The sequence below is a fragment of the Podarcis tiliguerta genome, assembly GCF_965153285.1.
Source record: "Podarcis tiliguerta genome assembly, chromosome: 2".
In the NCBI taxonomy this organism is placed as follows: Eukaryota; Metazoa; Chordata; class Lepidosauria; order Squamata; family Lacertidae; genus Podarcis; species Podarcis tiliguerta.
In genome coordinates, this window is record NC_139535.1 from 56,749,373 (window position 1) to 56,810,320 (window position 60,948).

Below are 60,948 nucleotides of genomic sequence, written 5' to 3' on the forward strand. Positions count from 1 at the left end.
GAAACCTGGTGGAGTGGAGAGAACACATGGGGCAACCTTTTCTCAGGATATAAACTCTATAGGAAGGACAGGGAAGGTTGCACTGGAGATGGTGTTACTCTATATTAAAGAAGGCATCGAGTCCAGCAAGCTAGAGATGCCCAAAGTGGCATACTCCTCCACAAAACCATTGCAGGTGGTGTTTCCAGCCCCCATTAGTAATATAGTACCGGGATTGTGCTACCGTTCCCCTAATCAAAACACTCAGGGAAATATTGAGATCAAGAAAGCATCGAAAAGATTAGATATTGTAGCAATGGGTGACTTCAACCACTCTCACATAGATAATAATAATAATAATAATAATTTATTATTTATACCCCGCCCATCTGGCTGGGTTTCCCCAGCCACTCTGGGCGGCTTCCAAAAGAATATTAAAATACTGTGATACATCAAACATTAAAAGCTTCCCTAAACAGGGCTGCCTTCAGATGTCTTCTATAAGTCTGGTAGTTGTTGTTCTCTTTGACATCTGGTGGGAGGGCTTTCCACAGGGAGGGCGCCACTACCGAGAAGGCCCTCTGCCTGGTTCCCTGTAACTTGGCTTCTCGCAGTGAGGGAACCGCCAGAAGGCCCTCGGTGCTGGACCTCAGTGTCCGGGTAGAGCGATGGGGGTGGAGACGCTCCTTCAGGTATACTGGACCGAGGCCGTTTAGGGCTTTAAAGGTCAGCACCAACACTTTGAATTGTGTGGAACATATGTGTTCCAGTCATGACAAAGAGGTGAAATTTATAATGACCATAACCAAAGTTGCTGCTGGAATCGACCAGAGTGGTGGCAACCATAAGCCTAATCTTGAGTGGTTCCCAGGACGTGGTGCAAGATGTTAGTGTCGTTGAAGCAACTGGAAGCAGTGGCTATGGTGCTAATAAATTAAATAGCCAAGTAATTGGCCAATTGCCATGACAACACAACATGCTTCCACTGGATTTCAAAAGAGGAAACTTTCTCTCTTTTCCATCTCACAGGTCTCTCTGAATCCCACATTGCCCCCCCTTTCCCTCTCTGTAACTGGTAGTGGTATCTCTCCTGTCTCTACACCATCACATAATGCCTGGTTCCAATTCCCCCACATACTTCTGAGTTCAGAGGAGTGATACAGAGATTGTTCCATCCCCACCCCAATGCTTGATGGGCTTAGCTGTTCCAACAACAGTGAGAAAGGACCACACCCAATTGCTATTTGGAATTTCCCCAGATAAGTGACATGTGGTCAACCTGCAGGTCTTAAGTTGTGCAGGTTGTTCCCAAACACTTAGCATCCAAGAAACAGAAAGCTTTCCTTTCATACGTCTGACCCCTTGTGGATCTGTGAGTACACTACTTCATACCATCATTTTCTGTGGGTTGATACTCCTGTTTATTGTTGATTTTTAATGCAGCCTTACAGCAGTGAAGGGAAACAGGGCATTAACTCAAATTTACAGATTATTCTAGTGAATGCCTTATTACAGGATGTTCCAGCCCATTTATAGTTCAGCTGCTATGATTTGTTATTATTTATTTAAAGTATTCATGAATCGTCGTTCTGCCCACAAGGGGTCAGGCATATGAAAGGAAAGCTGAACTTTCTGTTAGATCATGATCATTTCTTTCTCCCACACTGATAACAAATAGTTCTGTAGCACTTTAAAGATATTTATTATGGCACAAACATTTTGTGGGTTGGAGTCCACTTCATCAGATCTTTTGTGTAAGTCAAGTACTCTACGAACTGACTAAATGTCCTCATTTCAATTTTCTCTCACTTTCTTTTCATCATTACCGTAGTGAATAATGCTTTATATATCCCAGATCACTCGTATACAACAAAGAATGGCTGTTTATAATGGATACATGATTTAGCATGCAATTCTGTACTTGAGTGCTGGCTAAAGGGCTATGGGATTTGGTGGAAGCCCCTTATCATCAGTGGAACTATCCAGACATGCCAGGGGAACACTTTGCAGGCAGAACAGCTCTAGCAGTGAAAATACACTGGCAGTGAAATGACTGGAATGGAGTGGAGTTGTGGGCAGTAAGGAGTAAGAGTCACTTGCTGCAGAGAAGTCAGCATGCCTTTCACATAGGTGAGAGGTTTGCTTGGGCCAGTAGAAGTACAAACAGTTGTTGGCACAGATGTTGCAGATTTCTCCCAGCTTCCCCCTTTGCAAGCGCATTAGTATGAAAATTAAAAGTTAACATTTCAGAATTGGGAGCTCTTTTCCAAGACCCCAATTAGCAAATCTTTTCATCCCCCAGGGTTACAATCTAATAATCAAAAAGCAAAACCAAGCCCCCCAACCTGATTTGATGAATCAGGAGAACTGCTGTAATCATTTTTTTTTTTTTTTGCTTTGCACGGTAATTAAACACTTCAATTGCAATTATTTTTGCAATTAGATTAGTCTGTAATTGTTATCTTAGGTAGCAGGCCTTTTCATTTTCTTTTTTTATTTGGGGGGTCAGAATGATTTCCCATGGGCTAGAATGGGAAGAAACTCACAGATATTTTGAAATCCTGCCCTTCCTAATTGCTAAGGGACTGGTGGGATCCATTATATCATACAGATGTTTCCAATAAGCTTCTTGCACCAGTGCATTACCATTTCCTTGTAGTAGTAGGCATGAGATGCAGTCCCTTTTCTTCTGGGCTAAGCTGCATGCCCCATTATCTAAGCAACTTGTCTCACTGAGTAACAACAGTGCCTTGCCTTTATCTTGCATCCAGTCATCTATCCTACCCAGCATTTGACATCCAGCCTGTCTGTGACTATGTCTCTTCCTTCTTGCCCTCCATACCTGTTTGCTTGATCTGGTACCTGATACACACATCAGATTTGTGAACATCATTCAGCTCCTCCATGATAATATGAGAGCAACAATCACAGATAACCATGGCTCTCTAAGTGAACCATTCAAAGTGGGATCAGGTGTTAAACAGGGTTCTGTTATATCCCCAACTCTATTTATTATTTTCATTGCCATGATCCTACACTTTGTCGAAGGGAAACTCCCCACCAGAGTAGAAATCATATATTGAACATTGATGCCGAAATCCAGCATCACCTGAGCTCTGCGAGTGCAGCTTTCTCCCGATTGAAGTGCAGAGTGTTTCAGGACTGGGACATTCACAGGGAAACCAATATGTTTGTTTACAAAGCTATTCTACTACCAACTTACTGTATGCTTGTGAAACGTGGGCCACTTATAAATGCCATCTCCAACTCCTTGAAAGATTCCATCATTGGTGTCTCTGAAAATTTTTACATATCACTTAGGAAGACAGACGAACCAATGCCAGTGTACTGGAAGAAGCAAAGATCACCAGTGTCAAAGCAATGATTCTTCAACATCAACATCAACTTTGTTGGACAGGTCATGTTGTGCAGATGCCTGATTATCGTCTTCCAAAGCAACTACTCTATTCTGAACTTTTAAATGGTGTAATGCTGTGTAATGCTGGTGGTCAACAAAAGAGGTTTAAAGACTCTCTCAAGGCAAATCTAAAAAAATGTAGTATAAACACTGACAACTGGGAAACACTGGCCTGCAAGCGCTCCAATTGGAGAACAGCCTTTACCAAAGGTGTTGTGGACTTTGAAGATGCTCAAAAACAGGACAATAGGGAGAAACATGCTAAGAGGAAGGTACGTTTGGCAAACCCTCACCATGATCAACTCCTGGCCAGAAACCTATGTTCCCACTGTGGAAGGATGTGTGGATCCAGAATTGGCCTCCACAGTCACTTACAGACTCACTGTTAAGACCCTGTTCATGGAAGACAATCTTACTTGGCTACGAGTGATTGCCAAAGAAGAAGAAGACACACACCAGCCTGTTCATGGCAATGTTTCTGGCTGATGTCCCCATCACCTTGTGCCAGATGCAAACTCAATCACAGTCTGTTGCAAACTAGGCCCTAAGCCTGACAACGTGTGAGTTATTTTTCTGCACCTTCATCCAATGGCTGCTGTAATATTTGAAAATATGGCACCACATGGACAGAGTCAACTGCACAGATTTTCCCACACACTCATTACCTGATCAGGATTTGCAGGTGAGGTTTTGGTGGGAAGTACCCATGTGATTAAACCCTGCTAAATCACATGGCCAGCACTATAAGGTGAAGCCAGGGGAAAGAAGCTAAAGGGACCTTATGGATGAAAAGTCATATACACACACCACAATAGGATCTATATTAAATTAGGCCTATTGAATCATAGAACCACAGAATTGTAGAGTCATCTAGTCCATCCTCCTTGCAATGCATGAATTGCAACTAAAGATAGAATAATAGTAAGTGATCAGATTCCATGTATACTTGACCACAGAAGTTTAGAGGATGCTAACCAATGAGTCCTTCCCAAGGGCCATAACTCAGTGGGAGAGCATCTGCTTTGTATGTCAAAGGTCCCAGGTTTATTCCCCGGCATCTCCAGGTAGAGCTGGGAATGTCCACAGCCCGAAACCATGGAGAACTGTTGCCAGTCAGTAGTGACAATACTGATCTAGATAGACAAGTGATCTGACTTGATTTAAGGCAGCTGCTCATGTTCCTATGCTCTGCTAAGGCCTGCCAGTCTAAAAGAAACATGTGGGTAGGGTAAAGATGAGACAAAGGCATGAGGAAATGTCTCGTTTTCCTTTGTGGTTACAAGAGTGTAGGAGCTGAATCTTTACTTTTGAACTTTGGGCACAGAACATGCCACGTGACATAAAAATAGCAGAATTAGCAGAGGAAGAGAAAGTGGGAAAATAGGATTCTCTTCATTGTGTTGCTACTCCCCATTCTAAAACAGCTCTATGAATTTTGACATTTCAACACTTCAATACTGCAGAAGGATGTTGAAAAGGAGATACTCCTGGTTCCAAAACTTGTACGCACAAGTGTTGCAGCTACTTTGATCAAGACAGTTCACTCAAATAAGATAGCTGATGATTCTGAGTTTAGACTACTTGCTTCGCTCACATCCATTCATTATGAAGTCAGTGAGCTGGTCTATTTCAATGCAGCCTCAGGCTCAGAGGACTGCTTCATGCATTGTGCTTTCCCTTTGAGAAAAGATCCTCTACATAAAAAAATGCATTAACACTCTGTGCAATTGTTAAGTATGTATTATATGAACTTGTGTGTATTTTGCAGTATGTCAGCAGTTGTCAAGAGAGTGTGGTCACATACTGCTAAAAGGAATTTGGAGAGATCCAAGAAGAACATTGAATTCCTATAAATCTCCTGGCAAAGAAAAATAGATAAAAGTTACAATAGTTATATGAGAGATCCTTGCAGTGTTCCCTCACATATTAAAAATTCCACCAGGTTAAATAAAATCTGAGCTCTCATGCCTCGCTGTAGCAATGAGCTTCGAGGTTTGTTCGATGGCAAAATTTACAACACATTCCCAAGAACTGACAAAACAAAATCCTCTCTCTTTCTCTTCCTGATTCATCAGAATTATTTTTGTTCCATTGACAGTAAATTTTACAGTTTCTGGGAGACATGAGGAAACAAGTCTCACATATTGAGCGAGCAATGCCAGATTTGCGGGGAGTAAAAAATATGTATCTGGCAGGTAGGTGGCACTGCTAAGCCTTTCATTGCAAGTTTTTGCTCATGATTTCCAAACCTGAAATCTGTCCATTACTGTAATTTTCCCTCTTTAAAGCAGGACGGGGAACCTTTTTCACTCCAGGGGTCACTTTCCCTCTGGACAACCTTCTGGGGACCCTATGCCAGCAGTAGGCAAAGCCAGAGGCAAAAGTGGGCATAACAGCGAGTGCAAATCTTACCTATGTAATCTTACCCCCCTGCACTCATACATTCTTCCCCAGCCAGGCAAGCAAGAAGCATTATCAAAGTTCAAGGACTCATTCTGCTCAGAAAACAAGCAAACACTCAAGGGTGGTGCAAAAGAGGGCAGGTGAGTTGTGTGGCAGGAGAGGGGGGGTGTGGCCTGGGAAAAAGCTCCAAGGGCCAGGTTGTGAGAGCTGAAGTGCTCCATTGGCCCTCCTGGCCTGAGTTTCCCCATCTCTGCTTTACAGCCACAAACATAATTCTGAACATGGTGGAAAGGCTCCCCACCACCCGTCCCAATCCCAGTTTCAAGGAGATTTGGAGCAGAGGCCACAGGCGGGGAAGAGGTACCAGTAAGCATCCCTCTCTGCTTCTGTTTCTCTGCTCCAAATCCCCAACCTCACCTCCCTCCTCAGCTACTTTTCTTTTTAAAAGACAATTTGTCTATGAAATGTGTTGTTCATCCCTTGGGCTCTTATTTTAAATCAACTACTTTGTCAAAAGCCAGGTATAGCAGGTTTGCTAGATGCTCCCTGTCAATGTGTTGTTTATCACAATTCTGACATGCAGAGGGACCCTCCTGTAAAACATGTCGTTGACCTGTGTTAACAACCTGAGGTATAAAAGCATGCCCAGTTCTTTTTTGTGCTCTTGCCAGAAAAGCCAGGCACATTGCTGCAGCCACTATCACATTTTTAGGTTGGTGGGCAGACCTTGCATATTATGCAAATGGACAGCTTTTACATCAGAGTCCACCCCCAGGTCCACCAAAATTTCTGGGCTCCATCTTTTGAATTAAACAGCTACCTTTGAAGGTGACTCGTAAACCACAACTAATCCAGAATGCAGCTGGGTGGCTGGGAGTGGCTGCTGGGACCATATACCACCGGTCCTAAAGGATCTTCATTGGCTCCCAGTATATTTCTGAGCACAATTCAAAGTTTTAGTGCTGACCTTTAAAGCTCCAAATGACCTTGGCCCTATATACCTGAAGGAGCGTCTCCACCCCCATCGTTCTGCCAGGACACTGAGGTCCAGCACTGAGAGCCTTCTGGCGATTCCCTCACTGTGAGAGGTAATATTACAGGGAACCAGGCAGAGGGCCTTCTCAGTAGTGGCGCCCACCCTGTGGAATGCCCTCCTATCAGATGTCAAGGAGATAAAGAATTACACAACTTTTAGAAGACATCTGAAAGCCCCGTATTGGGAGATTTTTAATCTTTATATTTTTATTATGTTTTTAGATATGCTGCAAGCCGCCCAGCCAGATGGGCGGGCTATAAATAAAATAAAATAAAGTAAAATAAAATAAAATAAAATAAAATAAAATAAAATAAAATAAAATCTATTATTGTTGTTATTATTGTTGTTGTTATTACCAGCCTTTAAAAAAATTTCAGATTAGTCATTATGGTTCATTATTATCATTATGCAGAGACCCTTTGTTTCTGTATGACAATTTACCCAACCACCACAACACATAGCACCCTTCTCCATTTTCTAGTTCCTCCTCAGACTATCACAATGTCAACGCTTATCTATAGAATGAGATTACATTCTCACTACAGCCAACCAAAGAAAACTAATAAATCTTTAATAAAAATATATTATTATTATTTTTAAAAAGAATGAGATTACATGGTAGGAGTGGTCCATGAACGCCATCTCTTCTGTTCTATTGCTTCAATAGCGGCTCAGTTTCTAATATTGTTTATCTAATGCAAAATTGGCAGGGTCATGGGTATCTGGTTGTCGGGTTGCAGAAGCAGAAAGGAACAAACCAGGCTACAAGCGGTATCTGCCCTCAAACCGCATACTGAACAAACGGCCTCTGGGGTGAAAACCTTGTGGCCATTCAGCAGGGTAAGAGTTCCAGTCTTCACATCTTCAGAAGTTTTTTATTGATCATATTTGAAATTTAAACACATCTCACACATTCCAAAGTGTATGGGATACTTTGTTCACATACCTTGTGTGCTCTTCAAATAGTGCTTGTTACATAGCTGTTTGGATAGTTTAGTAGAATTTTTTTATCTTTGAAAATAGCATCCCATTGACACCAGCATCCCCATTCCACCCCCAAAAGGCCTTCACACTCCACCATCCAAAAGTATCTGGGTGCAAAGTGTATGCCATCCTATCATGAAACATTAAAAGGTAAAATGCCACTTAACATTTAAGCAAAATACCTTCTCTGTTGTTTCTTTCTTTCTTTTCCCCTACTGATTTTGAATAGAAATACATTGAAGACCAATGTGAAGACTTGATAAATAGAAGCCAAACACTGTTGAATCCTGAAAGCTAACATTTATTAAATATTCAAAACGTTTGTCAAATGCACTTTATCAGATGTTTTGGAAACCACAAACTATGTTGAAAATGCAAGATGACTCCATATTGAATACTGTCAATGCAAGAAATATCCCCAGGGCATAAATATGACATTTATAGGCTAACAGGGCAATAAATGCCTTGGAGTGTAATGACCATACCAAAAAGAACGAAGTCCTTCCTTTTTGTCACTTCCTCCCAAGCCACAGTTGTTTCCTGTCCTAGATGTGGACAGATAATCCTATGGGTATGTACAGTCACGCATCTCCAAGTACTTCTGGATTCGAAGTCCCTGCATAGTAAGCCCCCTATCGAACCATCTTGAGAAGACTGAGATGGTGCACCTGATGCAACAACCTTCAAGCAATCTTTGAGCTACCTTGAGTCATAATTCTCTACATCCAACTTCATAAGAAAGCAGGTCCTAGCTCAGGTGAAGACACAATAGATAACTGTATGGGGTGCAGAAGGTTGCCTTGTCTTCCTTGCATTTGCCACTGGCTGATCAAACATTGGGCTCCACACATCTCTCTTGGGAAGAACCTTGGCCAAACAGAGACTTTGACAGCAGGGCAGCATAGGACAGGGTGATTTATCACATGGTGGGTTCAGATTCCTACAAGGGGAACAGCAATGAAAATAGTTCAGACTGACAATTAGAAGATACTTTTAAATATTTCCCCAATGATTCCCCAATGTTCCCATTTTCAGAATCTGCTTCCTTGTTCCAAGTACACAGCAGGCTATGTGATGGTGCTAGACATGTTGAGGGCTACAAAAAAACAACAAAGCAGAACAGATCAAAAGAATGTACATTCTGCGAGGAAATACAGGGTCCATTTCTCCAATTACTCAGTTACGTTCTTCTATGATAAACAATTTAGTGCTGGAAAATGAGTAACTACTAGTGTAGCTTACAAATGGAGAGATGTCAGAGATCAGTTTCGATTTACTATCTGGAAGTGACCTATGAAGAATGTGCATAAGCCATAGATTATAGTGCTGTTTGAGACAGAATAGCGTGCAGTAAATCTAAGCCATGTATTATAAGGATAAAAGCATTTAACTACCTATTCATCTACTGTACAGCTGTGGAAGTGAGACGAAGTGAATGCTGCCGTCGGGGATGATGATCCAAAGGCACATTTACAGTGCATTCCTACACAGCTCTAATCAGAGGTCCCCCTGAGTTCAATGGGACTTACTATTAGGTCTGTGTGAATAGGACGGTGGCTTTAAATGGTCAAATCCCAGAATTATCAGAGCTGCTCTAGAACCTGAGATCTGCCCATTAAACCAAATATAATGCATAAAATGGAGATGGGCAAGGGGAACAAGTTCCAGTGTGAGGCTGTACCAGAAAGAAGACCATGGCAATGGGAAGACCAGACTGGCCACAGACATAGGCCAGGGAACAAGCAGCTGTAGGAAGCTTGCTTCCCTCTTCCTGGCTGAAGAACTCTGCTCCAACTGCCAGTTGTCTTGCAACAGATATGTGGAGAAGAACAATTGTCTTGGAGACCACTTGATCAAAAGGCAAATGTGCCTTTAAGAGTAGCAGCTGGATGTATTTTGAAACCACAGGAGAAAACGGCAAAAGGGAAATGATACTGTATATGATGAAGAAGAAAGCCTCACAGATCCAATGAGCTGTATGTGGTCTGCAGCAAATATTTCAGTAGAGGAAATGAAACATTAAGAAAAAGGAAACCAAGAAGAAGAGGCAGATGCCTGAAAAGCCCCACCCCACCCCAACTTTCATTGCTACATGTGGGGAGGGGACAACTAGAAGCAAAAATATTCATTTCAATGGCTCAGTATGTCTTGTCTGTTAATTGGAAGGTTGGTGGTTCAGTCCCACCCAGGGACAGTTGTGGGCAGGATTCCTGAATTGCAGGGGGCTGGACTAGATGGTCCTCAGGGTCCCTTCCAACTCTACAGTTTTTATGATTCTATGAACAATATGCAAGTCCCTTTAAAAGAGCCAAATTGCAGTGTGACACAGTGGCGTAGCGTGGGGGGTGCAGGGAGCCGGCCGCACCGGGCGCAACATCTGGGGGTTAGGGTTAGGGGGCGCAAATTACTTGCCTTGCCCCGGGTGCTGACAACCCATGCTACGCCACTGGTGTGACATGTAGCATGATCCTTCCCATTCCGTCCCTAACATATTCATTTTAAACACCCACCCCCCAATTGGATTGACCTCTGTTTCTGTGGGAATGACTTGGTTTATTTCCAGTTCAGGCCAAATTTGTCCAGGGATGCATACTTTTAAAGTCCCCAACCCCTGCCCTTTCCCTTTTAAACCACATTTAAAAGGGCCCAACCTCCCTCCTTCTCACCATGTCTGGAATCCATAAATGCCAGTTAAAGGGAACTGGGGATGGGGGGGGGGGCAGTTGAGAAGTGAGTTGTTGCTTGGGCAGGAGAGAGTATGTAAGCAAATAATTCTTTTCTGCCTCATATTTTAAACCGAGCCAGGAAGAATTCAGGGATGTGATGTCTGCCTCTTCTCAGAGGTGAGCATTATGAGCCTCCAAAGTTCACTTACAGGGGAGTTTTGCTGGCATCCCTACAGGCCTGGTGCCTGCCATCCTTGCTAGCACAAGGGAAATGTCATGCATACACCACTATAGCTTGAATTTTAGCTGAAGTTCTCTGGCTGATGGGTTTGTAACAGACAGAGACATATTTGCAGGGCAAGTTCAAACTAGTCTGCAGCCCCTCTCTGAGAGTGATTTACCACAAAGCTTCTGACTCAAAGACGCTCACGTGGAGTTGTCATCTGGATAAAGCAGCACATTCACATGGAAGCTGTGCATATATCTGCCAGGATTCCCACAAAGTATGGTATCCCTTGCTCAGCCACCACAGTTACCACAATGGCAGCAGGGTGAGCACAGCTCTGGAGCATCTTGATCAGTCCCTTTGCATGAGTTGTCCCACAGAGGAATCAAACATTCTTGTGGCACTGGGTAATCAAAGTGCTCTTATGGAGGCCACCGGCTCATATGAATTTTCTGTAGGCCAAAATGCAACAGTGGCCTGCTCAAAAAGTTTGAAGGGTTTACTTTCAATTTTCAACTCCATTTGCCTGCTTTTCTATAAAGTGTTTAGGCTGCATAGTAACATGAACATATGTGTTAGACAGATGTTGTACTATTAAGCTATCTTCTTCCGTATCCCTGTCAATGGGGTAGATCCACTGATGCGAAGCAAAATGTATCTGTAATCTTTCTTCCCTGGGTCAACAACCTGGAAAGACCTTGAGAGCAATCTAGAGTTAGATGTCAGCCGAACTACCTGAGAAGATCTCATCTGGCCATTTTGCCAACATGAAAGGTTTTAATAAGAAAAGAAGGTTAATGCTCCGAGTGAGAGATCTGAGCAGGCCTCAGGGATGAGGTTTGTCAGGGACATGCTCATTTACATGCCTATCAGTCAGCTTGGTCAAGCACAAAAGCTCTTCCCTTTCCTCTTTCAGCCAGACCTGGCCCTCATCTTTATTCAAAAGGCACCACACAAGTGCCCCTGCCATCCTGCTGCTTTTAGGCTTCTGTGATGGATGCACTCAAGGGTCACTTACTGTCACATCACTACCACAGGGCCAAGAGACACTTGCAGCAAAATCTCATTTCAAACCTGAAGAGGTGAGTTGATTGCACTTCCTAGCTTGTAAATCCGCCAGGAGCAGCTGCTTGTGGGCAGTGCTACTTCAAGTCTCCATCCGGCTGTTTGCCTGTGATCTTGGGCAAGGTTATAAGTGCGCTGTGTGGAGCCAGCACAACAATTGTATCTGCCTTTTGGCAGTCAGGTGACCTCTAGGTTTTTTCCCCTTCTTGTGACACAGTCAATAAAGCTGAGACATGTTATCAGCAAGAGAGGGTCGTGGGACGGTATGCAGAGGTGATTCTGTCCTTACTTTGCTAAGCCCTGCCCAGGTTTTCCAGACTCATGGCAAATAATCTCAAAGTCTGACTTTCCATGTATGACTCAGGGCTTATCCATGCTTACCCTTCCACCTCTGCACTTTCCAGCCACTTTAAAGCTCTGGGACCAAGCTCCCTGCCTTTTTCATTCAAGAGCTCTCCCTGTGAAAACCCGCTCTTTAAAGCTGGATCAGAGCAAGCAGCAATCAATGAAAAACCCAAATTACTGTTTGTTGCCCTTCAGCTTGAAAGAGTGGGCTTTCATGGGGAAAACTCTGGGGCAAAGGGAAAAAAAAAGAGTGTTCCAACGTGGAGCTTTAAAGTGAGGACCTGTATCTGGAAAATGTGGGGCAAAAGGGACATGTGGATTAAGTTCTTAGACTCACTTTACATCATCACTGTGAATCAAAAACATGTAAGGGGGGTTAAATAACAATGCAATGCCTGCCCCACTAGGAATGCTTGCTGGAAATGGAAGTCATTTGCATTCTTGGATAGCTGAGATGGCTTTGTGGAAAAAGTATGTAAATGATGGAATCTTCAAAAAGGCAGCTACTGACATGCAGCCACCTCTGGGACACCCATAAGAACTGGCAGAAATAATAATAAAAAAGAACAGCAGCACTTGGAAAGGCAACTGTGAAGTCAACAAAAGGCAGCTGCTAAGGTGGAAATTTCACTCTATGGTTTCTTCCTTGCTAACAGTAGGCATAGAAGGCATTAGAGCAGGCATAGGCAAACTCCAGCCCTCTAGATGTTTGGGACTACAATTCCCATAATCCCTGAGCACTGGTCCTGTTAGCTAGGGATGATGGGAACTGTAGTCCCAAACATCTGGAGGGTCAGAGTTTGGCTGTGCCTGCATTAGAGCTTGCTCCTGCCCCTCTCCCCCCAGGGTCATCTACTGTTAGCTGCCCTGTGTGGGGTGGAATCCCCTGGTGACTTTTGACATTTGGATATGGTTTGTTTATTTATTTTAAATTGGACTTGCAAACTACCTTGAAATGATTTCAAAGGCAAGACAAAAGCATATGTGTGACTGTTTCAGTGTATTTATACATGTGTTTACATATACCTGCCTTGCAATGAGCAGAATATCTTGCAAACTAAAAGCCCCACAAGGACTATCACATTAGGGGAAGCACATCGAAATGAGAGAGCGGGTCTTTCTCACTAAGTTACATGCTGTGCTGTTCTATCACATCCTGTACATGCTGAAGCAGAGTGATAAAATTTCTCCTTGGCAATGTGACCTGTGATAGGCTTTCTATTATCTCACTCTTTGCTTTGCAGAGAAAGTACAGGGAATGTGACGACAGCGGTGACACTTCCTGTTCAAGCATCTTAACAATTTTGTGTCAGTTCTGCCCTTGCTCTCAAATCCTTACATGATTTAGCCTGCATCTTAGGGGTGCTTCCTTATGATGTACTGTAATATGTGACAGGAAAATATACATTTTTTAAAAAGTAACTTGTTTCAAAATCCGTTAGTGGGTGAGACTTGCCAGTCAATGGGCTTATCCACACTTCTGCTTGCCCTGTGCTAAGAAATCCCAGGATAAGCGGTTTCCCCATCACCCTGCTTCTTTCCCAAGGAATACCTCTTTAGCTCTAAATCGGAACAAACGGCAACCTGCAGAAAACCTGAATTTCCCTTTGCTCTGGTTGAGTGCAAAAGAGCAGTTCCCCCTGGGGAAGCAGCAGGAGAAGAGGAACTGTAGGTAAGCCCAACGAAAGCAGATTCCTCATTTTGTTTAGTCAGTACTACAGGGCAGAACTATGTGTTATTTATTTCTGCAATTGTTTGTTACGATGACAATACATTATGAACACAACAGCAAGGGGTGCTTGCATGGGCAGGCTGCTCTCTCCATCTGCTGCTCAAGATGTGTTTGTTTCTGGTTGGGAAAAACTCATTTTACAATGTTGGAAAGAACTGGGGACTGATGCAGAAAGGGTTAAGCACTCACGACCATCCAGCCTTTCAAATTCCTTCTGCACCCCTCATTCTCCCACCATTATGATGGAAACATGGGCCTAGTGCTCCCCTTAGGGCAGTGGTTCTCAACCTGTGGGTCCCCAGATGTTGTTGGACTACAACTCCCATCATCCTCTGGCCTTGCTAGCTAGGGGTAATGGGAGTTGTAGTCCAACAACATCTGGGGACCCACAGGTTGAGAACCGGTGCCTTAGGGGCATAGCAACATTCTTTCTCCTCATGAAAATATGTGATGCTATTTTCATTTTATTAGTATCAGAAACTTGGAGAAAATGGTCATATCTCCCTTGTCCTGTGAGAAATGAGTAAGCAGCTGACTGAATGTTACTGGAACCTAGGGGAAGTTCCGGGGGAAAATCCAAAGGGAGACCAGAATGTGAAGCAAGAGAAATACTGGGATGTCATTTTGGGGGCCTATTCCAGTAACTCAGCCAGACAGTTCTTTGTAGAGATGGACAGTGGGTCATTCTTAAGAAATCAACATTAGTCATTCCTACTCAAGCACTAATGACAATACTAGGCCTGTCTGCCTTTAACTCTTCTCTCAGGCCTCGTCCCAAGATCCCTCCTCCTACCCACAGACCCTTCCACAATTCAGCTCTGCAACCATGTTGATTTATTTCTATCTTTGTAAACTACTTTGAGATTTAGCTATCATGATAATTGGTAGAAGGCATATACTTTAATGCCAACTATGTTGTGGGGATGCTGCAGAAAGCCTGCACCGATCTCATGACAAACACTCACTGGAAGCAGCTACAGGGACAGGAAAAGTGGGACGGTATTGTATCTGCCTGAACTGGAAAGAAATGGGGTGGCTCCATTCCTGCCTGCGAGCCAATCTGGGGTATTTTCTCAACAGAGGTTCTGCACCTTTTAGCAGCTGTGCAACGGACAGAGATCGCATAAGCTGTGCTGCTTTTCCCTAGCATGGAGATGCCTGGCAGCTGTTTATAAACGGAAGGAATGTCTCTCTGGGGAAAAGACGCAACACTACCTAATCCAGGGATTCCTGTTGAAGGAAATTCAATTGGGCTATGCAGAACAGCTTTATCCCTTTCTAGATGCGACACCCCTTGTACTCACCCAAGTGCCCCCGATTTTAAGCTTCCCCCAGCGGAAAATCTAACTTTGTCCTTCTGTCCTCAATGGTTTTTTTGGAAGAGGACAGTGAGAGCTATGTCACAGTGACCACTGTTAACGGCCTGGCCTGGCCTGTGTGCACTTTAGGGAAAAGGCCCAGAGCTGAAAAGGTTAAAGAGAGAGAGAGAGAAAGAGAAATAAAGATTTGTCAGTGACACAAGACAACAATATGCTGAGAATTATATATATATATATGCGCGATTCAGACTATTATTATCCTGTTACTTGGCTGCACGATAACACATTGTGTTCCATGTGCTCTGGTTTATGTTATGCTCCAGTTCCGAGTTGAACAGGCAAGGAAAACCAGAATTACAATTCAAAGCAGTCTCATTTGCGACCGGTAATGCAGTTACTTCTGCAGGGAAAATGAGCATATTTCTCCTCATATTTGACAGGTCCAAGCAGCAACCTGCAGATCTCCTCCAGGATCAATGTAAACATGAAAGGGACAAGACCCAGCTGAGGTCTTGCCAAATTATAGAAACGGGTTGGTTCTTGGGATCGAAAGCACAGCTTGGTTGGATGTGGCTGGTAGGACTTAACCCCCACACCCCCACTCCCCCCCCCTCAAGCCGCTATGCTCCAACCACTTTTTCTCCCACCAGTTGCCATGTCTGGTTTTGGAGCTTGGTTGGGAGTGGGAGGAAACAACTGTGCTGCAGTTGTTATTGGGGAACATGTATAACCAGAGGGATGGTTCAGCTCCCTACCACCTCCCCCCACACACTGATGCTAGCTTGTTGTTTTAAATTTAGATTCCCATCAGTCTGCTTCTGTCACATGTAGTTCCTTGTCAATTGGTAAGGGAATGTGCAGTTGGTCTGTCTAAAGCAGTAGGACTCAAACTTTCCCACCCAGTGTCCACTTGAAAACTACTGAAGGTTGGTGGACAACTTAATGATTTTTCTGTCTGATGCAGCAATCATAATGTGCTGTGTTGGGTGCTGTATTATTTTTAGTTGTGATCTTACAGGCTTGCCATGGAACACCTGGATGCAACTTGTCAACAGACCACAGTTTGAAACCTCTGGTCTAAAGTAAAAACAATACTGGAAAAGGGTGTGGAACTTTCTGGTGGAAAAAAGGTTCAAAATCTGATCTGAAATTCACCTCAGACAGGAGTCTAGTTTTGCTTCTTCATATAATACAGATTAGTATATTTGACTTCAAAATATACCATCTCAAGAAGAATAAACATAAGCACAGATCAGAATGCCTTTGGGAACAAAGCAAGAATGTGCATTTCTTGTTTTACTCTAGGATCTCAGTGTTTATAGTCTCAAGATTACTCACCCTATAACTTTAATCATTAGGGTGGTCATATGTTGTATATTACAGAGGACAGTCCTCTGCTTGAATGCATCCTCTATCTGAAAGGCTGGGCCGTCGAAGAACCCTAAGAAGGAAGAGCAGGAGGGGCCTTGAAGTTGCCCCTCATCAGTTAGTCAGTTGGTCACAATCTTCCCTACCATTGTATTTCTATTTAAATTATAATACTCATTCTTCAATTCATAGCTATACATATAAATTAGCATATGCATTTTAATGCAAATATATGCCCTCATTTGTCCTCTTTTTTGCAGTATGTAAGTGGCCACCCTGTTCATAATACCCTATGCATATCCTCCAACACAACGTGGCCCAAATCCAGGGTATCATCTTCCTGGTCTGAAATCCCGCATGAGTCACATGATGCATGTGAGATCGTGGACCTGAAAAAAGCTGTTTGGGGGTACAGTGCCCAAAAAGACGTGTTGGGGGCCCTGTGTGAGATCGCTTTTTGGGGGGCCCAAAATTGCACAAGAGCAAGATGCCCAATATGGCTGTATTTTTGCAGGGGGAATTGGGATGTCCTGGTTTTTCTGGGACAGTTGACAGGCATGCCTATGCTGAGGTGAGTACCTCTAATTAATTATGTTGCTCAGCATAAATTCCGCCCCCCCCTTCAAACAGGTTCATTCAATGAGACAAAGAATGAGTGCCGGTGCCATATACACAGGGTAGCCTTGCCAAGGTCACCCCAGGAAGAGTGTGTGTGACACCTCCAGCCTTGACTCATGCGGACTTGCTATCTGTGTGAACTGACACCACTACATGAGTAGCATTAATGTGGCTGCTGAGATTTCTGTGATGCTCCTTTGAGATGCTGCCATCACGGAAATGGTAGTGGTTGTGTTTATTTGGAAGTGGTTTATTTGGAAGACTGATACCTCACATTTTGGGGACAAGCGTCCCCAGGTCAGCTTGCAGCATAATGAAAAACAAATGCAAAGAAATCACAATAATATCACAATAAAACATACAAAAGAACTGAGAGTTTTAAAAAAAGAACAATGCTAAAAACCAGTTGCAGCAGCAGGGTGCAATGCAAAAGCCTGGTGAAAAAGAGGTATGTCATGACCATTTGCCCAAAGGCTATAAGAAAGAGAACCAAACTGGTGTCCCAGGTAAAAGCACTCTACAGTCTTGGTGGAAAGAGAAGACCCTTGCTGAGAAGACTCTGTACTGTGTCTCAGTTGACAGAGCCTCTGAACACAAAGACAACAAGGCCGATAGACTTAGAATTATAGAGTTGGAAGGGACCCAAGGGTTATCTAGTCCAACCAAGAATCACAACTAAGGAATCCCTGACTGATGACCATCCAACCTTTGCTTAGGAACCTCCAATGAAGAAGAGTCCACCAAAAAGGCCATTCATATAACAAACCATTTAGACCTCTACAGTCACCAGCAATTGAAATTGCATTTGGAAACAAACTAGAAGCCAGTGTAGCTCACATAACTCCAGAGTAACATGCTCTATGAAGCAGATCCCAGCCAACCTAAAACCTACATGGAAGCATTGGCTTTTACACTTACATGTGACTGGGGCCTGGCTGCAAGTCGTGTGGCAGCATTTCAGGTATCAAAGACAACAAGGTGACTCCATTGTAGAGAATGGAGAGCTCTGAACTGGATTGCCTAAGTATGTTGCAGGGAACATTCAGACAAAGTAAATGCTATTTTATTTTTGACAATGAAGCCTCTCCTTGGTCTAATTTCTGCCTAGACTGTTGGACCTCCTATAAAAAACCTATTTGAGATTGAAATACTTCTACAGATCAGGCCTTGGTGACAAATTACCTATGCTATTTGACTTTTGTTTCAATAGGAATTTCTGTCATTTTAGCTTCCAGCCATAAGCTGCTTCTCTCAGTCACCTCTGCTGCTTACTGTATTAAACTACAGTGGTAGTGGCAAGACGAAAGAGTTGTTTTTTTTTTTTAGTTGCTTCGCAAGACGAATTTCCCTATGGGCTTGCTTCGCAAGACGAAAACGTCTTGCGCCTTTTTCTTAAAACCGTCAATGCATTCCTATGGAAAACCGTCAATGCATTCCCTATGGGAAACCGTGCTTCGCAAGACGAAAAATTCACAAGACGAAAAAACTCGCAGAACGAATTAATTTCGTCTTGCAAGGCACCACTGTATTCCAGTGAACCCAGTATTTCCTCAATGAACTCTCTCCATGTCCACTTTCACTTCCCATTTCCTGAACTCCTTTATTCTCTGATGGTATCTTATTGCAGAGGAAAAACTGAGAAAGTGCTGCTTACGAGAGTTTCAGAATGAAGCTGTTGCTTTTGTTTAGAAGATGGCAGTAACTAATGGGCCTGATTTGCAGAAATGCATCGTCTGCACCAACGGGGAGAGTTTTCTCAGAAAGGGAGTTTTCTAATTTACACAAAATACTCATGTTATCAAAATTACTCTGCTGAACCAAGCTGATTCAGTGAGTGGAGCTCATTTACTTTTACATTACTCTGCAAATTGAGTCACTTATTTAGTGCATACCAGTAATGTAGGTTTGTGCAACTGAAGTGGACTGGTGCAGGGGTCGCCAGTAATGCAGGGATCACCATACTTTTTGGACTAGTAGGCATATTTCAAATTTTGAGGGAGTGTTAGGGATGTCAGTCACAAAATGGCTGTCATGGAGGATGCGTAGCATAACACAAAGCTAGAGAAACAACCACCAGGGGGCAGACTTTGGTAATATGGCGCCCTGAGTGAGGGCAAAATTTGGTGCCCCCCCCAAATATTTATTATTTTCACAATAATTGAATATAAATTATTCATACCCATATAAATTGGGATGTGGGTGGCACTGTGGGTTAAACCACAGAGCCTAGGACTTGCCGATCAGAAGATTGGTGGTTCGAATCCCCGCGATGGGGTGAGCTCCTGTTTCTCGGTCCCTGCTCCTGCCAACTTAGCAGTTCGAAAGCATGTCAAAGTGCAAGTAGATAAATAGGTACTGCTCTGGTGGGAAGGTAAACGGCATTTCCATGCATTGCTCTGGTTTGCCAGAAGCGGCTTAGTCATGCTGGCCACATGACCCAGAAGCTGTACGCCAGCTTCCTCGGCCAATAAAGTGAGATGAGCGCCGCAACCTCAGAGTCGGTCATGACTGGACCTAATGGTCAGGGGTCCCTTTACTTTTTTACCGATATAAATATAGGGTTTTTTTTTTATGTTGTTGTTGTTCTTTCATGTCCTCTCGGCTTGGTGCCTTGTGCAGAGGAGCTGCCTGTACCACCCAAAATCCAGCACTGAAAACTACCCTCAACAACCTTTTGCTTACTCTGGAAAGTCAGCTATGTCCTGCTAGTCCCGATTATGCAGATCACACATATGCATAAGAATCATTCTCTCTCCATTAAAGTGCTGAGTGGTTGAACCATCAGGTGAACCACAGTCCATAGTAACCTTAACAAAACTTTTGGAACAGGAATACATCATGGAACAGAAGCCCATATATTTAAAGTTTGCCCTTGCCATCATTTAAAAAACTGTTAAGGAATTGAAACAGAGTGATTCATCATGGTTTCTAAAGAGCAGCAGATAAAATCTCTCGGTGCTATTGCATCTGAAAATGACACAATTGTGCCACAAATCTGTGCTTTGGAGACATTTTCATTGTAACATACGACGAGGCAGCAGCACCAGTCCTAGCTGTTGGCACCCAGGTGTACCATTGCTGTTGATAAATCCTTTTGCCTCACTACCTTATCCCAGGGTCAGCTGTGATAAAACAAAAGAATCAACCCTTTGTTGGCACTTCCTGGAGCCATGGCAGTGAAAGTAAGTGCTATCTGCCAGATGGAAAGTTTCCTTGCTGCTTATCAAGTTGCAGCCATGGGATCAGATCAAAGCTTTGGAAGGAGGTGAAAGTCAGAATTGCTTATAGGAAGCAATGAAATTATACTACATACCCACACTCCTATTTTCTTTGGCCTTTAGGAGTGTAAATCCTTATAACCAGGGTAATCAGACCTACCTAAATTCTTCTGGCACTGATTACCCTGCTTCTTCTTTCTGCATCTTACATTTGGAACCTTCGCAAATTTGTTCCTGCTTATCTCAAACATCCACTTAGCTACTGTATGTGCACATCACACTTTCTAGTCTCTTCAGAAGAACAAATCCCCTTCACCTAGTGAACTAGGGATGTTCTTTACTCATTCCACGGCACAACCAAATCAATGTAGAACTGAAAGTACCAAATGTTCATGACAGGAGGCTCTGATTTTGAGATACATTGGTACCTTTCCAGGGGAGTGGACTGACCCAATTTCATCTCTCCATATTTTTTGTATGAACAACAACAACAACAACGAAAATCAAGGCACATAATCCTCTGCATTGCTTCCAAAATGACGAAAATAAATAAAGCTATTGGAGGCTATTTCATGTAGAAATAGTGACTGATTGTGAAAGAGAAACCTGGCTTAATATAGAGCAGTTGCTTCTCATTAGACAGTTATAACGAATAATTATATACTTTAGGACCCATCCCTATGTTACCTCAGCAGTGTGGATACTTCTGAAGTGTGATTGCTTCCCAATAATATCACGATCCCAAGATCTCGTGGAAAGGATTGCCATGGCAGTATTGTAACTCCCAGGAGAACTTTGCACTCCATGTTGCAGACTTCCCACAGGAATCTGGGAAACGGGGGTGGACTGCATGGGTCTTTGGTTTGATCCAGCCAGGCTTTTATTATGTTCTCACCATGTATTCCTGCCATGCTGAAGTAATCTAGGAGTGGGCCATTGAATACAAGAGACATAGCCTGGGTATCTTTGCACAGAGCCAGGCAACCACCCCCAATCCCCCTGTAGCCAATACTGCAGAGATCTGTCTTTCCCATATACTAAGTCTTAATAACTAAGATAATAGTTGTATTATATTGCATGTTATTGAAAAGGAAGAGCCCAGACTAGAATTTAATCAAAAGATATAGTGGGAGCTTGACTGATTAATGAACTTGGCTGCCACTCAAGCCACATGCAAGCACAACATGTGTGGATCTGAAATGCAGTGACTGCCAAAGTTGCAAAAAGTTGTGTTCTGCAGTGCAGCAGTCTACCTTCCCCTTTGCCAGTCACTTTCAAACCCAAGTGACTGTTGTTTCATTTAGTACAGATACATCTTATTAGTTCCTCAGCATTTTCTGTCATGCACCTAGCAGGATTTTAAAAAATATATTTTATTTCTCTTATGTATATTTATGTTGCTAGGAGTTTGGGGTGGGGGCAAGTAGACTGTGCCTAGAGACTCTTCTAACCCCCAGAGCGAGCAAGTGTTACAATATAAGCCAGGCTAACTTCCTGTTGAGGTGATAGCTTGGGTGATGGGCCATTAAGGGAACCAAGGAAGTGGATCTGTGTGAGATAACAAATAGGTGGGGCCCCTGCCCTCAAGTGGCTGGTAGTTAGAGAAAGAGAGTCGAGCAATGTTTGAGAGAAATATCCATTGTCTGTTTGAATCCAAGCCTGTGACTATGGGAGAAACCAGATCCTTTTGGAATGTTAATGCTCAAGTTGTGTATATGTGTAAATAAACCATAAATCATAAACACCGCAGTCTCTGCTGTCCCATATTCCAAGGAAACAGAACCCTGGGTAAGTGCCTGGAGCCCCTGGAATCTCACACCGCTCAAAGATTGCATCAATATATTTAGTAGTGTAGGTGTTTGTGTGCGTAGCATATCTTTGACGGTCCCCTCTGTTTGACAGAATATATCCAAAGTTAAATCTCTCCCTGTGCTTCCTGGCAGGGGAAAAAGCACAAGATTTAAAAGTTGTTCAGGACATACCTTGGTGGGACTAATCAGGGCTGGAGTTAGGAAAAACCAGACTTATTTCATCGCTCTCAACAAATCTGCCAGTGGATGCATGCCCCACAGTGCACCAAATGCAACTTTAAATATATTTTGCTTGCATCCTGAATCTAAACAGTGCCCGTTCCAACCCTTTTTCTACCACCAAAACCCTCTCAACAAGAATTCCCCCTCAAAGGTAAGAGAAAGCTCACCTGTCTGTGCCATCTTGGACAACAGGGTTCTTCTTTCCATTCATTGTATGCAGCTGTAGAAGTTTACTTTCCTTATTACAAGTCTTATTTCTCATCTCATGTGTTAGAGGAACCTCTCTGGCATCTGGTCCCACTCTCCGACACCTGAGTAACCGCTGATAAGCTGTCCGGAAGTCCCTATTCAGTGCAGCATATAAAACTGGATTCAGTGCTGAGTTGGCGTAACCAAGCCACATGACAATGGTCATCAGGCTTTTGTATGCTTCACCCGTCACACCCCGATATGTGAACACTGTAAAATAAGGAAACCAGCAGATAATGAAGGCTCCCATCACAGCTGCAAGAGTCACAATGGCTTTGTGTTCCTTCACAGTCGGTAATGCATTTCTGATGGTTGTGCAACTGTTGGTGTGGTTGATCCTCTTTGCTTGTTCCCTGGCTATTTTGAATATCCGGTAGTATGTGATGCACATGACTAGCAGAGGGAGGTAGAACGTAAGCAAGCCATCCACTAGAACATACCCAGCATTGACCTCCAGCTTGCACTCCTGCTTCCCGTCAGTTAACTGTGTGTTCTGGACAGTGCTGCCATTGGTGTTCCAGGCCAAGTGGATCGGTAGGAACGAGACCATCAGTGACACCACCCAGATAAGGAACATAGCCACAGCCACCCGCTTAGGAGTGACCATAGTGTTGTAGCGGAGAGGTGCTGTGATAGCATAGTAGCGATCAAGACTAATCATGAAGAGGTTGAGGATGGATGCTGTGCAAAGCATGACATCCAAGCTGATGTAGATATTGCACAAGGTGACACTGAAGATCCACTCATGGGAGGAGACTTCATAGATGGCTGAAAAGGGTAGCACCATGAGGCCCAGCAGCAAGTCTGTGAAGGCCAAGGAGACAATGAAGCAGTTTGTCAGGTTGCGGAGCCTCCGGTTGAAATAGACAGCTAGACACACCATCACATTTCCAAACACAGTCCCAATAATGAGGACTGTGAGAACAATTGCGGTTGGCACTTGTCCCCAATCACTTGTACCGTCTGTGGAATTCATGGTGGTGTAATTGGGAAGTATCATTTTGCTTCCGTACAGACTCACATGGCAGCTGCTGCTCCACGTACTCTGGAAGAAGTGGTTAGGTCTGATTCCTTGAAGAGCTTGTCCAGATGCCTTCCTTCACCGCCTTTCATAAGAGGCCCCTGCATCATAGCTCTGAAAAGATGCTAGGAATCAGACAACACCTCTGGTTGCATATTTAGAGAAAGACTGAAGTCTAAATAAATCCCCAAATCTGAGCACATTCATTCTCTGCTGGAAGGACCCTCAGATGTGCAGCTTGCAGCAGAAAGATCCAACTGAGACTCCTTGTTAGCAATGTTGTAGTGTGACAGATTTCTTGAGGACATGTCTATTAGATAGTTATTAACCATGATAGCTAAGTGGAACATCCATGTTCAGAGGCAGTAGACAGCTGGATAAAAGATTGTGGGGACATGTAACAGAGTAGGGTTGTTGCCTTCATGTCCTGCTTTTGAAGACCTCATGGAACCATCTAGTTGGCTACAACTGGAAGCAGGAAGCTGGATCAGATGGAAGTTTAGTTGAATCCAGAAGGGCTCTTCATATACTTTTTATGTTCTACCAAGTCAGTTTTGCCTAGTTTTGGCCTCTCCCTTTTCTTCCCTCTCTTCTTCCTCCTTTCAGACAAATCATTAGGTTGTATTAAGTTGTACGATGCATTAATCACCACATGTGGTTTTATAGGTTCGGCCAGAAAAGGGCTGGAAGAGTCCCAGTAACTTCATTATTCTTAGACTGTGTCTCAATTTACATCTCTTGAAGGTATCTATCAAAATAGAAGAGGGATGGATATGCACACTTTCCTGGTCAGAATCTGGAAGGAAGAAATAAGAGTCAGATGATATACGTAGGATATATGAAGCTGCCTTATATCAGGTCAAAGATATTTGTCCATCTAGCCCAGAATGGGTGACTTTCCAGATGTTGGAAAGTCTCATCAGCCCTAGCCAGCATGGCCAATGGTCAGGGATAATGGGGGTTGTAGTCCAGCAACACCCAAAAGGCCACTGGTTCCCTACTCCTTGTCTGTGATGCATATTATCCAGAATCTCAGACAGAGAAAATGGTTTTCCCATTACCTGCTGAGTAATTTAACTGGAAATCCAGGGAGCAAATATGGGTGGGAATTTCCCATGCTATGAATGTGCTCTTCCACTAACTAGTGGCCCCTCTTCCTTCAACTTATGACTTAGCTCAGGACTTTCCTTTGTAGACATGGGAAATTCTCACTGGAGACTCACTGTTATCCCTGGAAGTGCTCAGACCACATGGTTGCTGATTCATACAAAGAATGCCTCAATATTCAACACACCGTTTCTGGTTTCATCGGCTGCTGCTTCACTCTAGTGACATCAGAAGAGAGCCTGATGGGGCTAATCAAGGAGTGACCAATATGTGGTCCTCCAAATATTGCTGGACTCCTACACCCATCAGCCCCAGCCAACATGCCTAATATTCATGTATTATAGGAGTTGTAGTCAAACAATATATGGAGGTTAACTACTCCTAGGCTAAAGGCTGAGATCAAAGAAATAATGGCTAGAGCTAGGAGCATATTCTAGGTATGGAACCCTTGCCCACCCACCACTCAACACCTGGAAGGATAACAATAAGAAATTAAAGCAATTGTATGTTGGGTTGAAATAAGCGACAGACGAGTAGATGGTGTCATGTGGGAGGCATCTCCTCAACCAAGTGTCGTAGAGTCCCTTTTATTGACTATTATGTGCTTCATATGTACTTGGTGCTGATTGGTTACACGTGGTGTGCGTTACAAGCGTTATAGTGTTGCATATACATACAAGGGGTTGCGTGTAAGACATTAAGCATCATTAGATAGAGGGAACACAGGAACACAATAATCTATGATTGATAGGGTGGTACTCAGAGATCGTACAGAGTGCACTTAACATTCTTCCAGTGCACGGTGATAAGGAGAGGATGTATACAGATAGATAGGAAGGTCATGACATCACTTAACATTCCGAGCTAGTGGTGCCAGGGTAGCTTAGAAGGAAATGTACAGAAATACAGCCTACGCAGCATCTCCAGGAATACAATACTCTACAATTGTACCCATACATATAGACAGCAAATGCATTGTAAAGCACAATGGGTAGAATCCAATGTAGCACCATGTGGGGTATGTGGGGAAAGAGGCCTTCTTGCACAACCAGACTTCTCCCCTCCAACCCCCAACACAAGACTTCCCCCCATTCCCTGCCTGCTAAACCTGTTCTGGGGGCTCCCCAGTCCTCTAGAGCAGATTGGAGGATCCGTGGGGGTACATGGGGAGGAGAGAGGGAAGTCCTATTGTGCAAGCAGAGTCAAGGTCACTCCAAAGTTGAGTGACTTTATCCTCAAAGTGTGTAGCCAGTGGGGCACAGTAGGTCTTCCAATGTTCCAAAGGCTCCTCCCCCACAGCGAAAGTCAGTAACTTTCAAACCATCTGAAACAACTACACCAGCTGGATACTAGAGGATGTTATGCAAGCTGGAGAATGTGCCTTCTTACGCACCCTACACTGCTACGTGGTAGCCACAATTACGTGCTCCAACCAATGTTTGGTTGACATCAGATTGAGACTTGTACTGCTAATGCCCTAGTCCTCACCTGGCCTGTTTCATAGCCCAGAATACCAAGGGACCACTTGGGCTCCACAATGCCAGAGAGGATGCTTGGAAGCAATCATGTCAGCCAGTTGTTTCATCTCACCATTCCATAGCAAGACCAAGGCTTTGACAGGAATGTCTCCTTTCTCTGCTGGAAAACCCCCCAGAGTATGCAGCAACACATTAGGTTCCTCAAGGTCTGAGGGTGGGCCATCCAAACTTGACCACCACCCTTTCAGGAGGAATAATAATAATAATAATAATTTATTATTTATACCCCGCCCATCTGGCTGGGTCTCCCCAGCCACTCTGGGCGGCTTCCAAAAGAATATTAAAATACTGTGATACATCAAACATTAAAAGCTTCCCTAAACAGGGCTGCCTTCATCCGTCCAAACTGTACCAGATAACAGTGCATCCCTCATATCACTTGGGGCAAAGACTATATCAAGGGTGTGACCTACATGATGTGTTTGGAGTCACCCCTTTTGGGGACAATTCTGCCACAGTTGACCTCGCTGTCCATGGTAAAGCTTGTTCTTCTAGCAAGACAGTCCTGGTCTACACCAAAACCCCTGCTGTATCTACTCAGCAATCAGACAATGCCCAATACTGCAACCTCACAGAACAAACTAACTGATGCAGTCAAAAAACAGGCACACACAATCTTACTAGCTGGGAAAGCAGCTGAGACAGGAGTCAGGATGGCGTGAATTGTCCCTCCTTCTCCAAGGGGTAAAGTGTGCCAGAGCTTGCTATAGCAAGCTAGGCCACACCCACAACCTAGCTGTAGCCACTAAACTATATCTACAGCATTCTGTTCAAATTAAACTGTGTCACCTATCAACTTGTTTTTCCGGATGGGCAAAGATGCATGTCATCCAACAGCTTAACCCCATAATCCCAAAACAAATACAAACAAGATCTTTATTTTTAAGGTCAGCTCATTTCCTTCACATCTGGCATACACTGATAGAGAACTAAAACATAGTTATGAGAAGCAAGGAGAAGAGACATGGTATTAGCTGGAATCTCAGGAAGACAGTAGCTGAGATCATGCCTGATGTTAAGTTTTGTGGAAGCTAGCCAGCACCTTAGTTCACAGGACGCAACAAGCAGCGCAGCGTTGACGTGGCACAAGATGGAATAAATGGAATCTATAGAGCTTTGAAATCTCTTTTACTTCACTTGCTTGAAAACTGGCCTTTTCAAAAGGTTGCATTCAGTTGCAAATGCCCTTGCAACTGAAAGTATTGTGTATTGGTATTGGTACTCAATGCATTAAAATAGGAGTTGCAGGGTTGGCCTAAGACATCTTGCTGCTTGAGTACTGTTGAAGGAAAGGGTGTGTGTGTGTGTGTGTGTGACAGGCTGCACCTGGGGGCGGGGTCCCAGCTGGCTGAAGGGAGGAGGAAAGTGGGGAGGAGTTGAGATGGCGAGCTGTGTGCTGGTGGTGCCACAAGGAGGGCTCTCTGGTAGTTCTATCGCTTAGTTAAAGGGCTGGATGTGGGGAAGGGAGTGTTGTGTCAGCTGGTGGGAAAGGAAAGGAGGAGGAAAGGCTCTCCCTAAGGAACTTGTGCATGAGCAGCCCATGACCTTTCGTGCTTCAGGGTCTGTTACTCAGTTCATTATGGTCTTAATGCTGTTCTTTGGATCTGAGGTGACACTGGAGTAGTCCATCAAGTTGGGGGGGCGGGGAGAGGAGAGGAGGTCACGGGCCTTCTTTTTTCCTGGGCATGTGAGACCGGCCCCACTGTGCATCCCCCCCCCCCAGTTTTCTTCCACAGCTGCTACTCCTCTGAGGCAGAGAGGCAGTTTCTCCCAGCTTTGGTGTGGTGGTTCTGCTCCTCCCTAAGCATGTGCCAAGGGTTCAAGAGTTAGGTAGGTTACTGGGAACCAGGCAGAGTGCCTGCTCGGTAGTGGCGCCTGCCCTGTGGAATGCCCTCCCGTCAAGGAAATAAACAACTACAGTGGTACCTTGGGTTACATACGCTTCAGGTTACACACTCCACTAACCCAGAAATAGTGCTTCAGGTTAAGAACTTTGCTTCAGGATAAGAAGAGAAATTGGGCTCCGGCCACGCGGCAATAGCAAGAAGCCCCATTAACTAAAGTGGTACTTCAGGTTAAGAACAGTTTCAGGTTAAGAATGGACCTCCGGAACAAATTAAGTACTTAATCTGAGGTACCACTGTATATAGGACGCGGGTGGCGCTGTGGGTTAAAGCCTCAGTGCCTAGGGCTTGCCGATCGAAGGTTGGCGGTTCGAATCCCCGCGGCGGGGTGCGCTCCCGCTGTTCGGTCCCAGCGACTGCCAACCTAGCAGTTCGAAAGCACCCCTGGGTGCAAGTAGATAAATAGGGACCGCTTACTAGCGGGAAGGTAAACGGCGTTTCCGTGTGCAGCTCTGGCTCGCCAGAGCAGCGATGTCATGCTGGCCACGTGACCTGGAAGTGTCTCCGGACAGCGCTGGCCCCCGGCCTCTTGAGTGAGATGGGCGCACAACCCTAGAGTCTGTCAAGACTGGCCCGTATGGGCAGGGGGTACCTTTACCTTTACCTTACCACTGTATATGACTTTTAGAAGGCATCTGAAGGCAGCTCTGTTTAGGGAAGTTTTTAATGTTTGAAGTTTTATTCTGTTTGCAATGTTCTGTTGAAAGCTGCCCGGAGTGGCTGGGAAAACCCAGCCAGATGTGTGTGTGTGTGGGGGGGTGTTAGAAATAAATTATTATTATTATTATTATTATTATTATTATTATTATTATTATTATTACTGTAGCAGCAGCTACAGATGCCCAGCTTCGCCCTAGAGAGAAGGCAAATGGAAAAGCCTTCAGTAATATATAAGTAATAATAATCAAAAACAGTAGGTATGAGTAGGGGGTACCTCTTGCCATAATTATTCTGGTGGATTTGTAGAATTCTGACTTTGCTTGAAGGGAGTCTGTCTTCATGTGCACAGTAAGTGTTCTGGAACTGAGGCTATGAGTGTTTGTACTTCCGTCTACTGTCATGTGCAGGTTCACAATAGAGTTATGACAACCAGAGCTATAAGATAATGCAGGAGCCAAGCGAACTTCCTCAGTATATCTGATGCCAGTGTTGTATGATCTCTCTACCAGTTAGCTGAAAGTTAAGACCAAGGACCAAATGACAAGCACCGAATAAAAGAATACTGTAATTCAAATCCCAATCTTTTAATGTCCATGCTAGAATTGGAGGTTTTTCTAAATTCAATTAGGAAAAATGAAATGATAAAAGGGGTGTCAGTGGGTCAAAATAAATATAAAGTTAAAGCCTTTGCTGACGATTTGGTGTTAATGATGGAAGACCCGACGGAGAGCGTAACAGAAGTGTTAAAGGAGATTGATCAATTTGGTAAAGTAGCAGGGTTTATATTAAACAAGAAAAAAACTAAAATCATGGTAAAAAATATGGATCAAACACTGATAGAAGATTTGCAACAACAAACTGGTATTGAAGTGACGAAAAAAGTAAAATATTTGGGAATATGGCTGACTCCAAAAAATATTGATTTGTTTCAGAACAATTATATACCTGTGTGGAACGGAATTAAGAAAGATCTAGAGGTGTGGGGAAGACTAAAATTATCCTTTTGGGGTAGAATTTCAATGATCAAGATGTGTGTACTCCCAAAAATGTTATTTTTATTTCAGATGATTCCAATACTTAAAGGCACGAGGATATTCAAAGAGTGGCAAAGAGGAATCTCAAGATACATCTGGCAGGGCAAAAAACCGAGAATCCAATATAAATTACTAACGGATGCAAGAGAAAGAGGAGGTTTTGCCCTGCCAGACTTGAAATTATACTATGAGGCCTCATGCCTTTGCTGGATAAAAGATTGGATAAAATTAAAGAACACAAAATTGTTAGATCTAGAGGGATTTGATAACAGATTTGGGTGGCACGCGTCTATGGCGGGAGAAGAAAAAGGGCCACAAAACTTTTGGAGACCACATCTTTAGGAAACCGTTAAAGGAAGTATGGGAGAGATATAAAAATCTATTAGAACCAAGGATCCCACACTGGTTGTCTCCACTAGAGGTTATGTGTGTTAAAAAAATCAATATGAGAGGTAGCTGGATTACCTAGGGAGACCTAGTGGTTAAGGATGGAGAAAAATGGAGATTGAAGCCATACGAACAAGTAAAAGAATATGTGTTTGATTGGTTTAATTGTTATCAAATAAACGATATGTTTAAAAAAGATTTGAAAGAAAAGGGGTATATAGGGAAAGATTCAAGATTCCAATCGGAAATTGTAAACGACGACAGTAAAACAATTTCAAAAATGTACAAAATGCTATTGGAATGGCACACGATGGATGAGGAAGTTAAGTCGGTAATGATCCACTGGGCTAGGGACTTTGGGTACAATATATATTGGGAAGACTGGGCGAAAATATGGAATAACAACTTGAAGTTTACAGCATGCACCACATTAAAAGAAAACACGATGAAAATGGTATATAGATGGTATATCACACCAGTTAAATTAGCAAAGATGTTTAAAACTAATAACAAGTGCTGGAAATGTAAAGAGAAGGAGGGAACCTTTATCCATATGTGGTGGGAGTGCAAAAAAGTGAAAGGGTTCTGGGAGAGGATATACAATGAATTAAAGAAGATGTTAAAATATAGTTTTGTAAAGAGACCAGAAACTTTCCTTTTAGGAATAATGAGGAATGAAATTAATAAAAAGGACTGTAAACTGTTCCAGTACGCGATAACAGCAGCGAGAGTATTGATAGCCCAGAGGTGGAAACAAGAAGAACTACCGACTTTGGAGGAGTGGAGGATGAAATTAACAGATTACGCAGAATTGGATAAATTAACTGGGAAAATTAGATACCAACGAGCCCATAAATTCATTGAGGACTGGGAAAAATTTTCGGAGTATTTGAAAGGCGTATGTGAGGAACAAACAACGCTAGTAGGTTTTAAAGAAGTTTTGTGAGTAAGATAAGGAATATTGCAAAAACGTAAACAAATCTGTTAAGATATTTATTTATGTATTTACTTGTTTACTTTGAAAGAAAAGGGGGAAAAAAAGGAAAGGAAAAATGGTGATACGGAACTTGAGAAATGTGTAGAAAATTTTTTATCACGGATGATTGGCAGAGAAGTTGTGGGAAGTCCATATGAAAAAACTGTAAATATGTGAATGGGAAATTTGTATGATTATATATATTTACGTAAAATTTGAATAAAAATGAAGTGGAAAAAAAAAATAGAATTGGCTGCTTTGCCAGCATACACATTTTCCAGATGCCTTCAAGCTGCTGCCCACCACCACTGAGTTCAAACATTCCAAATGATTTATCATATTTTTGGTACCCTTATGTACAAAACCTTAATTTTTATTTCATCAGTCTATGACACAGGAACAGGAACCTCATCCTTGCTTCTAATGATAAGTGAACTCTTAAATCAGGGGTCAGCAAGCTTTTTCAGCTGTGGGCCGGTCTACCATCCCTCAGACCATGTGGTGGACTGGACTATATTTTGAAAAATAATAATGAATGAATTCCTGTGCCCCACAAATAACCCAGAGATGCATTTTAAATAAAAGCACACATTCTTCTCATGTAAAAACACTCTGATTCCTGGTCCGTCCACTGGACGGATTTAGAAGGCAATTGGGCCGGATCCGGCCCCCCGGGCCTTTCTTCCTTACTTTTAATGGTCATTGTGCTATTTGTTCCTGGAAGACAGGGAACAATTTTATACCAAGTCAGACCACTGGTCCATTTTGCTTAGTATTGTCTACACAGACTTACAGTGGCTCTCCAGTAGTAGTTGCCAGGGATTTAACCTGAAACCCTCTGAATGCAAAACAGGGCCGACCAGAAGGAATTTTACAGAATATTTTGTAATTTGGAAAGGTATGAAGTTGAAAAAAAGCTTGGTTCATTTTCTTTTTTAAAAGAGCTAACAAATGACTGGTGACTTCAACACTTTTCTTATAAAACAAGAGTATGTTTGAGAAACACCAATATCTCCACTACAATAAGTGAAGCCAAAACGATGTCCAGCAGTGCTGGAAATAGTTCCATCAGCATCAGTGAAGTTGTGCTGTTATAGTTTGAGATAATATGAGAATGTAGGATGGATTAGTTGGGATCAGAATGAGAATTGTCACCAGCAAATGTTACATGCCCCCCAGATCTCGATCTAGATATATAGATATATGAAGGGGGAGTCTTGGGATAGAAGCAGTCTCATTTTTTTTAAAAAAAGAACTTCATATCTCAACAGAAATTAATACTCCACTTATTGACTGAGACCTGCACACTATACAAATAACCTTTCTGAACACTCTAGGCACTCAAATACAGAAGCAATTGTTTCATAAACTCTCTGCTGCATAGATAAATGGAGCACTTTGCTCTTATTGAAAGATTCTCCTATTGCAATCGTATCCCCTTAACTGATCAAATACAATGTTCTGACGACATAAATAAATAAAAGCAAAACATTAACATGCCACTATGTAGGAAGTCACTGTTTACTTTGGTGTAGTCCTATTTAAATCACAGCACAGGTACCACTGTATACACTGGGAAGGAAGAACATCAAATACTTACTTTTATTCCAAGTATGTTTCAGATGCTGTATGGAAATGAATGTTTGGTTATAAAATTAGCAGCACAATCTCCTTAGGGCAGGGGTAGTCAAAGTGATCCCCTCCAGAATTGGTTGGAGTCCAGCTCTCCTCCACTCTGGCTGGCATGGCCAATGGTCAGGGCTGATGCAAGCTGGAGTGCAACAACATCTAGAAGGTATCATGGAATCATAGAACTGTAGAGCTGGAAGGAACCCAAGGGTCATCTAGTCCAAACCCCTTGTGATACAAGAGTTCGATTCCTGCCGGACAGCTGCTCCCAAGTTGGCTGTTTCTGCTTTAGGGCACAATCCCTGAGATAAACTGCCAACTCAAAAGACACACCAGCAGAATATTCCAGGATTGGGGCTGTTTTGCTGGTGAAGATATGTAGGCAGAACATCCATAATGGGATGCAGATGCAGATGGCACAAGAGAAGACCACACTTATGCCATAACCTGTACTGCCCAGGCTGTGGTCACATTCCTGTTAATGGTCCCCTTTTCTACCAACTCCAGTCCTGACAGAAAAAGTGACTTCAAATGGTAAACAAAATATTGCATTCTGTTATAAAATATTGAAGTCAGTATTTGTACTGCACAGTTGAGACAGCTTTTTATAGTAGATACTTTTTTTTTGCATTTCTATGTAATTCAAAACATTTAAGAAATAAAGGTTAAACAAAAATGGATGGAATAGTCAAGATCAAAGCTCTCACCTTTCTGTCCCTGAGACCCTCCTGTTTTCTGCTCCTGAACCTCTGGGCTGAAAGGTGGAGAAAGGGTTGTGGGAAAGAAAGCCATGCTCTCTTTTGAGCATTTTCTTCTTAGAGTGTTCTGCTAAGTATTTATTCGCCTTGTTTCCTAGGGGCCCCAATAATCCTTGCATTTCCTGAAAATGACCAGAAGTTCTGGGAATTCAAGATTAGCATCATGAAGTCAATGGAATGGGGCTGAATGATGTAAAAAAGAAAAGAAAAAAAGAACAGGACCGGTGAGCTGATGTAAGCAAAAAAAAAATCTCTCTGATAATCCAGGTATGTGAAGAGAAAGGAAAATGCTGACTTGCCCAGAGACACTGTGCAGTGCGGAAAGTCAGGGCAAAGGGAAAGAGCACAGAAGCTCACTAAAAACAGGTGTTTAATGTTTCATAATAATGGAAGGAATAAGGGAAGGAATCACAGTGCTGTTTCCAAGTGGCCAGAGGCACTTTCCCTGCAAAAATGGACATCAGATGGCCATGCTGTCTTCTTGATTCCACTGTTTATGATCTTCATCTGCAATATTAAGCCATTTAGAGCAAGGATAAGAGCTTGCCTTCCTATCATCTGAGGGCCTGAAGCTCAGAAAGCCCAATCAATGTGGCCTGGTTACATTGCTACTCAGTTAAATAGAAATGCACTCAGCGCATACTCAGGGATACTCTCCTCAGCTGCCAAAGAGTAAAACACACACACAACTATGTCAGTAATGCATGGTAATGGGAGATGGAACATTTTTTTTCAAAAACACCTCCCATCCTCTGAAATCGAAGTGGAAAAGTCTGGGCGAGGCCCAGACTCACCAGTTCTACTGAAGAGGCTCCTCATGAGGCCAGAGGAACATCATCTGGCTTTGAGGCGTGAAGGCCGCTCCCTGCAAGGCCTTTTCCAACTGGCCTAGGGAGCGGGGTCCAGACTCACCCAGCCCTACTACGTTAAATGTATTCTGTAGTTGATCTCCTTTGTAATGTTCTATTTTGAAATCTTTAAGATAATATTTTAGTTTCCTGTTATGTTGCTTTGACTGTATACTCTATATTTGACTTACTTCAGATTGTTTTATTGATTTAATATGCTGTAAACCACTTTGAGATTTTTTTAAAAAATATAAAGCGGTATAGAAAATAAATAAATAATAAATAAAAGTTTTCTTCAGTGCTTACTTAACAGAGGTGCTCAGGGTCAAATTGGACATGATATTTGTCACACACTCAACATTTGTCAAATACAGCCTTGTGCATTTGATTTTTCCAAAAAATGTGTGTGTGTGTTTGCATGGTAAATCCTAAATCACAGAGTCTAGAGGAAAACACAGATAGCATCTACATTTGTATTTCGTTTTCCCTAAACCTGGGCCAAGAGGAATTAAAAGGGCACTTCAGGAGGACATTTTGGATTTTTTTCCAGGGGGAGGGGATGATTCAAGAGGACTAGGAGAGGATTTCCCTTGCACTTTATATTGTTACAGATTTGGGGTAACAGATTTTTTTTTTGGGGGGGGGGGCTTTCAATGCCAGAAATTATTGAAGGGACGATGCCAAATCAGTGAAAAACACAGGCTAAACTTCTTCTCGAGGCCAGGGCCCCACTTGGGATAGAATAGCAAAGAATGACAAAAGGTGCTGAAGCAAGTCATCACCAGGACAAGAGATTCTTTGCTGGTAGACAGAGTGGGGAGTTCATCTTCCATGACATAGGAAAACACGGGAGGGGTGGGCTGTGCAGACAGGGGGGGGGATGCTGCTTTACACAAGGCTTGGGTTTTTCCTGGTAAGGGTGTTTGGGAAGGAAAAGGGTAGAGCTAGAACTCTAGGCAGAAGCCATGCAGGGCAGAACCATCTTGGCAGGTTAGGACAGAGGCGCAGAGATGGTGTGCAGGATGCCTTGGACTCCAGTGCTGCACTGGTGCATCTGAACTCTCTCCATTGAAGACTTTAGGTTCAAATAAGCCACATTTCCTAAAGACATTAGTCTTTGCTGTGCCTTAATTTGCCAACGGAATCACAACCCTGGATGAGGGCCTGGACTCTTGCGCAGCCACTCAGCAGAGACTGGGATGGCATGTAAAAATATGTTAAAAAGTGCCCTGCATGGAGCTGAAATGAGGAAAAAAGAAACCGAGAAACCCAGATGCATGCACCAGTGTTGCACAATCTTGAGATACTCATTGAACCCTAGCCCTGGTGAGGAAATCATGATCCAAATTACTGGCAATTCCAGCTGAACATGGGCTATATATAACCATTAGTACACCCTCCCCTGTTCCTTCTGCCCTTCCTCTTGGGGAGTTTCTCATCAGAGACAGATAAACTCCCCAAGAGGAAGGGCAGAAGGAACAGGGAAGGGTGTACTAATGGTTATACATAGTGTGTGAAAGAATGGCAAAGGGGCCATATTGAACAGGGGGCTGGCCTTGGTGGCCTGAGCAGTGGAATGCTTTGAGCAGACTTGAAAGCATGGATGCCCCCTGAGTCTCAGGGCTCCAGGGGGTTCCTTTAATCTCAGGGACTTCAATGGCCAAGAGCAGAAAGCCTGAGATGATTTTCCCCCTGAAAGCGCTCATGATCAAAGTTGTAGGATAATCAGAAAAGCTGGGAAAGCATATGGGCTGCTGTCGTTCTCTTCTTCCATCACAGATATGGGCATTTCATATCGAAAGGTTATGCTCCATACGATTTCCGAAAGGGCAAAAACAAAGCTTTCATGAAATACGATGTTTACACTGTTGAGTCTGTGGAAATTGCTATCGGGGACTGATAATTTCAGGCCAAGAAGATCTTACTCGGGGAGGAGCAATGTCTCAGTACCGGAACACCTACCTCGTATGAACAAAGCCCTACTCTCAGTGCTCAGAGGGATCTCCTGCAAAAGGATCTTTCTTAAAAAGCAGGTTAAGACCTTCACCTGTGATGTTTGAGAGGTGCACAAATTCAAGGTTGACAATATAGGGCTAGAGATAACCTTGGTGTGAGTCATCATAAAACAATTCACAACTTCCCTATTCTCTGGAAGTACAGAAGTATTACTGTGCATAAGTCATGTGTATTTAATCTGAGCTTAACCATCCATAGTAGAAAGAATCAAGCCTTTATTTATCTGTTGTGTCATCTTCATCCATAAGTAAACACGGTGGTGGGGAGGGAGAGAGAAGGCGATATTTGAGTAAGAGCACTCACTACTGTTTTGCCTGCTGCTGGCCAATATTGCACATCCTAGACAAAGATCCGGTTCACACTAACGCTAAGACAAACCATGGCTTAAGTGTGCAGGTTCCCAGAGAGGAGATCACAGCCTGTTTGCTTCTTCTCTGGTCCTGTTGCTGATGTTCTGATGTGAGGTAAAATGTGGTTTGGATTTGTGTGTTAATTGAACCTGGGCTTGTGGTTTACTTTACTTCAAACAAAGAAAGGTTTGTTCTTTGCTCATGGTTTGTATGGCAGAGAAAAGCCACGAGTCTGAGTTTGGACTACATGCTCAGCCAAACCATGGCATAACCAAACAGCTGTAATCTACTTGTAGACCTACATTGGCTCCCAGTACGTTTCCGGGCACAATTCAAAGTGTTGGTACTGACCTTTAAAGCCCAGTATACCTGAAGGAGCATCTCCACCCCAATTGTTCTGCCCGGACAGTGAGGTCCAGCGCCGAGGGCCTTCTGGCGGTTCCTTCACTACTAGAAGCGAAGTTACAGGGAACCAGGCAGACGGCCTTCTTGGTAGTGGCGCCCTCCCTGTGGAACACCCTCCCATCAGTTGTCAAAGAAATAAACAACTATCGGACTTTTAGAAGACATTGAAGGCAGCCCTGTTTAGGGAAGTTTTTAATGTTTTAAGTTTTATTCTGTTTTTAGTGTTCTGTTGGAAGCCACCCAGATTGGCTGGGGAAACCCAGCCAGATGAGCGGGGTATATACAAACAAACAAACAAACAAACAAACAAACAAACAAACTCTTCTTTAGGATCCTGCAGACTTAAGGAGTCATACTAAGTTGTGATTTGCATGAGCATTACATGAAAACTGAGCCAATGTTTCCATAGCACAGAGAACATTTGTATGCCAGCTGTGCATAATTGCCTTCTTAGATCCCGCCATGAGTACAGATAAAGTTTTTAAAGGAATTCATAGGTCAGGTTGTCAGGATGAAAAGTTCGATTCAAATCCAGTGAGGAGTTGACCTGCATACATAGTAAAAGTTAACACAAGCCAACCATTCTAATGAGGCAGAAATTTTGATCTGAGCGTATCCAGGATGTACTGGGATCTTGGTACAGCAATTGTGTGCTGGTTTTCCGACACTTTGCATCTTAAGCAACGTTTACCAGTTCATTGTCAATCTAGTGTTGGAATCTTTGCAAGGAAAACACAGGCTGAGCTGCAGGCTGCTTCTCCATAGCATCAAGTTAAGTCAGATGCATTTAATCTATATTCCTGAAATGCAATAACAGTTGTACGAATTAGTCCTAACTATGCATCATATAACTGACTTGCAAAAATACTTCTGCCATATTCTGCACATGGCAGTCTTTCATCGGACTGCCATCTTGTTGCATGGTTGCTGAATACAACATTGTATTTATTTACTTAGGTTATTTTTAGATCCCCATATTAACAAAGTTTCTCAGGGAGGTTAACAATGTCAATGTAACGGGCATGGAATTTGTCCCACGTACTTCACATGTTGACATGGTTACAATTCTAACTGTGAATGTGCTCTTAAAGAGGGCAGTGGTGTATTTTCAAAATGACTTGCCTTCCGCTGTCAGATATCAAAACAAGTTGAGGTAACACCTTAGCAAAATGAATCGGTCTTGTGCCTTGGTTTGCTCCCGAGAGAATGAGAACTTACCCTTACTTCTAAGTGGCTGAGGTGTGTGTGAGGTGCAATAAGGCTTCTGTTTACACCCACACAGAGGTGTTGACAACACAGTGGTGACAGTGAAGAAACAAGTTACAACTGCCAGACAGGAAACTGTGTGTGCGAAGATGAGGCTACAGCTTCTTGATATAATATCTTCTTAACCCAGAGGGCTTAAAATGCATACCCTCCAACATTTCTCCAATGAAAAGAGGGAAGTTCTAAATAATAATAATAATAATAATAATAATAATAATAATAATAATAATAATTTTGTTATTTGTAAAAGAAAACACCATCTGACAGGGTTGCCCCAGCCACTCTGGACAGCTCTGGACATATATATAAAAAACAAAACAAAACATTAAACATTAAAAAACTTCCCTAGACAGGGCTGCCTTCAAATGTCTTCTATACTTATCTCCTTGGCTTGTGGGTTGCATAACTCCATACCCTTCAACATTTATCTGATGAAAATAGGGATGTCCTAAGGAAAAATAGGACGTTCTGGAATCAAATCAGAAAACAGGATGGCTTCTGTAGATTCACAACTGGAAAACAGGAACACTTGGAGGGTCTGAAAATGCAGCACCTCGACTCAACCAGCGCCCTCCAGTTTCCTAAAGCAGACCTTTCCCAGTAGCAATGTGTCCATGCCTATGCTGGCCTAGTCCACTACAGCATCTTTTATGGCATTTGCAGCCAAAGAAAACCAAACTTTCCAACAGACATCTGTATTCCTCAGCTCCGTACCTCCTGGGCATTTGGGACTACATTTCCTATCAACATTGGTCATTGGTCATGCTGGCTGGGGCGGATGGGAGTTGTAGTCCAGATTACTTGGAAAGGCAGTAGGGACCTGGCAGACCGTAACAGAGATAAACTCTACTTTGAGGAGAGCAATATCAGGAAAATGAGAGGGACAGAGATACATGATTACCCATTCCAAAGAAGGTAGAAGGAGTAGGAGTCTCTCTCAGGTGTTTGTAGCAACCCCCAAGCCCTGTTAGAACTAAGGATCCTTGGAGTGGTTTGGTACAAATTCTTGGGGATCAGTCCCTCTGCTTCTCTGATAACAAGAGCACTCTTGTCCAGAGGCATAGCCAGCCTGCTTGCACCCAGGGCAAGGCAAGTATTGCACCCCCTCTGCAGCAATCAGGTTTCCTTCATAGCTGATTCCCCACATTTAAAATTGCCTTTCTGTTTTTAAAAAGCTGCTCATCTTATTCAGCAATGTTAAGTCATGAAAGAACTGAAGAAACACACACACACACACACACACACACACACACTTGCTATGCCATGTGCCAACTGAGCCAACAAGACCCGAAGCAGCAGCAGCAGCAGCAAGACCTAGGAGGAGCACATAAAGGGCAGTTGTACAGCCCTGGCCGGCAGCTGCAGGTAGGAGCAGCCTGGGAGGGGCGCAGCTCCCAAAGAGGGTACCCGCAACTCACCTTCCCTTGCAGCTCTTGCGTCTGGGTTGCTTTCCTTGGACATGCATACATGGCCATTTTAGGCAATCAAGGGTTGTTGGTTGGGTCATCAACCTCCAATGTTTGGAGGTGAGGAAGCATCCCTTGCCCTTGAAATTTTTTGCACACCCCCCACCCCACCACTATGCCACTGCCCTTGTCCTCCACAAACAACCAGAGAGAAGACTCTGATGGGAAACCAAAGTTAGGCAAGCCTTCATAGGTTCCTCTGACCCCTGCACAGTGCAGTTCCCAAGCAGGCATTCATCTCTCTCCACCCTGTAGAATATGTCAAATTGCTGTTGGTGTAGGCTGTGCCTTATCTGCATTGCCGGTATTATTTTAGCTGTATGCACTTTCCACATCTATTAACTATTTCTATCTTGCCATGAGTGCAAACTTGTGCTTCTCACCTTAGAATGGAGGCTGTACCCTAGTGCTGATTTCTCCCTTGATATCAGCACAGAGGTGACACAACATGGCTCTAGGGAAATGAGTTTGCAAATTATGTGTCTGTAGGTGACGTACATAGATACCCATGTATGTGTGCTCATTAATGCACCATTTTGCAAATGGAGCAGGCAATATCCGGCTGAACCATAAAGGATTTTATGCACAGACGCAGTTAAAAATGGAGACCCTGCTAAGTTTCCATGGTTCTTGGTTGCTAATGGATATAAGAGCATTGCACTCCCGATGTACTTGACATCTGAAGAGTAACTGCTTTGACCTTCTCTCTAAACCAGGGGTCAGCAAACTTTTTCAGCAGGGGGCCGGTCCACTGTCCCTCAGACCTTGTGGGGGCCCAGACTATATTTTGAAAATAAAAATGAACGAATTCCTATGCCCCACAAATAACCCAGAGATGCATTTTAAATAAAAGCACACATTCTACTCATGTAAAACCACTAGGCAGACCCCACACATAACCAAGAGATGCATTTTAATTAAAAAGACACATTCTACCCATGCAAAAACACGCTGATTCCCGGACTGTCCGTGGGCCGGATTTAGAAGGCAATTGGGCCAGATCCGGCCCACGGACCTTAGTTTGCCTACCCATGCTCTAAGTGTTTGCTTTGGACTCATATGGACCTTTTCAGAAAACACCTGTAGCTGTGGATTTAATATGTTTCACCATTGCAATCTTTTTATTGGAAACATTTTTATATCACCCTTTAATTCAAAATCCAGGATAGTTTATAAAGCTCATAAAAACACAGTTTTGTTTTTTAAAAAAATGCAGTGTTGGATGGGGTCCTTTGGCTTATTTGTCTTTCTCTATAGCTTGATCAATGCCAATATCTATTGAGCATTGGATTTTCCCTCCTTCCTACCCTTCTTCCTTCCCTTATTTCCCTTCCTTCTTCCTACCACTCTTTTTTCAACTTCCAAACAGGTAGCTTTGTGAATCACCATGGTTCCACATTGGGGCAGTCAACAGGAACTGCCAGCAAATTGCATTGGGCAGCCACAGCTCAGCACTCTCAGCTGAAATATATTTTCATTGTGGTTTAGACATCACTCTTTACCAGCACACATCCTTCACACCCAGCCCATGATGTCTGGGGCGTCACATTTGCCTTTCCCTCAATCCTCATTATCCCACATTGCCAGAATAAATAGCTTCCACCATGGCACCTTGGGTTCCATATGGAATTAGAGCATGAAACATTAGAGAAAGTGAGTGGGGGTGCTTAATATTTTTTCTCTTGCTATAGGAACAGCAGGGAAGCGCAAAATGAGAAGGAAATAAACCAGCATTTTATGAAGAGCATGCTTGAGGGTCCATTATCATGTAACTGGAACTATAATGGCCCCTGATTAAAAAGACTGAGCATAACATATTTCGTTAAATTTGTTCCCATCTTAACAAAGCTATCCCTTCCTTAATGTGGTGTCGATCTGCTCACACCTTCCAGCCCCCTCAACTCTTAAGACTTATATGGAGATATTCAGAATGAGATAGTGTACATTAAGAAAAAATTCTAGTGTACATTAAGAAAAAGTCCTCATGGTTCTAGAGGAAAACTTACAAATGTTTCTTTTGTGTGCTGCGATTCAGTTCCAAAATGTTGACTGTTGTTTGCAATAAACATGTGTTCTACGGTCATAAGGTTGCCACAAATTTCTGCTGGACTGCCCCATATTACACTATCTCTTACTTTCAAGGCACTTTCTAATTTTCCCTTTCCCTTCCTGCTGCTTCAGAACAGTGGTTCTGGAAGGTGCAGATCCAGCCAAGTGGACAAGCCATGCCGTGTTGGGAAGAGTGCTGTGCTTGTGGTTAAAGTAAACGATAGCAGCAAATTCTCCTAACTTGCATGGCCTCAGAGTGCATCAATTCCTAGAAGTCAGCACAAGTGCTTACTAAAATCCCACCACAAGATCCTATGGTAGTTTCCATTGCGCCTCTTAGAAATCAGAGGGAGCACTATGAAATTGCCACACACACCTGCAGATGTACCACAGAAACCTTTCTGAAGAATATCAGCGGATGAGTGTTTCTCAAAGCAACCTTGACTGTGTGAGAAAGATGCTTTCTTTCTTTTTCTTTTTTAGAAGTAATTTTGTTGTGTTTCCCCCAGTGTACCTGAAACACAATGTCCAGTGAAATACACATGCATTACTGAATAAAGATAAATAGAAACTATGCGTTCAACAGCTGAGGCACCCCTGCTTATGCGGAATAGAGGGCAATTCCCATGAAACAAAGGCAGACAGTATTACTACAAATAAAATCCACCACAAAATCCACAAGGAAGCATAAACCCTGGGGAAAGAGGCTTTCAAAGCAATGCATGCACTGCTTATTTTATAATCAAAATAAATTGGCAGGTGTGAGCCTGCCCCTCCACTCTTTCCATTTGTGCAGCTAGCTTTTGAGGGAGACAGTCCCCTCTGCAACTTTTTCCTCTTAAATACTCTGACAACTGCATTGTCAAGAGAACAGGTGAGATGTAGCCCCATTATAGTTAAGAAAATACACAAACACACATCCAGTGTGCTCCCATGGTGATTGGGCACACACAAGATGTCAAAGAAATGGGCTCTTATTTTTCTTGTTCCCCACTCAATAAATAAAAAGTCACAAGGAAGGCAGTATCCAGGAAGAGAAGGAATCATAGTGTTACCTGCAAGGAGAAGTGAGCAAAGAAGAGGCAAGAGACGGCAATCAGCTGGAGTATCTCTCCTCTGCTCTTAAGTTTTGTCTCTCCGTTAGCCTGCCCCTGCCGCTGAATTTCTAAGAGCACAGAAGCCAATGCTCCAGGGCTGTTACAGCGTGCAGTAGCTCCCTCCCCTTTCCTCTCCCCTCCCACTTCCCCACACATATTGAAACAGCTAGTGGGTTGCCTGATTGTAGTTTGAGTCAGAGAAACAGTGGGCTAGATTAGAATGACCGCAAGCTGCAGTATAGCCCAGCAAAGCCTCCAATCGTCACAGAGAGCGAGAGCACACTATGCCCCGGGGTGCAGTGCACACAGGCAGCAAAGCATGCCTGAAGTTGTGACCCGCAGCAACACAAAAGCCGCTTTCTGCAGAGCCTGGCATGATGCGTGCAGCTGGGGGAGACCACCCAGTTCACCCCCCTGTCGAAAGCAGCCTTCCCAGATGTTTTGGATCACAACCAAAAAGAATTACATTTGAAAAGCCAGTTATTTATACCCACAATTCAATGTAAGGTAATAAAGTATGAGTTTTGTGGTTTGAAAACTGCTGCTGCTGCTGCTCTCTCTCTCACTGGGTGTGTGTAAAACTACCAAGCATTCAGAAAAAATGTGAGGTCACTCAAAAACTAGACCTGTTGCAGTGAAGTTAAGACTTGGGAGGCAAGAAAAACATGCTGCTCAGGAGGTGTTGGGGCTGACCGAGGGCAGAATGAGGTCAGCAGGACAGAGTCTCATTTATCCCAATAGACCAACATCCACTGTTTCTGGCCCTACCCAAAAACATCAGAGTGAGTGCTAGGAACATCACTTCCTTCTGTTGTACTGATGTAGCTTCATGACAATGTTCTGGGCAGCTGCAAGAAAAGTAACGGAGAGTATAGGATATCTTAAAATAGCAGTTCCGTATACACTTGGAACCCAAAATATTTCTGCTTGGTTTTCTAAAACATGTTATTCCAGGAAATGCTGAAGAAATAGTGTTTAATCTGATAGCTGCTGCAAAGAATATAATAGCTACAATTGGGGGGGAGGGCGGGGCGGGAAGCATTTCTCCTACTATATCTGAATAGATTGAGAAAATTTGGTCCATAGTAACAATGATTACAAAATTTCTCCCCCATTGTATGTACAGTGGTACCTCAGGTTAAGAACTTAATTCATTCCGGAGGTCCATTCTTAACCTGAAACTGTTCTTAACCTGAGGTACCACTTTAGCTAATGGGGCCTCCCACTGCTGCCACGTGATTTCTGTTCTCATCCTGAAGCAAAGTTCTTAGCCCAAGGTACTATTTCTGGGTTAGCGGAGTGTGTAACCTGAAACATCTGTAACCTGAAGTGTCTGTAACCCGAGGTACCACTGTACTACAGAAACAGAATAAACATACAAAAAAAGCATGTGCAACCCTCAACACATATCAGCAAATGAGCACATCTGCTTGGCCTTTGAGTAGAAATGTCTCTCAATCTGAGGGGAACAGCACCCAGAGTTGCAGCATGAGGCAGAGGGAGGCAGCCACCATCAGGCAGTAGATGCTGGTCAAGATCACCATGAAGGCTATATATATATATTCAACTGAACACAGCATTAAGACATTTCCGTAATAAAGACTTACTGTTGCTACCAGCCTGGACTGCCTGCCTGTTGAACCTAATTGCCCTTTCATTACACATCACCAGTCGTGCTCCCTGACAATGTGCGGAAGCAGGGATCTTTGTGCTAAGAGAAATGTCATTATGACAACATTGTTCCTCTTTGTTGATCCTGCTATATTTCTCAGAATGTACAGATCTTTACTCTAAATGTAGCCAGGGCCAGTATACTGAAACAGGAAGCATTTCCTCCTTCCTTTCTTTTATAGCTATGCCATAAAACTGTAATACAGAACCACCATGCATGTGAAACATTTTCCTGCCTAGTATTTTTAGGGTTCATGTGCAAACAATAGTGGCAATGAAACTCCCTGCTTAAAAAAACAGCATTGAAATGAAATATAAGATACCATTCTCTTGCAACAACAAATAAGAGTATCAGAAAGTAGAGAGCTATTCTATCATCTTCATACATTGTCACTATTAGCTGGGTCAGATGCGTATTTGTCAAGCTCTGATAAGACATCTAATCTAAATTTAATCGCCACTCTCTCTGGAACTTGTGCAAAGGAGGGCAACCAAGATGATCAAGGGTCTGGAAACTAAGCCTTATGAGGGTGAAGGAGCTGCATATGTTTAGCCTGGAAAAGAGGAGACTGAGAGGAGATATGATTGTTGTTGTTTAGTCGTTTAGTCATGTCCTACTCTTTGTGACCCCTTGGACCAGAGCACTCCAGGCACTCCTGTCGATAGCTGTCAACGTTTTCCTTTTTAAAAGGGAAATTTCCTTATTCTGAATAGGATTCCTCACAAGAAAAGGGAATAGTTGACAGCTATGCTCCTGTCTCCCACTGCCTCCCGCAGTTTGGTCAAACTCATGTTGGTAGCTTCAAGAACACTGTCCAACCATCTCGTCCTCTGTCGTCCCCTTCTCCTTGTGCCCTCCACCTTTCCCAACATCAGGGTCTTTTCCAGGGAGTCTTCTCCTCTCATGAGGTGGCCAAATTATTGGAGCCTCAGCTTCAGGATCTATCCTTCCAGTGAGCACTCAGGCCTGATTTCCTTAAGAATGGATAGGTTTGATCTTCTTGCAGTCCACGGGACTCTCAAGAGTCTCCTCCAGCACCATAATTCAAAAGCATCAATTCTTTGGCAATCAGCCTTCTTTATGGTCCAGCTCTCACTTCCATACATCACTACTGGGAAAACCATAAGGCAGTGATCCATGAAGGAGGGAGATATGATAGCCATCTTCAAATGTCTCAGGGGCTGTCACATGGAGGAGGGAGCAAGCTTGTTTTCTCCTGCTTCGGAGGGTAGGACTTGAACCAATAGCTTCAAGTTACAAGAAAGGAGATTCTAACTAAAGCATTCAGAAAAACTTTCTGACAGTAAGAGGTGTTTGGCAGTGGAACAGACTCCCATGAGAGGTGGTGGACTCTCTTTGCTTTGAGGTTTTTAAGAGGTCTGTCGTGGATGCTTTAGCTTCCTGTATTGCGGGGAGTTGGGTGAGATGACCCTTGGCTGCTTTCCAACTCTATGATTCTCTCGCAAATGGTTAGTTGTTTTTCACAGCTAAATACCAAAAGATTTCTTCCTGTGGTCCCATTTATTAGTTTTTTGTTTTTTTTTTAAGATGGAAATGTGTTCACAGTAAATGCTTGTAAAACACAGCACTTTACACATGCCACATTTTCCTGTGTATAAGACTAGTCCCCGCCCCCTTAAAAAAATGTTAACAATTAGGGGGGCGTCTTATACACGGATACATCTCCCCCCATTTTCTTAACTCTGAGTCCCCCAAAATAGGGGTGTCTTATACATGGGGGCGTCTTATAGATGGAAAAATACGGTATATCCAACCAAGATTTTACAGAATCTTGTCTCTGCTGGATAAGCAGTTTCTGCTTCCTCATTCCCGTGGTGAAGGCTTCTCTTCACAGAGTCAAAGCCCATATCCTAACTGACCGCAATCGCCTAGAAATGCCCAAGATAAACAAGGGCTCTCCATTCTTACTTATCTCTGGCATCTGATCTAAAAGGGTATGCTGTCTCTAGATCTGGATCTTCTCTTTAGCTATTGTGGTCCACAATTGTTGACAGACCCATCCTACATTGATTTGCTTAGCGCTTTCTTAAAGTTATCTAAACCAGAAGCCATCGCTGCATCCTGTGATAGTGAGAATAATCTATTTAATGTATTATTCTTTTTTAAAAAAATACTTATACACTGCCCTATCACAAAATATGTCAATGTGGTTTACAACAGTAAAAATAAGAAGAAACCATACAATAAAAGCATAAAAAGTTTTTTAATAAGTTAAGAACAAAAAAGTTTTTTAAAAGGATCGGGAACCCATTGTGGGGGATGTACTCCCTGCAAAGGCCTGGCGGCAGAGAAAAAAATTCAGCAGGCATTTAATAGCTGGCACAGAAGTTAATTACATGTTGTGCAAAAAAACCCCAAAAAACCTTTCCTTTATCCTTCCTGAATCTGCTATGTTGCCATTCATTAGATGAACTGTTAATCTAAATCTAAAAAGCCCCAACTGCCTTTCCTTGTGGAAAATGTGCTCCATTCTCATTTTGGTTGTCCCTTTCCCCTGTCTTTTCCACCTCTTGGATTTCTAGTACTTTCTGAGATAGGGTGACCAGCTGAGACAGTGGAGACTTTTGCAGCAATCGACCTTTAATGCGAGCTCTGCTGGGTTTGACCTTCAGTGTAAGCTCCTGCTGTGTTTGCTCGTTTGCCAGCCATGCGAGCTGGTTAGGTTTCATGCAAGTGCTAATGATATTAAAACCAGAAACTTAACAGTGTTTCCGAACCCAGGCCATTATACGAATGGCATTTGTCTGATGTGCTGAAATATGCATTCCCTTGAACTCTGATAAAGGCAGCTATTAATGTCTATGTTTTTTATCCTGTCTTCCTACCTGTATAGCTCATTATTACTTAATTGCAAATGGATATATGGGGGGGGGGTGTAAGGTAATAATTTTTAATGGTGCGACATAGGAAAATAAATTTTAAAAGAATGCTTCTCTGAGCATCTCTCAGAGGTACTTGAGGTAATCCTATCAATAAATAGCTCATTAAACTGTACAATCGATGTCCGTGCCCTGAGGCAAGAAGGATCAAGAACAGACTGAGGGGGAGGGAAGTTAAAACAAAAAAAACAAAAAAAGAAGATATTGTGGAGCTCCAAAAGGACCTCGCTGTACTGAGTTAATGGGCTGTAAAATGGCAAACGCAATTCACTGTAAACAAGTGATGGAAGATGGGTCAAAAAATCTCAGTTTCACATACAGAATTGCAGGGTATGAAGCAACAGGGAGGAATGAGACCTTGAGGTCAGAATGGACAGCATAATGAAGAGGTGTGCGGCAGCTATGAAAAAGACAGAGATGGAAAGAAGATAAAGTCCCAACTAGAGAAGAATGGCAGATCCAATTGGATTATGCTGAAATGACTAACATGACCGGAAGAATCAGAAATCAGGAAGACCAAAATTTTAATAAGGAATGGGAATTTTTAAAATAATTTGCTGAGAAAGGTTCCCCAGACAATCCATTGCCTAGTGATTTCTAACTTGCTTTCCCGGCTTTTCTTTTCACATCTGCTGCACACACTTGAGCCCTATCAATTCAGATATAACAGTTTGTTATTTGTTATTTCCTTTGCTGTTAATGTTTGCGGACTCAGAGGGAATATTAAGATACATATCGACTGACGTAAGGTGACAAAATTAGCCACTTCCTCAGAATTAGTGGGCAGCCCACAGTCTGTGCCATGCATGAAGCATGATGTTTACATTGCTGGGATGTCACTGCTGTCTCCCACCCTTCTAGCTTCTTCCGTTGAACACACTCTTTTTCCTTTGCCAGTAGCAAAAGCAGCCCCCAGATGCTGTGATCCCCCCTCCCCAAAATTAAAGGCTTAACCAACTCCTGAGTGTATGCTGGTTACAAAAAAGGCATTCCTGTCTGAGAGAGAAGTGGCACAAGAAGCCAGATTGTTCAGCAAGGTGTAGTCATGAAACATGCAGGTTCTATGCTTTTCAACAACTGCCTTTGTTATATGAATTGCCTCCCTCATGGAGGGAGAGCACAGTTGCAGGTTGGCTAATTGCCACCTTACTCTTCCAGCTCTGAAATGCTGACCCTCCGCAACAAAGCAGCAAAGTTTGACAGAGAGGCAATTGGAAAGAAAGGGGACTTTCATATGACCTTTCTTAGGCCTACCTGGTGCTGCCTTTGCAAACTGTCCAGCATTTTCCACACTGGATTTTTGGAAGAGTAGATATCAGCCTACCTGTTATCTCTTATCCCCAAATCATCATCTTGCATGGAGAAGGCAGCTTGCATTTTGCAGGTAAGAAAAGGCACCTCCTTAATCTGTGCCAAGTGTGCACATGAATACAGAAGCACACAGAGACCAACAGTGGACTGCTTCCAATGTTATGGGGGTGGGCTGCAGGGGGGAGAAAGGAACATTTCATTGCACAAGTGGACATCTGCTGCAGTGGTAAAATGGCAGCGTTGGATGCGACCATATTTCTAGTGTTCATCTGTTGCCACTCAAAACATCAGAGTCTTGTGGAACCGCAAAGATTAAGAAATATTAGTTTTCAAGGTGCCACCTATACAGAGGTACCTCGGGTTACATACACTTCAGGATACACACTCTGCTAACCTAGAAATAGTGCTTCAGGTTAAGAACTTTGCTTCAGGATAAGAACATAAATTGTGCTCTGGCAGCACGGCGGCAGCAGGAGGCCCTATTAGCTAAAGTGGTGCTTCAGGTTAAGAACAGTTTCAGGTTAAGCACGGACCTCCGGAATGAATTAAGTACTTAACCTGAGGTACCACTGTATAAGCAATTAACTTCCATCATTAGCTCCCAGGGACTGAACAACGAATCAGCAAAAACGTTGTGCTGAACAAACCTATCCTATGTAGTTTGAATTAAAAAGCTGCCCCCACCCCAAGAAGACCCTTACTTCTTGTAAATGCAAGGAGTAAGGGTCAGTCAGTAAAGGGTTTGGATAGCAACATTTACTTGAGAACAGGTGAAAACATGAGCTCTGTCCCATGAGTAGACTGTGATGAGGCTATGAGTTGGTTGATTGTTTATTTATTTAAAATGCTACTCTATGCCCCAGCTCTCTCAGTCATAATTCCACAGGGGCATTCAATATAATATATGCATGTGTGTGTGTGAAATAAAAAATCACACACATACACACTCTCTCACACAAACTGCCAAAACAGGGCCAAGCAAATTTAGAAGGAAAAAAAATCAGTTTTAACATCAACTTCCAAACAGTTTTTAGAAAGAGTGCCAGTAAATCTGATCATGGAGTAGAAAACCTCAGCAAAAAACTACAAGCAGGGCTGCCTTCAGTGGGAACAGAATTCCCACAAAGGAGCTAAGTGAGTCTGTCCCTTGTTTGTTGCTTTTGTCTTTTATAAGCAGGGATGGGCAAATTTCACTTCCTCTCAGTTTTCCATATTTTCGCGTCAGTCAGTTGTATTTTTTTTAATGTAAAAAAAGTCACCAAGACAATTTGCCTTCTAATATACACATGTTTGCAAAGAATTTCCCCACAATATAATGCATTTTGGTATATTATTTTCACTAATATATGCACCGAGATGCACACTTTCTCCTGAGTTATGCGTTTTTGTACACATTACGTGGCTGGAGAAGCACATTGCAAAATTCAGAGAAGTGCGAATTTCAACTGAAGACTCCATTTCAATCCTTTGGAAAGGACAAATTTGGAAGGTTCAACCTTTAAATGCAAACTTAATTGAATTTCTTCCCCATCCCTATTGACAAGATAGGCTCTGTTACTATGTCTGGGAGAGTTCTGCATGATCCATGTCTGAAAGCTCTTTCCTCTGATGCTTTTGGAACCCTCACCAGCTTGATTCAGCACATCAAGCTGTTGTTCTGTTAACCCAGCTTCAAAAGCTAGCAGGAGTGCCAGCTCTGGCTCTCGAGTGCTTTCATTGCTGGAACACATTCAGTGGATCATTACTGGTGATGCCTGGGGTTGATGTGATGTTCCACGGGGCTTGGTTTTTATTAGTGATGTTGTTAATCAGGTAAATGAGGCCACTGAGAGAGATTAACCAGCTCTGGATTAAATACACAACAGGAAAACTACAGAAAGTAAACACACAATGAAAAGTGCCATAACCAAGCACTCAGAAGTAGCTGTCTGATTCTGGACCAGTGTTGGGTGGCTATGGCTATGGCAGGTAAAGATGCTAAAACTGAACCCAGGCAAAATAGGGAGCGATGCTAATAGCTCTGCAGAGGGTGAGCCTTCGTATAACAAATGAAGTGGTGATTTCCTTGTGCGGTCAAATTCGAACTCTGCTTTATTCCAGGATAGAAAGGTGTTCTGTTTACATGACACACCTCCCCACACAGCTAACTGAAGCCCTTCCCCTCTTACAGTTTGCTCCAACCCCTTTTAAAGGAGGGGTGCTTCATAGGATATCTGCTAAAATGCTCTGTGAAGTGCCTCTCTCCCCTCCATTAAATAGGTCCCGTGAGCCACCGGCCACCAGCACTGCCTCCTCACTCTCTGGCCTGCTGTTTGTCACACTGGAGAGGATGTGAATGTCTGTGGACGACCCATACAAACTGAAGAGCATGCTGACATTCTTACATTTTTATGTAGATAGGAAAAAATAAAAATAAATACAATGGAATTAGATTAGCTGCCTCTGAACACAGTTTGGAAACTTCAGCTGGTGCAAATTTCAGTGGCCAAGTTGCTCACCAGGGCAAGATGGTTTGAGCATATAATGCCAATCCTGGCATTATACCAGCCCAAAGTGTTGGTTTCAACTGATGTTGCTTTAAACTGCTCAGGACGACAATACCTAAAGCACTGCCTCTCCCCATATGAACTGACCTGGACCCTGCAATCATGATCTGAGGCCTTTCTTTGTGTGCCTCCTCTATGAGAGGTCTGGAGGATGGCAACACAAGAACACCTTTAGGCACCAGGCAAAAACATTCCTCTCCTCCAAGGCCTTTGGCTAATTAAACAATCTATGGTATTTTAAACTGTGTGTGGAGGGGGGGGTATTGTTTTGCTTGTAATTATGTTATGTATTTTTGTGTTTTTATATTGTAAACCACCTCTTGATCCTCAGATACAAGGCTGCATAGAAATTTAATAAATAAGAAGGAAGGAAGGAAGGAAGGAAGGAAGGAAGGAAGGAAGGAAGGAAGATTTGGAAACCCTAACGAATACAGGTGATTGTACGCTACAGATATTACCAGGTGGGGATGATTTGATGAGGTGGAGTAGACCACTCCCTCCTCCTCTGGATGGAGGTGAAGCCACCTGTAAATAGGAAAACAATAGAAAAGGGGCTGAGTTGGAAAGAGACACAGACTTGCCTTGCTCTCTGTGCTGAATCCAAAGCTAAGGCTTTGTAGATTCCCCTATAAAACCTAAATGTGAGAGCGAGTTCTGTTGTAGTGCTAATGCTGTGTGCCCGTCTATCCCCCACATATGTGTAAATATCACAAAGACACCACAATCTCCAGAGATCTTCAATCCAAGGAAACCAACACAGTGGTATGTGCTGACTGGCACCCCTAAAATCTTTCACACTTGCAGCCTGGGATGTGCATAACACTGTGATACTTGATTATACATTCATTTTACACTTGTCCTCATCAAGATCCCTACATGGTAATGTTTAGTTCAAAAGATATGCCTGATTAATGATCTAAAGGATTCAAGCTGTTCATCATGCAATCTTATGTTTTTCTTATCTCTCAGCATCTGGGATCTGTCCTGGAAGCCAGCACCAACCATTTCTTCTTCTTCCTGAGCAATTCATTACAGAAAGACATAATTTATTAAGGAAGAAGAGATATTTGGTTTGGAGACGTTAGTCACTGTTTACAGTTTAGCTATGCAAATAGTCAAAAGATAAGGTGGTTGGAAGATTTTCGTCTGGAGATTGGTTTAAAATAAGTAGAAAGTGTATTATTTAGAGAAAATGCTTTTTTGCCATGTCTGATAGCTTGTGAAATGTAATAGATCCTTGAAAACGTTTCAGGAGAGAATCCCAGGTCAAGTTTCTTAAGAAGATATATATATAGGCTTGTACAGTGGTGGAGCTTCATGCTGTGGCACCGGGGGCAGAGAGCAGGCGGGGGCGGGGCTGGTGCATGTCTTGGGGGTGTGGTGCGCCGCCTGTGGGGGCGTGGCATGTGTCCTGGGGGCGTGGCGTGCCGCCTGTGGGGGCAGGGGGGCAGCCGTGATGGCACCCTGGGGATCGTGCTGCCAGAGGCTGTGTGCTCCCCCCGCACTCCTCTTCTTCCACCAGTGGGCTTGTATCTAATTATGTCATTGTGTGAGTGGAACAACTTCCCTTTGGGGTCCACTCCCACCCTACCATTCTATGAGCCTATGATTGACCAGTCCAGGGCTGCAGGCCTGTGGTCCTCCAGATATTGTTGGATTCCAGTTTCCACCAGCCACAACTAGCATAGCCAATGATCAGGAATGATGAGAGTTAGAATCTAAAAACATTTGGAAAGCTAATGTTCATCACTACTAGGGCTGCCCAGTCAGGACAACACACCCTAGAAAAATCTGGAGACTACCTATTCCATCAAGGATCTCTTCCCAAATTAGTTTGGTGTCAGGGCTAATGTTTTATATGGGGTTTTTAAACACATAGTTGTGAGAGGGGTGGGGGAAGGAGATGCTGCCCCACCCAGGATCAACAGCAAAGCAGGTGTATCCTGTAGGGTGCTCCTTAAGAAACACCCTGTGTCATGCAGGATTGATGCTTCCACTCAACAGCCGTTGTGTGGAGGCATTTATCCTATGAGGTTCTGTATCAGAGATGGGTTATCAGGCAGGAAGGAGAGTCAGGTTGGTGGTGAGCTCCTAGCTTCTTCTGAGAAGACACAGCTGGTGCTCAGGGAGCTGTCCAGCAGGGAAAGAAGAAGGTTCTATCACAAGTCAGCTGAGGCAGCATGGGGGCTACTCCACAAGGAGGTAAAAGGTAAAGGACCCCTGGACGGTTAAGTCCAGTCAAAGGCGACTACGGGGTTGCGGCACTCATCTCACTTTCAGGCCAAGGGAGCAGGTGTTTGTCCACAGGCAGCTTTCCAGGTCATGTGGCCAGAATGACCAAACTGCTTCTTGCACAACGGAACACCATGACGGAAACCAGAGCGCACAGAAACGCCATTTACCTTCCCACTGCAGCAGTACTATTTATCTACTCACACTGGCATGCTTTGAACTGCTAGGTTGGTAGAAGTTGGGACAGAGCAAAGGATTCGAACCGCCGACCTTCTGATCAGCAAGCCCAAGAGGTTCAGTGGTTTGGACCCCAGTGCCACCCGTGTCCATAGGAAGCTACAGCTGGAGGCTGGTCGGAATAGATGTTGTATCAACAAGGTCTAGGCAGCAAACGACAGTTTCCATCACTGCCTTTGCAACCCCAGCCTTTCCCAAAGCACTTATAGGGCCAATCCTGGTTACACTCAAGTGCAGTCAAATGCTGGTTACACTCAAGTGAGAGACTTTGCTTTGGAAAGAGTTCCAAACTCGTCTGTCAGCTTCATCCCTGTCTTCAGTCCCAGGAGTCCTCAGAACCTCAGGTGGTCTCTTGTTCTCAGAGTGCCTCCTTGTGGGGACCTTACTGTAAATGTTTAATTGTCCCCTTGCATCACAGGATGCCACCATGTCTGTTTACTTGTTTTCTTTCCTGTATTTTTTTATCTTCTTGCCCTTTGCCAGTTCCTCACCTTTCCGCCCTTCTCTTCCTTGTACAGATACCTCTTCTGCCTGCCTTTTCACCCCACACTGTCCCTTTGACAGTGGCTCTCCAGGGTTTCAGATGGGCCATGCCCAGCTCCATCTGGAGCTAATGGGAGTTTAACCTGTGACCTTGTACAAAACTCGTTTGACTAGAGACAATTGTGGGACAAAAGAGAGATAAGTACACACATGGAAACTAAGGGTTCTCTCAAACCGTCATCTCAGAAGGTTGTCATCAGCTTAAGCTTCTGCGGTGGGGACTTTCTCAAGCACAAGATGAATGGGACACGTCTCATGGGTTTCATATTTGATGGAAGCAATTCAGAAATGGGAAAATAATCAGCTGAATTCCAGAGAAAAGCGGAAAAAATTGCACTGTCTGGAACACAGTGCCAGTAGCGTAATCCATAAAGTTGAGAACCCAGAGTTCTTGGATAGTTATTTAGGTCACTTCCAAATCATTGCTGTTTTGTGGGTGGCATTCAAGCACATACGGAAAAACGCTTGCACAACAAACCCACTCCCCTACCCCAGCCCAAAGTTGGATGTTTTGCAGTAAGAAAAGTGATGGAAAAATATACTGGGAGGTGTGGGATAACAAATGCCTGACATGACATTGCGTAACCCCCTGCAAACAAATCAGGATGACTATTCCATAAATAATGGCCATTGTATAACCTCCCCACAAACAAGTCTCCTTGAAGCAACCTTAGTATGTGGGGGAAAATACCATTCACTTTAGACTTCCAGTCTAGAAAACAACTGTGGCTTCTGCAACAAACTCTGTAAACTCAGGGGACAGATTCTTGCTCTGTTTACATTCTAAACGCAGCAAGGCTATGCTCCCTGTCTTCAGAGAGTTTGTATCAACCAAAGTCATTTTCTGAAATTCTAAAATAAGTGAGTGGTATTCCCCACCCCCACCCCACCCAAATTTAGAAGCTAGTCTTCATGTGTTGGTTGTAAGGGTTATGCCCAATAGTCTGGCAATGAAGCAGATTGGATATAATTATTGTGCCTAGGATGATGTGGTGATGATAGGGGCAGCTATGGTTCTCAGTTATAACTTCAATCTTCCTTTCGGGCATGCCAATTTTTTTCCAGATTCCATGAGAAGAAATGGAAGGTTCAAGTATGGTTGAATGCTCAAGTTTCACCTGCACTTCCATTTATGTAAAGTACCCCGAGGAGTCCTGGGCCCTGTAGCTTGTTAAGGATGCTAGGAATTGTAGCTCAGAGGTAAACTATAATTTCCAGGATTTGGGATCTCTGTGTGCGCGAGCTTTAAATGTATGATGTGGGATAATAATATTTTCAGCAGTCTTCTGGCTCTACTGCCACACATTCCTACAAAATTCCTAGAAGAACATAATAATTCTGCATATAATGAATGCTGCACATATAAAACTAATTTTGGCATCGCTATATATTTTTTTCTTTTGGCCACAGGAAATGCCTAGGCTGTTGATTTATGCTTTTATCAGGAATAAGCAGCTGGTTGTTGTGCTGAAAATATTCTGGTTTCTTCCACTTTCACTCATGAGTTCCTGCTTAAAACCATGAACATGTGTGGCTCTTGCTTAACACTGCACATCACACTTCCAGTCTCCGGGAGGTTGTGTGTTCTGTCCTATCAACTCTCTGAGATCCCCCAGAGGGGAAGGACAAACCAAGAGGTAAATGCACACAGGGACACCCACTACTCACGCACCCACCCACCCACCCACTCTGCTTTCAGTGAAAGAAGAGATAATGTTGAATTAAGTCAGCACAGCATATCGCAGCCAGAGGGATTCTCTTTCAGATGTGTGGAGCAAGTGGGGATGGACGTCACAAGTGAGACCAACAACCACACACACATATATATATATATATATATATATATATATATATATATATATATAAAAGTCCCTATGCATGCAGACAACTTTACACTTGCAGAACTCAGAACTATGCTTTTGGGGTCTTTCCACTTGTGTAGAGAACATTCTCTACGTCTTAAAAACAAAACAAAACTCCAGTGCAGATGCAGACTGGGAAAGATTTCTTCCCAAAAGTCTAGTTGGAAGAAGTTCTTTAGTGGATCCTGAAAGGACAGCAGACACTGGGATGGAATTCCAAAGGGCAGGTGCCACCACACTAAAGAACCAATTCCTCTATATTGTGCATAATAGACTTCCTGATAAGATGGTATCTGCAAGAAGCCTTCTTATTATATAGAATCATAGAATTGTGGAGTTGGAAGGGGCCCTGAGAGTCATCTACTCCAGCCCCCTGCAATGGAGGAATTTCAATGAAAGCACCCATGACAGATGTGCCAAACATCTGAAAGGTATTAAGGTACTCAGGAAGTCAGTGTGGAAGAGGGCTACTACAGGTACCCTAGCATTTTCTGTTTTTTCACAAATAAAAGAAAGGTACATCTTAGTCTTCCCCTATCTGGTACCCTCCAGATATTTTGGACTATAATTCCCACCAGCTTCATATAGCATGGTTGTGCTGCCTGGGGCTGATGATATTCACCTTCCAAAACCTCTGCAGGGCACCAGGTGAAGGGAGGTTGATAGGCTACATTTGTCCAGCTCTCGTGGGATCAGACCACATGAAACTTTCTGACACGATCAATCAGTTCGAACCTGGTCTTTTGCGACTAACTTGGCCAAGAAGGGCATGCTAAGATTCCACAATATTTTCCTTTATGAGAAATGCAATGTTTGGGTTTTTTTTTAGTGTGTACAGGATGGGGTAATATCAGAGAGTGAATTTTTATTTAGCATGCTTATGTTTCCATTCTCGTGGCCCAGAATGACATATTCAATGTTGTTCTGTACCATTCTTTTAATCAGCTGTCAGATGTAACAGTAAGATTCGGCTTTTGTTTCCAGTCATATTTCCAAGTTGTGTAATATCGTTTCATTATAGGAAGAAATGAATGGCCTGTGTGTTGTTGCCATGAAATGATTTTATGTAACTTACTGGTAGTTGGAATGGACAGAAGAGAATGAACGAAAGAGTTGTTTAATTCAGATGCAATGCTTTTGAGACGAAGATGTACTTTCATTTGCCTGCATGAAATGGCAGTGGAAGATGAGTTGATTAGGATGGGATATCAATCCAAAGAAATCAACAATGGCTATTGGCATTTCTAAAAGGGTTTCCCACAACAAAGAACTTACCGATAAACCATTGGCTGAGTTTATGTTGGCTGTGAGAAAGGCTTGGGTTTTTAAATTCAGTCTTCATTTCAACCCCCAAATGGATGGAAATCTGTAGACTGTTCTATTATGCATTACAGGAGCAGGTCTTCTCTGTTCTGGCACCTACGGTACTCTCTGAAATACCTTCCCTCTGGAATTCAGAAAGTATCAACCATGCTGGGTTTCAAGAGGAAACTGATAATCTTTCTTTTTAGACAATCTTTCCCCGACTCTTGATAAAATTGTTAAGAACGCATTGCTCAGTTGTTACTTTATATTCTTTAAGGCTGTGTCTGTGGGCAATTTATGGCTGAGTTCTAAAACACACAAAATTGTTAAAAACAACCACCATCCGAAATCTATACAGTCAAATCAATACTTAAAACTCTCAACTTTCATGGGGATGGAAGGGCTAATCAGCAACTCAGAGCAGTGTGACATAAAGCTGGATTAGAATCACAGAACTGTAGAGTTGGAAGGGACCATGAGGGTAATTAATAATAATAATAATAATAATAATAATACCCCGCCCATTTGGCTGGGTTTCCCCAGCCATTTTAGTCTAACCCCCTGCAATGCAGGAATCTTCTGCCCGACATGGTGAGATCTCATGATCTACCGACTGAGCTAGCCCAGCTGCCACAGACTGAATTGCATAAAATGCCCGGGTAAAGTGGAAAATCTTAATATGGTGCGCAAAAAAAGTGCCCGTTGTCAGTGCCAGGCAGGCGTTCCTTGGGAGAGCATTCCACAGGCTGGGTGGGGGGCAACTGAAAATAGATGCACATTATCTATGTGATGAGGTTTTCACATCTCCAAGGGAGAGAAGATATCTGAGTATCTGGTGTGGTTCAGTGTGGAATGCACACTTACCTTCACCATTATTCACTTTCAGACGGCATTTGAAAACATTTCTCTTTAACCAGGCATTTGGTGGCTGAAGTATGTTGTTCCTGGCAACCCTGACATCACAGGATGGAAGTATGCTTTTAATTGTAATTGCATGCAGAATGTTTTTTAACTGCAACTACATTTAGATGTTTTTAATTGCAATTGCAGAATGTTTTAATCTGCTTTAGAATGCTTTTGGTTTTTAAATTATATATCTGCTTGCTGCCTGGGGTTCCTTCGGGAGGAAGGGTGGGATGTAAACTCAATAAAACAAATAGGCAGGCAGGCAATGACTGCCCAGGCAATTAGTAGGGAATGAAAACCCTTATCTTCTCCTCTGATGGCCAAACTAGATAAAATAGATAAGCTAGATGGTGGGGATGGTGAGGCAAAAGACCCTGGGCCCAAGCACACATGCATATTGTATAAAGGTGCAAAGCCCTTCTTTCGCACCCTGTGAAACAGAGTTTTTTAAAAAACTGAGGTACGCTCCCATGACTCCCAAACCTTCCCCGATCTCCTTCCCCCTTCCCCCTTTGTTTTGTCAGATCAGGAGAGGCTCAGGAGTCATGGGCAGGTGGCCGTTGCCCACGAGGGGTCAGCCTAGTAGTGCAATTGGCTCTGGCTGGCTTCAGGAGCTTCTTGCTGCTTGCTGCTCACTGCTCGCTGCCATGGCACGGGAAAAATGGTGGGCGCCACGGCAGCGAGCAGCTTCTGAAGCCAGCCAGAGCCAACTGCGCTAACAGGCTGGCTCCAGGCTGCTGAGGCTGCCACTGCCATGTTTCCTGAGGGCAGATTTGCATATCTGGGGACATTCTAGGGACGGAATTTGTCTGGGGACAGATTTGCAAATCCGGGGACTGTCCCCAGGAACCGGGGACGTCTGGTAACCCTAGGTTAGCCCTGTACAAATTACTCCAACAATGGGATCGACATGGTCGTCATTTCACATGCTCTTTCCTGCCTTGGGTTACTTCCTCACAGTTATGTCCTTTCTCGGCAGGCCAAGAGCAAACGTCAACGCTGCCAAACTATATTGCATTTGTTTGCCTTTTAATTATACCCAAGTGGCCTTAACAGATGGCTTTTCTTAAGAAATGGCTTGCTGGTAATGATGCATAGACATCCTGGTTCCAGAGTCCTGAATGTAAGATGGTCACTGGGTTCTGGCACTCCTTAGGGGCGCTGGCAACTGCATACCCTCCAACATTTCACCAATGAAAATAGGGACTTCCCATCCCATAATGATAATTTTACCATTTAAACCCCACACATCTTACTGGGTTGCTCCAGCCACTCTGGACAGCTTCCAACACATATAAAAACATAATAAACATTAAACATTTAAAAAAACCTTCTCTGTTCTTCTGATTGCCTTCAGACGGCTCAGGGGTCGGATAACTCCATACCCTCCAACATTTCTCCAATGAAAATAGAGACATCCTAAGGAAGAGTGAGACATTCTGGGATCAAATCAGAAACTGGGAAGGTTTCTCTAAATCAGGGACATCCCTGGAAAATAGGGACACTTGGAGGGTCTGCAGCTGTTGACATTAAAGGTTGCTAGGACCTAATACGAAAAGTGCTGTGTGCCACTAAAACCCACACCGGAAGTGGCCTTAAACCAGGCAAGGCTATTTGTTCATCCAGCCCAGTGCTGCCTGCTTTGACTGGCAGCAGTTTCCCAGGAACTCAAGCAGAAGTTGACATCACTTGCCATCTGATCCTTCTTGTTGGAGATACAAGGGATTAAACTAGGATCTCTTATTGCTGAGCTATGCTCTGTCTGCACCTTGAGGGTAGGGAGAAGGGGGAACAACTGCATCAAGAACCCGGCTTAGAATTTCTCCTGCACATTCCTGTTGTGCAACTACAGACTATGACCATTATTCATAATATTGCTTTAGACAACACTATAATGGCAGCAATTGTAATTTGCTGACACTCTCTTAACGTTAAGGACCTGGCAATTTGAGGACCTGCCTTGGAATTACAGGACCAGCTAGCCTTTATTTCCAGTTCTACCAGAGGGTATTAGAGACTCCTCAGAATAAACCTCCTTTTCAAAACCTATTCCTCCTCCTCCTCTATTGAATTTATATACAGTGGTACCTCGGGTTAAGTACTTAATTCGTTCTGGAGGTCCGTTCTTAACCTAAAACTGTTCTTAACCTGAAGCACCACTTTAGTTAATGGGGCCTCCTGCTGCTGCCGCACCGCCTGAGCACGATTTCTGTTCTCATCCTGAAGCAAAGTTCTTAACCTGAAGCACTATTTCTGGGTTAGTG

The 60,948-nt window shown here is 43.3% G+C and overlaps 1 protein-coding gene across 5 annotated transcripts; it reads right to left on the reverse strand.

The window, feature by feature from the left end:
- Positions 1 to 8,100: 8,100 nt before the first annotated feature.
- HRH2 (histamine receptor H2) lies at positions 8,101 to 43,326 on the reverse strand. Of its 5 annotated transcripts, XR_014508480.1 has the most exons (5): positions 43,129 to 43,326; positions 22,578 to 24,476; positions 16,512 to 16,638; positions 15,159 to 15,317; positions 8,101 to 8,760 (listed from the first exon to the last, which is right to left on the reverse strand). XR_014508480.1 is itself a non-coding variant. In XM_083429061.1 (4 exons), the coding sequence occupies exons 2-3, from the start codon at positions 23,657 to 23,659 to the stop codon at positions 16,551 to 16,553; spliced, it is 1,170 nt and encodes a 389-aa protein (XP_083285187.1). In that variant the 5' UTR covers positions 23,660 to 24,476; positions 43,129 to 43,246; the 3' UTR covers positions 8,622 to 8,760; positions 16,512 to 16,550. The 5 variants fall into 5 exon arrangements, 3 of the variants coding, with proteins under 3 accessions (XP_083285185.1, XP_083285186.1, XP_083285187.1); XR_014508481.1 differs by lacking the exon at positions 16,512 to 16,638 and having other exon boundaries at positions 43,129 to 43,246; XM_083429061.1 differs by lacking the exon at positions 15,159 to 15,317 and having other exon boundaries at positions 8,622 to 8,760; positions 43,129 to 43,246.
- Between the last annotated feature and the right edge of the window lie 17,622 nt (positions 43,327 to 60,948).

Coding starts and splice junctions, on each gene's coding strand:
- HRH2 (XM_083429059.1), bottom strand. CDS start 23,659: ATGATACTTCCCAATTACACCACCATGAATTCCACAGACGGTACAAGT. Junction 8,761..22,577: donor GTCCAAGATGGCACAGACAG/GTGAGCTTTCTC, acceptor TTCCCCTTGTAG/GAATCTGAACCCACCATGTG.